This window comes from Rhinichthys klamathensis, unplaced genomic scaffold (assembly GCF_029890125.1).
Source record: "Rhinichthys klamathensis goyatoka isolate OS25496 unplaced genomic scaffold, OSU_Roscu_1.1 h1tg000230l_1, whole genome shotgun sequence".
NCBI lineage: Eukaryota > Metazoa > Chordata > Actinopteri > Cypriniformes > Leuciscidae > Rhinichthys > Rhinichthys klamathensis.
The window spans coordinates 74,508-146,596 of NW_026606754.1; the positions used below are offsets into that span (position 1 = coordinate 74,508).

Consider the following 72,089-nt stretch of genomic DNA (forward strand, 5'->3'; position numbering starts at 1 on the left):
TCTTAATGGGGACTGGAATTTTTAGTATCCAGCATGTCCATGACGAGGTGAAGAGACAAGTGTGACCCGGCAGGGAAGCATGCGTCACCACTCCTCCCTTCCGTAGTGACCTCACTGGTTAGACCAGACGTGGCGGTATTGGACCCCACATTGGTCTAAAACGGGGGACTGAAGGGTTGGTCAAAATCCCTTGCCTCTTCAAATACATATATAATCATATATCATTTTGAATGGTTATATACTTCCTTTATAAAAATCAATAATCAAATATATTCATTATCACATAATAATTTTTATATTCTTGTGCTTGTGAAATTATATTTTCTTAAATGCATGGATGCAAGTAACCAGTTTCTTTTAGGTGCATTCCAATCTTACTTTGAGATTGCACTTAGTACACGCAGGACACGAAGGCCACGGAACCCACAAGGCCGTTTGTCTCTTTCTCTGGGATCAGTAGAAAGGTTAGAGGGTCCTAAAGGCAGCGTGGGCACATATGATTCTTCGCTGGACATATGGTCAAGCTATATTGAGCGTTACTATCAAACTTGAATTGTTGTATTAAAATGTATTCTTTCCAGTATATTTCCTTCCTTGGGAGTAAATGTCAGTTATCTGTTTTTCTCCCAAACGAGTGAATGTTTTAGCATTATGTTTTGTATACTTAACTGATAATAAGGAGCTCAGACTCTCTTCAGCCTTGATGGGAGCTGTTATTTGCTAGTGTCTGTTATTTGTGTGTGTGTGCGTATGACATTCTATGTAGGTTCTGGACGTTCGGACCAGACACCCCGGCGCCCTTCTCTAACCTGCGAGGCCACCACAGACCTAAATCCAATGAGTGGACGACAACTATCTTTACTAATGGCGATAGGCACCCCTATCTCCTCACATGTGTTAAATTGTTTAGGCTTTCATGTTTCTTAGCCAATGAGAATCATTCAACCTGTAAGCAATGACGTAGCTTAGACCTTGGAAATGGTATAACTGCTGTGATCTTTGTAACTGTAAGGGAGGCGGCCTACGAACTCCTGTGTGAGTCATGAAGCTGACTTCTGCTGATGAAAATGCAAACTATCTTCAGTAAAACTTTTCTTTAATTTTTTATAATTCTGACTCCGGGTCTTCATTCTTCATATCTGGTTCTGGGTCTTTGACTGTATACCCCTTACACTCTACAAGTCCATCCGCTTAGGTGGTGTGACACTCTTCTGGAGCGAGTAACATAAGAACGTCCCTCAGTTTGTTCAGGCATGGGTTGTCTCTGATGAATCGGGCGGAGATAAGTCCGGATTCTCCGAATCACTCCATCCTCTGTGCCAATCAGATAAGATCTCGGGACTGACGACACCACAGATCACTGCATTTTCTCGAACGGCATGAAAAATCTTCAGTATCTTTTGCCACATGGATCTGGGTATGACAATCCTTTGTCCTCTTAAAGGGTTGCTTCCGCTAAGGAAAAATGCCCTCGTTCTTGCCAATATGGCTACAGCTCTTTCTGCAGGTGACTTTTCTCTGGCCAACCAGACTGACAGTACTGATGGATTTTCACACAGACCGAGTCACCTTTTTGTTCTTCAACTATTTGTTGTAGCCTTGTTTCTGAGGCTGGCAAGCTCTTCACTGTCAGGAGTCAAGTTTGATTCCTCAGCTTGTTTCTCTTCTCTCCCTCTCCTCCACGTACGCTCTCGCACAGCTGAACACAATGCTAGCAGCCATATCACCCTGTAGCCCAAGACTGGTGGCCCACTGAAGCTAAGCAGGGTTGAGCCTGGTTAGTACCTGGATGGGAGACTCCTGGGAAAACCAGGTTGCTGCTGGAAGAGGTGTTAGTGAGGCCAGCAGGGAGCGCTGCTCACCCTGTGGTCTGTGTGGGTCCTAACGCCCCAGTGTAGTGATGGGGACACTATACTGTAACAAGCACCGTCCTTCAGATGAGACGTTAAACTGAGATCCTGACTCTCTGTGGTCATTAAAAATCCCATGGCACTTCTCGTAAAGAGTAGGGGTGTAACCCCGGTATCCTGGCCCACATTCCACTGTAAAGCGCTTTGGGTGTACAGTAGTACATGTGAAAAGTGCTATATAAATGCCTCACTCACTCAATATCAATCTGTGTTCGGGCCCTCACTCATCTTCCCACACCTGTTTCCCATTTGGCCTAATCTTCTTGCTATTTAGATTTTGTGTTCTTCTCCATTTTTTGTTGGTTTATTGTTTGTTCATTCATGCCCTTTACATACGCCTCATCATTGTGAGTTACCTCTGCCTAATCTTGGCTGTTCTTCATTGGTTCTTTATCCTTAAGGTTGCTTGTCGGGCTGGTCTTCATTGGGGTCACTCCTCTAAAATGGTTGCTCATCCGGGGGTGGGGCGTACTGATTCTGTTGGCCTGCCATGGAACGTGAGGTGCGTCGGTTTGTTGCGTCGTGTTCTGTCTGTGTCCAGCAGAAGTCCAGTAATTCGCCTGCTGATGGTCTGCTTCGTCCCCTCTCCATTCCCTCCCGCCCTTGGTCCCATTTTGCCCTAGACTTCGTCACGGGGCTTCCCCTTTCCAGCGGCAATACAGTGATTCATACTGTCGTTCACTGTTTTTTCTAAGGCGTTTCATTTCATACCTCTCTCTAAGCTTCCGTCGGCTAAAGAAACTGTGCGGGCGGTTGTGGACCACGTCTTTAGGATTCACTGGTTTCCTTCTGATATGGTTTCGGACAGGGGACCCCAGTCTGTCTCTAACTTTTGGAGGGAATTCTGCCGACAGATTGGTGCCACTGCCAGTCTGTCGTCAGGGTTTCACCCACAGAATAATGGCCAAGCTGAGCGTGCTAATCAGAACCTCAGTTGATGCTCCGCTGTTTGGCGGGTCATAACCCCACCTCCTGGTGCGAGCAATATACATGGGCGGATACGCTCATAATTCTCTGCCGCAGTCGTCCACTGGCCTGTCCCCATTTTCTTGTTATCTGGGCTACCACCCGCCTCTGTTTCCCTCTCAGGAACCCGATGCTGCCGTTCCCTCAGTCCAGGCCTTTATACTGCGCTGTTGTCGCACTTGGAGGAGGGTGAGGTCAGCTCTTTGCCGGACCAGGGAACGCACCCGTCGTATCGTATCGTAGAGTTTGGCTCTCCCCAAGCAATTTACCCCTTCAGACGCCCACTCAAAAATTGGCTCCCCGTTTCATTTGGCCTTATGCCATCACTAAAGTTATCAGTCCGCTTAACATGTGCTCTTGACATCACATATGTTCATACACATTGTAGACTCTTTTGAAGGTGGACAGGGGTCATCATAGGCACTCTGTACGCAGCAGAATGTGAGAAACTGTGTGTTGTGACACATTCCTCCCATGTAAAGCGACCTTGAACTATGGAAAAGCGCTATTTAAATAAAACTTCTTCTTCTCATAACATCATTAAAGGTGTGTGTGACTTATGCCACACTAAACCTTCTGTTGGCTCGGACCAGACGGGATAGCCTTCATTGCCCTCGTCCATCGATGAGTCTTGGGTGTCCAACACCTTGTCGCCGGTATGAGTTCGTCCCTCCTCGGACACTGTTGGTAAATCTTCACCACTGCTGACCGGGAGCGACACACAAGCCTTGAGTTTCAGCGATACTCTGAGCCAGTCACCTACCTTGCCATAACAATCTGGCCCTTGTCAAAGTCGCTCAGAACTTTATTCCTGCCCTTTACACTGACAAAGATTTGAGCATGACAGAAAATTAATGTTGAATTTTCTGATTGGTATTTTTGATGTAAACTCCCTTTGTGCTCTTTTTTTAGTTTTTTAGATATTTATTCTGTTGTACAGCACAATGGCCAACTACTGTTGTTTTCATTGTGCTACAAAAATAAAATTTGATTTAATTTCATCATGACAGACCCTGGAGAAACTCTCTGACAAATAAAGAGCACTAAATAAAACATGTATAAGCATTTTGAGGTCGTTTATAATTAATAGTTTTGTATTTTACTTGTTCTTTTGTGTTTTATTCAAAGTTTTACAGCATTATTTTTTGCACGTTTCAATGCACGTCCATTTTGAATACATTTTACCTTAAGAAATGTAACACCCAAATGTGATCATAAACTCCTCCTTCTCACAACACTAACCAGGAAGAGACTGACTTGTTATTTCTCCTTTCGGTCACACTGACTTTGTCTCAACAAAAGCAATAAAGAATAAGCAATCAACGAAGAACAAAGAGAAAAACTTTTAGTTCATTTCTGAACCGACAGCAGATCTTTGATTTTCATTGTGATTCAGATTCATTCGTTCAGAAAGTGAAAGTAAAGTTTAGTTAGCAAGACTCAAAGGGTGAAAATGGCTTCAGCAGCTGAAGATGATTATATTTGTCCTGTTTGCTGTGAAATCTTCAAGGCTCCTGTTCTTCTGTCCTGTAGTCACAGTTTCTGTAAAGAGTGTCTACAACAGTTCTGGAAAACTAAGAAAATTCAGGAGTGTCCTGTCTGCAGGAGAAGATCCTCAAGAGATGATCCTCCAGTTAATCTTACATTAAAAAACTTGTGCGAGTCGTTCCTGAAGGAGAGAAATGAGAAACGTTCATCAGGATCTGAGGAGATCTGCAGTTTACACAGTGAGAAACTCAAACTCTTCTGTCTGGAGGACAAACAGCCTGTGTGTTTAGTGTGTATTAATTCACAACAACACGACAATCATAAATTCAGACCCATCAGTGAAGTGGTTTCATCATATAAGGTAAGACAAATGTTTCCTGTTTCACATGTAAAGAACAATAATTAGTCATCTACCATATCATTAGATACCATAACATTCATACATTACTATTTCAATGTCATTTTACTCAACTTTATTACTCTGTGGTAAAAGTATTTGCCCATCCTGATTTCTTATGTTTTTGTGTCTCATACTAAATAGTGGGGCCTTTTTCATAGATATCATTATTTTGCAAAAAAAAGAGCACAATTGAGCAGACATCTTTAGTTCAGCCTCATTGGAGGGTTTTCAAGCATGAACTGCCTGTTTAAGGTCCTGCCACTTCATCTCAATTGGTTTCAGCTCAGGCCTTTGACAAGGCCACTCCAAAACTGAGCTTTTTTGAGCCGTTCAGAGGTGGATTTCCCTTACGAAAAAGAAGTTTATTCAAGTGTGCTATTAGTATACTTCTTTAAACAAAAAAAATAAGAAAGTATACTTTCAGTCTACTTTTTATGTACTTCTCAGAAATATACTTTATGTACTTCTCAAAAATATACTTTATGTACTTCTCAGAAATATACTTAAAATTACACTTAAGTGTACTTGACTGACTTATACTGAGAGAAAAATCCAAGTATATTTGGCCTATACTTGTACTCAATCTTTTGATCGAGATATATTTAAAAGTATACTTAAAGCTCCAGTCGGCAAGTCTGGCAGATTGAGTGGATTTAGGAAAATTTTGAATGTTTACAACTCTCATGCCCCTCCCCCACTATCAACGGATACCCTCCCACCCAGTTCATGCTCGTCAGTGCCAGCTCTGGTCAGTGCGTGTGCACCAGATTTTCAGTGAACGCCAGGGCTCTCAAGTGTCACGCATTGAGCGTGACAGTCACTCATTTCGGTCTTTTGTCACGCTCTCCCGCCACACATTGTATTTCTCACGCTGAAAAACTATTTGTAATATATTTAATATGCCGCAGCGCCCAAAACTCTGGCCGCGCCGCTCTCACTGTGGAACCGGCATGAATCAAGCGCGTTTCCTCTGGTGTTGTTCGTCGAGCTACACAATAGCCAATCAGAAAATAGCACTATTGTATCTGGGTAAGATTTAACGCAACAACCAATGACAAAAATGTATCCAACCCCCCGTCGGCTGGGTGTCACTCTTACCTGTCTTCAAAACTTGAGAGCCCTGGAACGCGCCCGTCTCATCAGCATCCATCAACACCATGGAGTATTTGGAGGTATGCTGTCCTGGCTAATGTACCGATAGATTGCATTTGCTAACGTCATTTATACTCTAAATGAGCTTACTTGATTTTCCGCCATCACTCTTCGTTACTGCGCGAACTTCAGGCGTGTGCATGTGATTGTAACGTGCGCGAGGGGTGGCGTGTGCCCGATCTGTGATTGACAGTCAGATCTCACACCCCCCTGCGCTGATTGGACATGATGAACCGGGAGCTGTGGATTTTTGCAAAACAAATAACAAGCTCCAGGTGGAGTTAGAAGCTCGGGGTTTTTTCTAAAACCACTTTATTTATGTTGTTCTGTCAGATTATAGTGTCGATTTCACTGAATATGATCAAAAAAATGTTGCCGACGGCAGCTTTAAGTATTCGAAGTATACTTGGCTTGTAGTTGGGTTAACTCTATTGATCGAGTAGCCTATTAAATATAATTTTTTTACATAGTTTTTTATATACAGTCTTATGAAACTTTAATATTTTGAAAATATTGATTAAAATATTGATATAAAACAGATAATGTTTCTAATTCTGCGTATCTGAATTGTTGTGTAGGCTAGCCCACTGGTAGTGTACAGGAATTTACTTTAATTCTACTTTACGCTTTCCCCACCATTGCCTGAATCTTCCAGCTATCCATGTTTTCACTGTTATACGGTAGGGGGCGCTATGACATCTTCTAGTACAGAATCTCCGGATCAAAACACAGGAGAAGAAGAAGCTGAAACTAGTGATAGAAGATTGCTCACACAAATGTAAAAAAACGCAGGGTTGCCAACTTTGGGACTTTGGCTGGAGTGAGACTGTAAAATTTCAGTGCGCGCGGAGAAATTTTTTGGTAACCCTAATTTTAAAAATGTCAGTCCTTGTTTACTTAGGATAAACCCTGATTTATGCAACAACAACAACAAAATAGAATGGAAACGTTTTTTTTTTTCAAAATGTACAATTAATTTAATGATTGCACAATAAAAAAATAAAGATAGAGGTGATTAAATAACAAATAACAAACATGTAAAACAACAACATCTAAACAATAAGAAATCTCAAAACAAAAGGGACACATAATAGTTACTCCACCTCCCAAGAAAACCACAACACACAAGTTTCACAAATTAGGCCTGTTATATGCCACAGTGGCAGTTTGGCCAGATCACTGCCTCTGCAAGAGCTCTGTATCTGAAGCAGGGTTTGATCCGTTCATGAACAATCCGTTCATTGCGTCTGTCACGTGACAAATGAACGAAAGACTCGGAAGGTAAAGTAATTATTTATGTTCCCTGTAAATTATTTTTGACTGCATTATAATGATTTCTTAATTCAGAATATGATAAAGACTGCGTAGGTGGATGTGTTCGGGGAATTTGGCTGTTAAAAGTATAACATTTAAAGCCCTTTTAAATGAACGAAATGACTCGAAAAAAGATTCGTTCATTTTAATGAACAAGCGAGTCAGTAAAATGATCCGAACTTCCCATCACAGGGTGCCATCAAGTGAAAGTCTGTGGGGTCAGTCTTGTTTAGGCCAATAACTGCAAAGGTTCGCTCAGCATCCGCATTTGAATGTGGCAGCTAGGCTCAACACAATCTGGACAACCTTTGATAATTTGGGGAATTTTAAAATGCCACTCGCCCGATTTGCCAAAACGTAATTTGTACCATGAGCCTATTTTTATTAAGCAATTAGCAAGCCCACATAACGCACGTCAGACAACGTTTGCAACTTTGAAGTCTGTACTCAGACTGATAAGGCAAGGCTACGACACTAGTGACAAGGCACACCATTTTATTATCTGCTTACCTTGATTGTCATCCAAACTTTCAAACGTGCATCAGTGGGCTCCGACTCCGAACCTATGCTCTGAACTCTCTCTGAACTTTTCACATGCAACTGACGTATCAGGTGCAAGGTTTTCAGCGAATCAACGATCAGAGAATACTGTGAGAACGACGTTGTAGGCAGATGTTACAGCTGCGGGCCTTAAACTCCTCTTCTGTCATTAATACGCTGTGGTCTAGACATCAACAAAAAATTAACGGATTGAGAGGGGAGAAAAATGGATTTTGGCGTGACATTTCTTGCGTGTGCGTGAGAGCGTGAGATTGATGCTGAAAGCGTGAGTGTCACGCCAGATGCGTGAGAGTTGGCAACCCTGATAACGTGATCTTTAAACATTAAACAGCGTGTAAATCAAAACTGCTTAATGTTACCAAATGCCATGAAGAGAAGCGACTGAAGCTTTGGGGGTGTTGGACTCGATCTACTCCATCTGTGTTTTCATCATCGTTCTGAATCTGATCAAGGCTGAGATTGTATAAACTTTTTTGTTTAAAATGTTGCCTTTCTTTATGAAAATTAAAGTACAGTTAAAGGTAAATGTTAAAGGTTTCAAGTATAAAAAAAATAACATTTGAACATAGTAGTATAGGCCTACTGCAAGTGCAAATATAATATATAAATAGTAAACTATAAGTATAATGTTCAGTTCACTTAAAGAAAACTTGTAGTATAAAACTACTAAACTAGTAGTTTTACTGAGAGTGTACTTCAAAGTTTACTTTCATAAACTAAAAATGTTCTACAAGTATTAAAATAGTAAACTACTAGTATACCCATAAGTTCACTTGCAGTACAAATGAGAAACGTAATTATGAACTTTACTGAAGTTTACTACTGTTACACTTATAGTACACATAAACATATACTTTTATATACTAAAAGTGGGCCAATTGAGTCCCAAGCGGTATTAAAATAGTACACTTACAAGTTTACTACTAGTACATATTGACATTAGTATACTTACTACATAATTTATACTTCCCATACTGCTCCTGTCTGCCTCGATGCCTGCTGTGCTGTGTGTTTGTTTGCTTCAAGGCTGTACGGTCCGTCTAAACCTCGTATTAGCTTCGTATTTCTTTCTGTTTTGAACCATCATTTCTAGTTGTTTATACTACTAAATACATCTTACCCAACATCTCAGATTAACCTTACACCGCTAGCCTCCGTTATAGTTAGCACAACACACTAGTAACTTGCTAGCCTGTTAACGCGCCACCCGTGCGCTCATTTATTTATTTTCTCTCGGCCCGTGCCTTTGAGTTCAGAAAAGGCCCAGGTGAGTAAGAATCAGTCAACAAACACGGTGAGTAAGAATCAGTCAACAAACACAGTGAGTAATGTCTTGTCCTGTTATTGTCACCTGTGTCACATGTCATATGTTTAGTATAGCCTTCTCCGATGGCAATATAGGATTTATATGTGATAAATGCAAGGAGACAGTCAGGCTGACGGAGAAGATTTCAGAACTAGAGACACGCATCCAAACTTTAATTGAGGATGGTAAGAATGCTAGATCTTTGGATAGTATTTTGGATGCGCCTAGCATAGTGAACTCTTTACATGATTCGGTTCCGGCTGAAGTAGAGCCCGTGCAGCAGAGCAGATGGGTGACAGTTAGGGATCGGCGCCTAGTCGAGGATTAAAGAACCACTCTTCCGTTCCAATTCCCATAACAAATCGATTTGCCCCACTCAGTGAAACACCCACTGAGATTTCTGTTGATTGTGCCCTGGTAATTGGTGATTCGATCACACGGAACGTGAAAATAGAGACACCAGCCACCATAGTCACATGTTTTCCAGGAGCTAGAGCGCCCGACATCAAAGCAAATTTAAAAGTGCTGGCTAATGCTAATCGTAAATTCTCTAAGATCATTATTCATGTCGGCACTAATGATGTTCGACTCCGCCAGTCGGAGATCACCAAAATTAATATTAAAGAGGTGTGTGAACTCGCAAGTACGATGTCAGGCACTGTAATTTGCTCTGGCCCCCTTCCTGTTCGCAGGAGTGATGAGATAGTTAGTAGATTGTGTTCACTAAATCGCTGGTTGTCTGAGTGGTGTCCGCAAAATAATGTAGAATTCATAGACAATTGTAAAAGTTTTTGGGGCAAGCCTGACCTGTTGAAAAGAGATGGTATTCATCCCTCCTGGGATGGTGCTGCTCTTCTCTCTAGTAATTTGGCTCATAGTCTTAGAGCTAAAACATGACAAATTTGGCACCAGGTCAGGAAGCAGACAGAGTGGCTAAACCGACTGTCTGCTAGCGGCCTCGCGTCACCAAGGTCAGATAAATCCCATCACATAGAGGCTCTTTCACCTAGATATCATATAGAGACTGTGTCTGTTCCCCGAACTTGGATATCCAAAAAACGTCAGATAAAAAATTTAATTGTTGTTCAACAAATAAAAAACAGATATAATACAGACGAGCAAATGATAAAGCTTGGGTTGCTGAATATTCGATCCCTTACTTCAAAATTGCTCATAGTTAATGATATGATTTCAGATTATAATCTAGATGTGCTGTGTTTGACAGAAACCTGGCTAAAACCAAACGATTACATTACTTAAATGAGTCCACCCCACAAGATTACTGTTATAAACATGAACCTTGTCTGAAAGGCAAAGGGGGAGGTGTTGCTGTAATTTATAGTAATATCTTCAAAACCAGAAATCTAGTTTTAAATATACTTCTTTTGAAGTATTGGTGCTTAATGTAGAAATATATAGTGTAAACGATAAATCACATTTGAGAATTATGCTGGCTACTGTATACAGGCCACCAGGGCACCATAAAGACTTTATCAAAGAATTTGCGGACTTTCTATCAGAACTAGAATTGGCTGCAGATAAAGTACTAATTGTTGGTGATATACATGTAGATAATGAAAAAGATGCATTGGGATTGGCATTTAAAGACATTGTAAACTCAATTGGAGTTAGACAACACGTGTCAGGACCTACTCATTGTCGTAATCATACTCTAGATCTAATATTATCACATGGAATAGATGTTGATGCCGTTGAAATTCTGCAGCAGAGCGATGACATCTCAGATCATTATCTAGTCTCATGTAAACTTCACTTAGCCAAAGCAGCAAAGCCGACTCTGTGTTATAAATATGTTAGACCTATAACTTCTGCCACTAAAGATTGCTTTATCAATAATCTTCCTAATCAGTTGTATCATCACAGCATCCCGGATAGCTTAGAAGAACTCGATATTGCAACAGAAACTTTTAACTCTCTCTTTTCCAGCACTTTAGACGCAGTTGCTCCGTTGCGCTTAACCCTCTGGGGTCTAAGGTGTTTTTGGGGTCCTTGAGATGTTTTGACATGCCCTGACATTTGTGCTTTTTTCAGTTGCTTATAAACATATTAATGGCACAGGTGTAATTACACTCTATTTAGCACAAACAGGGCTACCATAATATGTGAGCAACATGTATGTACATATTTGTATTTTTGAGATAATATTATTTATGCATGGTTATTGAAAAAACTAAAAATTAAAGTTTCTGAAATAAGGCCACAAAACACATATTGATTATTTCTTCATAAGACTTTTGAAAATTGTATCACATAGCCTAGAATATTTGCTCCAAAACTATGTGAGAATCATCCTGACTACTCATTCAGATAAGACAATAAAGTATTTTTACATTTTTAATGACGTGTTTTGTGTCAGAAAGCTTTATGCGAAGGGGCATGATCTCTCATTAATATGTATGCATTTCACACCTGAGAAAGACAAAGACCCTCCCATAATGGCCCTATTAGGTGCTATCAGGCCATATCATTATGAGGAGCCTTGCACAAAGAATGAGGAGATTTAAAAAAGAATGGCTTTTAGATTGTTTGGATTTATTTACAACACAACATAATCCAAAGATACACAACAAAGGACAAAAAAAGCACATTAGTAAACACACTGATCTAAAGACAGAGGCTTGAACAGTCACACAACTTTGTGCCATTGAAATATAGTACATATTTCATTGTCATTTCCAAGGTGTTTGATTTTTCATTTTACCATGTTCATGTACAGAGACTGTTGAATGTAGAAGTCAGCAGGACTCATCAGTGGCATCTCTCCCTGTAAAAATAAATAAATAAATAAAATAAACACCTTTGAACATGCTGATATCAAGAGAAACTATATGGCTGCACGACTTTGGGCATGCATTGTAGATTTTTCTGGTTAAAATTGCGATTTAATTTATATATATATATATATATACACACACACACACAGTGCTTAGAATAAGTGAACACACCCCTGCTAAAGTTGACTACCCTTCACAAATAGACATGGTTTTATTTCAGTTAGCCTAACTGAACATTTATACATAAATAATATATTGTATTTAGTAGTAGTAGTAGTAGTAGTAGTAGTTCCCTTTCGAGGGAACTCTCGATGCGTCACTTGACGCTTTGGGAACGCCCCCAGCGTGCATGCGTCTGAGCATCAATGTCAACTAGTCCAATGGAAAGAATGAGCGTCACGGGCGGGTGACGTCATGACCAGGAAGGGATAAAGGCTCACCCGGTGAAACGCGGCATTAGCTTCTGTGTCTCAGCAAGCGACCTGTGTCATTTTGTCTCTGTCTATTTACTGTTGTCTGTTGCATATATTTTGAAAGAGTTATGGCGAAACAAATGTACAAACAGTGTGCTTCTCCCTGCCCGCGTTATTTAACGGGTGGGGACACACACGAGCTTTGTGTAGTTTGTTTGGGAGTGGAGCATGCGGTATCAGCCTCCGAGGGGGCTGATTACCAACATTGTGAGAAGCTTTCGCTTCGCATGCTCCGCTCTCGCCTGTCACTTTTCGAGGAAAGTGGCCAGGCTCGCGATTCTCAGGGTGCAGGATCCGCGTCTGCCGAGGCAGGGCGGAGAATGCATTCCTGTGGATCGCAAATAGGATCTCTTTACGGGGTTGGAGACGGGTCCACGGATCTTATCTCCTCCCTTTCCCGAGCGATCCAGTGCTCTCTCTCCGGTCTCGGAAGCCCGCGTTGCGGTCTCTTCCGCCCGGGGAGAGAGACCAATGCTCCAGTGCTCTATCTCCGAGGAGGTAGATGTGCTGGGCATTGAAAGTGAAAAACACAATCATGGGGGAAGTGGATTTGCCATCTCTTTCCCCAGCGTATGAGAAATATATAAACCTATATATATATATATGATAGTTTATATATTATATATAAAATATAGTGAATATATATAAAATATATATATATAAAATAAGCTGGTGGAGGTGTTTACTAAGGCTGTAGATAAATTAAATATTTCATGGCCAGCAGAAATAAGGGGGCACTCGTTCTAAAAAATAAATAAATAAATTAAACGAGTTTCCTTCCCTCTATTTTTTCACCTCCATCGCGGGGCCTTCTTTTTTCCCGGTCTGCACAGCGAGCTGTCTAGATCATGGAAAAAGCCTTACTCTTCTTGTCTTTTAGCCCCCACATTCATGTATATTCAGATATTAGGGGGTTAAGAGAGTATGGCTATGGGGCAATACCCCGGTTAGAACAGACGCTTGCGAGCTATCTGTCTCCCGGTTCAGTATCGACCCTGAAGGCTTCGGCTTCTCTCACTAAACCATTAAAGAAAACTATTTTTAATCTAGTGGGAAAAGCATTTACGGCAGTGGGTCTAGCAGGAGCCTGCTTGCACACTATAGCAGTGCTACAAGCATATCAGGCTGACCTGCTGTGGTATTTGGACAGAAGTGAGGGGGTTTGGCCCGATGGGGTTTGAGAACTTCGTCGGGCCACAGATTTATCTCTCAGGGATGGCAGCCCTTGTGGTCACTGAGAGACACCTCTGGCTCAATTTGATGGGAATCATGGAGAAAGATACAATATAATCTCTCCCTCGCTATGTCCAAACCCCTGAGGCTGCTGGGCGTGAGCAGCTCCAGCCGTCTAGTTTCTCATACACAACACAGCAGCCAAAGCCTTCAAAGCAGAAGCCGGATCCGAGGACCGTTCTTCACGCTGAGAAGGCTGCGGCTCAAAAAAGGTCCTGATGTTCATGCATCAGGCCTGTGAGGACAGCCCCGACCGAAATAGAGTGGTGTACACCTCATTATACGGTGCCCGTTCCATTTCGGGGTCCTCACGAGACCGTTCTGCCAACCCTGCCACCCTTGGTGCTTCAGGGCGCAGCGGTCTCCAGCGAGTCGCTGATGCTATGCTGCGGCACAGCATCGGTTTCGCGCCCTCTGAGGGGGGCCTTAGAGCGGCCAGTTCAGGTAGTTCCTGCCATTATGTTTCAGCTTATAATTATAATTAGCTGTCTCGATAACACCAGAGGCCAGCCTCGAGAGGCTGGTTCCTTTAGTAAATTTTCTGGCAGCGTGGAAGCTTCTGCCGAATATTTCTCGTTGGGTCCTGCAGATTGTAGAGAAAGGATACAGAATCCAGTTTGGTTCTCGTCCTCCTCGTTACAACGGGGTGCTGCCCACAGTGGTGCATCCCGAGCAGGCTCTGGTAATGGAGCAAGAGGTAAAGGCCCTGTTAGCAAAGGAAGCTATAGAACAGGTGTACTCACCCGACAGAGAGTCGGGTTTTTACAGCCGTTATTTCATTGTTCCAAAAAAGGATGGGGGGTTGCGTCCTATTTTAGATCTTCGTCTGTTGAATCGTTCAGTACAGAAACTTAAGTTCAAGATGCTGACACTCAAACAGATCATGACTCAAATCAGATCCGAGGACTGGTTTGTCACGATAGATCTAAAAGACGTATACTTCCATATCTCCATCCTCCCTCAGCACAGGAGGTTCCTGAGGTTTTCTTTGGGGCAAAGAACACCAGTATCAGGCATTTCCTTTCGGTCTAGCTCTATCACCCCGCACATTCACGAAGTGTGTAGACGCAGCTCTGGCCCCGCCAGGTTGCAGTGTATACGCATTCTGAATTGCATAGATGTCTTGCTGATTATAGCGGAATCAGAACAGTGAGCGGTTCGGCACCGAGGTGTCGTTCTCGCTCATATGCAGATGTTGGGGTTGAGGCTCAATGCCAAGAAAAGTGTGCTTTCTCCAGTACAGAGAACCACTTTCCTTGGTGTGGTATGGGGTTCAGTGACGATGCGGGCCACTCTGTCGTCCGTTCGTGTAGCTGCTATCCTAACAGCCACAAAAGAGCTGGGGCTAGGCCAGTCACGCACTGTAAAACAGTTCGAGAGACTGTTGGGTCTTGTGGCAGTAGCGTCCAACGGGATACCTTTTGGCCTGCTGTACATGAGACCTTTGCAGTGGTGGCTCAGGACCAGAGGGTTCTCCCCGAGGGGAAACCCACTTCGTATGATCAAGATCACGCGGCCGTGCCTTCGTGCCTTGGTTATATGGAGGAAACACTGGTTCTTAACCCAGGGCCGGTGTTGGGAGCTCTTTGCCATCGAGTTGCTATCTCGACAGATGCTTCCCTCACCGGCTGGGGAGCGGTATTGGAAGGCCGCTCAGCTCAGGGCTTGGGAGGAGTCATCATCTCGCTTGGCACATGAATTGCCTAGAGATGATGGTCGTCTTCAATGCGTTGAGACATCTCCTCCCAGACCTGAGGGGCCATCATGTGTTGTTCTGAAACAGTGACTGTTGGGCCTCAGGGCAGCAGCGTTCAATGCTTTGACCTGCTGTACGTGAGACCTTTACAGTGGTGGCTCAGGACCAGAGGGTTCTCCCTGAGGGGAAACCCACTCCGTACGATCAAGATCACGCGGCAGTATCCCCGCGCCTTGGTTATATGGAGGAAACTCTGGTTCCTGACCCACAGACAACACGTTGGTGGCCTATTATTTTGGTCCCTCAGGAAATTACGCTGTCTGAGGGCAGTGTATATTCCAGGGGGGCCAGAATATTGGAGCAGACACCCTGTCGAGGCAGGGGCTGAGGCCAGGGGACTCCACCCCGAGGCGGTGGAGCAAATATGGGAGTTTTATGGCCAGGCAGAAGTGGATTTGTTTTCGTCTCAGCATACGACGCACTGTCCACTCTGGTTATCCCTCACTCAACCAGTCCCCTCGGGGCTGGTTGCTATGGTGCAGACGTGGCTGAGGCTACGTCTGTACGCATTTCCCCCTGTTGCTCTGCTCCCAGGAGTTCTGGAGTGATTCCGCCAGGATGGAATAAGCCTATTTAGTAGCACCACCCTGGCCGAGCTGAATTTGGTTTGCGGACCTAATTTTTCTCCTCGACGGACCTCCCTTGGAGGTCCCGATCAGGAGAGACCTTCCGTCTCAGGCAGGGGATGCAATATTGCACCCCCGGCAGGGGATTTGGAAACTGTGGGTTTGGCCTCTGAGGGGGCCCAACTCATAGAGAGTGGTCTCTCAACCGAGGTTGTTGAGACCATTCTAAGCTCCAGAGCTCCCGCTACGAGGAAACTATATTCACTATTTCGAGAGTTTTTCACTTCTTGGTGTTACCAGCGTCAGTGGGATCCGGTTAACTGTTCAGTAAACACAGTATTCGAGTTTCTGCAAGAACGCTTTGTATCAGGTCTATGTCCTTCCACGCTTAAGGTATACGTGGCGGCCATTGCGGCTTTCCACGCCCTGGTGGGTAGTACATTTTTGGGTCGAGACCCCCTGATCACTCGTTTCCTTCGTGGCACTTTGAGGCTGAGGCCTGCAACTTGCACTAGGGTGCTGGCTTGGGACCTTGCAATAGTTCTAGAAGGCCTATCTGGGGCTCCCTTCGAGCCCTTAGATTTGGTCTCAGAGAAGTTCCTTTCTTTTAAGACTATTTTCTGCTAGCTATTTCGTCCCTTTTAGAGTCAGACCTTCAGGCCCTTTCGGTCCCCAACTGCCTTGAGTGCACCGGGGATGGCCAAGGCATTCTTACCGAAACATGGATATGTTCCAAAGGTGCCTACCATTATTCCGAGGCCTATTGTGCTGCAGGTTTCTGTCCTCCTTTTACATCTGCGGACCAGGAAAGGCTGAACCTCTTGTGTCCAGTGCGAGCACTGGATACTTATGTTCATCGGACATCTTCAATGAGGAAGTCCGACCAGTTATTTATTTGCTTTGGATCACCTAAGAAGGGTCTTCCTGCTTCTAAACAGACGGTTAGTAAGTGGATAGTCGAGGCTATTTCACTTGCATACGAGTACTCTGACCATCCGTGTCCCTTGGTGGTCAGAGCTCACTCTACGAGGGGTATGGCGGCCTCTAAAGCCTTGTTATTTGGGGTTTCTCTCCAAGACGTTTGTGATGCGGCAGGCTGGTCCTCACCGCTCACATTCGTCAGGTTTTACAGTTTGGACCTGGATGCTGCCCCAGGTTCTCAGGTGCTTAGTGCTTAGTTCCAACAGACTGACACTCAGGTACTTGGAATTCTGGCGTTTTGGGTATTCTCGTTCCCAAAGCGTCAAGTGACGCATCGAGAGTTCCCTCGAAAGGGAACGTCTCAGGTTACGACTGTAACCGTAGTTCCCTGAGAAAGGGAACGAGACGATGCGTCACCCTGCCATACTTCCTGCTTCCCTGTGATCGGCTTGCTTCGACTTTTTGAAGCTAATGCCGCGTTTCACCGGGTGAGCCTTTATCCCTTCCTGGTCATGACGTCACCCGCCCGTGACGCTCATTCTTTCCATTGGACTAGTTGACATTGATGCTCAGACGCATGCACGCTGGGGGCGTTCCCAAAGCGTCAAGTGACGCATCGTCTCGTTCCCTTTCTCAGGGAACTACGGTTACAGTCGTAACCTGAGACGTTATACTTTATTAATCCCCAAGGGGAAATTCTTTGTCACAATTGCCCACATATATAATAAACAACAATAAAGATTATAAAAACATTTCCGTTATTTGGATTTGTTATAATAAATATATTCATTAAATCTAATGTTCCAGTGAACAGGGAGATAAATAACAAAGAGAATATTACCCATTAATTTAAATAAAAAAAAACAGATCAGATTAAACAAATAATGTTGCAAAGCAACCAAAATATTAACAATTTAAAAACTAGCTAATGGTTCCTGTGTCAGACACTTAGAGGGAAGAATTATAAAGCTTGATGGCCACTGGCAGAAATGACTTCCTGTGGCGCTCTGTGGTGCATTTTGGTAAAATAAGTCTTGCACTGAAAGTGCTCCTGTGTTTGAGTAGCAGACCATATAGTGGATGGGAGACATTATCCAAGATGACATTCAGTTTGGACAGCATCCTCCTCTCTGACACCACCGATAAGGAGTCAAGCTCAACCCCCACCACATTACCGGCTTTACGGATCAATTTATTCAGTTTATTCGCATCTGCCTCCCTCAGTCTGCTACCCCAGCATGCGACCGCATATAGGATAGCACTAGCTACCACCGATTCATAAAACAGTAAGATTCATAAGACAGTATCACATATTTTACCGGAGGCTGAAATATATTTCACTAAATCATTATATAACCTAAGCAGTTATTCGCAAACAAAATAAATTACGCATAAGGCAGTATTTTAGCATGATAATCAGTGTCATAAACTAATCTCAAAACTGAGTGAAATATATGTAGTAGGCTAATATCACATTTAAAAAGTTTACACGAGCGTATAGGCCTACATATAGGGATATTGTGACTGTGAGGTAATCTTTCCTATGTCAAAAGCTAGCCAAAACTAGGCAAAATATAGTCTGAAAATTAATTTGAGCTCTATAATCAGAAAAGGAATTATATAACACTAAACAACTTACTCCGAACTTGTATCCTCGGCGGGGTCAATTCGTTCTTCAAAATGCAGCCGTTCGTCGTCCGAGTTTCAAATTCCTCTGAGGAAAAGGTGAATCCTTCCTCGCTGTCCAGAATCATCTGAAGGAGTAGCGTGCCATTCTCAAAACGCGATGAACTATCAGTGAATCTGATGAAGAAACGTGTTTTTATGCCATTGATCGCTGCTGGGCGTGTGCGATGCATAACGTTAGATCACCTATTTACCATGTGAAAAGCTCTGGGGGCGTGGCGGCCTCAGCTTATTAAAGATAATGAAGGAAGAACGAAAAAACTGTACCTCTCCTTGGTTTCAAACGGATTACATAAACTGGAAATTTTTAAAATAAATAAATAAATTACTTCATTTAAAAGAAGAGAATTTCAGCTTCATAAAGAGAAATCTCTCGTATCTCTGTGACAAGTATTGACTGAGTTACAGTTAATTTTTCGGACGCGTTTCAGAATGGACTTTACTGACAGAGAGAACGCAGAACGCGCATCATGTTTATTTTTCTTTATTTGACGAAAAGCACAACACTTTGTTTTTATTGTGAGTACCCACAAAAAAAATAGACACTTAACAGGATCTAATGATGTACAACACTTATATGTAAGATCAAAATCTACAGAGTAATTTGATTCTCTTTTGCACCGATAAGGAAAAAATCGAGCTCGTCGCGCCGGCGCGACGGCCGACCCCAGAGGGTTAAAGAAGATTAAAGAAAATAGTCCAACACCGTGGTACAGCGAGCACACCCGGGCCCTTAAGAGAGCAGCCAGAAAAATGGAGCGTAGCTGGAAGAAAACTAAACTAGAGGTATTTCGGATTTCATGGAAGGAGAGCTCGATTGCTTACAGAGAGGCCTTAAAAGCTGCTAGATCTGCTTATTTTTCAACCCTATTAGAAGAAAATAAACATAATCCTAGGTATTTATTTGAAACAGTGGCTAAACTAACGAAAAAGAAAGCTTCAAGCCCATAAGTGTTCAAGCAACACAGCAGTAATGACTTTATGAATTTCTTCACTTATAAGATTGATAATATCAGGGACAAAATTATAACTATGCAACCGTCTACTACAGTATCGCATCAGGCAGTGCATTGTAGTCTCCCTGAGGAAAAATTTGGTTCATTTGTTGCTATAGGAGAGGAAGAATTTTGCAAACTCGTTAATTCATCTAAATCAACAACTTGTATGTTAGACCCTATTCCGACTAAGCTACTGAAAGAGATGCTTCCAGATGTCATAGATCCTCTTCTTAATATCATTAATTCATCTTTGTCTCTAGGATATGTACCAAAAACCTTTAAGCTGGCTATGATAAAAAAGCTTGTTAAAAAACCGCAACTTGATCATACAAAATTAGTCAATTACAGGCCGATCTCGAATCTGCCTTTTCTGTCAAAGATACTGGAAAAAGCAGTATCCTCACAACTGTGTTCCTTTCTAGAAAGAAATTATATCTGTGAGGATTTTCAGTCCGGATTTAGACCGTGCCATAGTACTGAGACATCAGAGTCACAAATGATTTGCTCTTATCATCCGATCGTGGCTGTATCTCTCTATTAGTGTTACTTGATCTTAGTGCTGCATTTGACACAATTGACCACAACATTCTTTTAAATAGACTAGAAAACTATGTTGGCATTAGTGGAATTGCATTAGCATGGTTTAAATCATACTTATCTGACCGTTATCAGTTTGTAGCAGTAAATGAAGAGATGTCTTATCTATCACAAGTTCAGTATGGTGTACCACAAGGCTCAGTACTAGGACCGTTGCTGTTCACTCTGTACATGTTACCCTTAGGAGATATCATTAGGAAACATGGAATTAGCTTTCACTGTTATGCCGATGATACTCAGCTGTATATTTTTTCAAAAACTTACCAATTCACAAAATTAATGGAATGCATAGCTGATATATAAAATTGGATGACTAATAATTTCCTACTACTAAATTCTGAAAAAACAGAGATTCTAATTATTGGACAAAAAACTTCCACACGTAATAACCTAGAATACTGTCTAACACTTGATGGCTACTCTGTTAAGTCTTCGTCGTCGGTTAGGAACCTTGGTGTGCTCTTTGATACCAATCTTTCATTTGAAAATCACGTGTCTAGTATCTGTAAAACTTTCCATCTTAAAAACATATCTAAATTACGCCATATGCTCTCATTGACAAATGCGGAACAATTAGTTAATGCGTTCATGACATCAAGACTAGATTATTGTAATGCTCTACTGGGTGGTTGCCCTGCACGCTTAATAAACAAACTACAGCTAGTTCAAAACGCGGCAGCTCGAGTTCTTACTAGAACCAGGAAATATGACCATATTAGCCCGGTTCTGTCAACACTACATTGGTGTTATTAACACCTATTAAACATCGTATAAATTTTAAAATATTGCTAATTACTTACAAAGCACTAAATGGTTTAGCTCCCCAGTACTTGAGCGAACTCTTAACGCATTATAGTCCTTCACGCCTATTGCGTTCTCGAAATTCCGGCCAGTTGATAATACCTAGAATATCTAAATCGACTGCTGGCGGTAGATCCATTTCCTATTTAGCACCAAAACCCCTGGAACAATCTTCCTAACATTGTCCGGGAAGCAGACACACTCTGTCAGTTCAAATCTAGACTAAAAACACATCTCTTTGGCCTAGCATACACATAACACACTATAGACTTCCTTAATTCAAAATTAAGCTGCATAGTTTAGATCAGCCGGAACCGGGAACACGTCCCGTAAATCCTGATGTACTTGGTACATCATAAGAAGGATGGCATCTACGCTAATATTAGTCTCTCTGTTTATCCCGAGGGACCGTCTATGGTGGACCTGCGCCTGGACCCATCCCAACTCATCCTGAAGTGCCAGCCTCATCAGCCCTGTAAAGGCCTCATCGACACGACAGCCATCGGCACTGATCCTCAACAACTCGTCTCCATACCGGCGTGATTACGTCAACTTCCAACCAGATAGAAATGGATAAATACTCTAAATCTGACTTGTAATGCTGCCCGAATCATACACTGTTCCTTCGTTGGCCAGAGGAGAACTGGCCCCCGACTGAGTCTGGGTTCTCCCAAGGTTTTTTTCTCCATTCTGTCACCTGATGGAGTTTTGGTTCCTTGCCACTGTTGCCTTGGCTTTTGGCTTGCTTAGTTGGGGACATTTAACATTAAATATTCAACAATATTATTGATCTGCCTTACTTAAGGTGGACGTTGATGCAATTTTCTTCTAGAAACAAACTTTGTTGTATTATTTTCATGTTATCACTGTGAAGCTGCTTTGATACAATTTGTATTGTAAAAAGCGCTATATAAATAAAGGTGACTTGACTTGACTACTTAAAAATATACTTGAACATTACTTAAGTATACTTCATAAAATGAACTTGAAGTACACTTCTTTTTCGTAAGGTTTACTCACTATTCTTTGAATCATTGTCTTGTTGCTTGAGCTTCAGTTTGCAGACTAAAGATAGGATATTGTCCTTTAGCATTTTCTGACAGAAAGCAGAAAAATGTAGTTCCTACGATGTTGTTCTTGGGCCTTTGGGTGGGGGTAAATACTTTTGCTCAGAATTGTATGATCATCTGTATTTTCTTCTCTTCACTGTAATCTGGTGTTTAATGTATTTTTGTTCAATTCTAGGAGGAGATCAATACAGCACTGAAGTCCTTACAACTGAAACTTCAACACAATGAAAAAGAGAAAGGAGAGTTTGAGAAAACAGCTCAACACATCAATGTGAGGAAACAGAATCAAGAGTCATTTTCATTACAGCTCTAGGATCACTTTATACCGTTATACATTGATATATTTAATATCATGAACTCCAGTTGATTTTTTCTGTAAATGACAAGCAGCTTCTGCTTCTGGATCCGTTATATGTCGGGTATCTGAGATTTGTGTTGACTGAGATGACTGAAGTGAATGTGATTTGATTTCAGTCTCAAGATGAGCACACAGAGCGTCAGATTAAAGAAGAGTTTGAGAAGCTTCATCAGTTTCTCAGAGACGAAGAAGAAGCTACAATCACTGCACTGAGGGAGGAAGAGGAGCAGAAGAAGCAGAGGATGAAGGAGAAGCTGGAGGAGATGAACACACACATCTCAGCTCTTTCACACACAATCAGAGACATGGAGGAGATGATGAAAGACAATGACGTCTCGTTTCTAAAGGTTACAAATCAATCTGGCTTCATTCTCTGTGCATAAAACAACTTGTATAGAGAGACTCGTTGACAGTGAGAGTGTTTGATAAGATATTAAAATGTTTTCAAACTCTATATTTTCCAGAACTATAAAGTCTCGATGGAAAGGTAAGTGAGCTGCTCGTATCTCTTCTCTCAGTGGATCTGAACTCAAATTCACTGCAGTTCTGACTCCTGAATGTTCCTCAGAGTCCAGATCTCACAGCCGGATCCACGGATGAGTTCTGGAGCTTTGATTCATGTGTCGCGTTATCTGGGTAACCTGCCGTTCAGAGTCTGGAAGAAGATGCTGGAAACTGTCCAACACAGTGAGTCTCAGCAGATTTAACACAGTGCAGAAGATAGTTCAGATATAAACATATATAAACATAAAAATACATAAAAAAATAAAATAATAAATAAATAAATAAATATATATATATATATATATATATATATATATATATATATATATATATATATATATATATATATATCACTTGAATTTCTAAGTGAATCTGAACTGTATTTCAGAAAATCATCAGATCATACAGCGAACTCATAATTAAAGTTTATTCCTCATGATTTATGTTTATGAATAAGGATACACTAATGTTTATTGAATACTGATATTAAACCTGGAGCCTCAATCCATTCTGACATTAACTGAGAGACCATTGTTATGATTATGATTTTTTCAACAAAGTCTTTATTTGTGTTTTACATTTAAATACATCATATCTCATCCTGTAATCTGATGTTATTCTCTTTGCAGCTCCGTTGACTCTGGATCCAAACACAGCAAATCCTCGTCTCACACTCTCTGCTGATCTGACCAGTGTGTCGGTCAGTGATGAAGATAAAACACTTCCTGATAATCCAGAGAGGTTTGATGAGTATCCATGTGTCCTGGGATCTGAGGGCTTTAACTCAGGAACACACTGCTGGGATGTGGAGGTTGGAGACAATACACGCTGGATTCTTGGAATAACCACAGCATCAAACCAAAGGAAGGGAGAGGATTGCTTTAAGTCTAATGTCTGGTGTGTGCGGTTCATGAACAGCGAATACATCTCAGAATCTCCAGAGCAACCCGGCACTGTCTTTACTGTTAAACAGAAGCTCCAGCGTGTGAGAGTTCAGCTGGACTATGACAGAGGAACAGTGTCATTCTCTGATCCTGTAACTAACACACATTTACTCACATTCAGGACATCCTTCAGAGAAACTGTCTTTCCATTCTTAGGTAATAACCGCACAACTCCTCTGAGGATCTTACCTGTTAAACTGTTTATTACAGCAGAAAATCACTGTTAAATCTGCTTCTGCTTCTAGATTAATACAGTTTTGCAAATTATGCTTCAATAATAACACTGTAATCAAAGGGTGTCAATGATCAATCACACTTAAAGGGATACTTCAGGATTTAGCATTAAGCTTTGTATCAGTAGAAAACCAGTAGTATTTTTGAATTACCGTGCTTCCCCCCCATTTTCATGGCTAAAGTCTTATTACACTGTATTCAGCACAAACTCTGCTACAATAATATGTCAGCAGCATGTATGTAAAAGTTTTTAGTTTTGAGATAATGACATTTATGCGTGGTTTGTGAAAAAACTAAAAAACATTGTCACTGAAATAAGGTCATGAAACCCATACTAATTATTTCTTCACAAGACTTTTGAAAATTGTATCAAATAGCCTAGAATATTTGCTTCAAAACTATGTGAAAATCATCCTGATTACGCATTCAGATAAGTCAATAAAGTCTTTTAAAAAAATTATGACGTGTTTTGTGTAAGAAAGCTTTATGCGGGTACCCAGCTAGAAATTTTTTGTTCTAAAAATGTTCTGAGAACATTACCATGCATTGTTCTAATAATGTTTTCAGCGGGTAGTTTTATTTTGGTTCCCAGAATGTTCTCTTAAAAGTTCTAATAACATTCTTTAAAAACATTCTAAAAATGTTTAACGCTAACATTGTTAGAACATTATTCCCTAATGTTCTTATAACATTTTCAGCGGGTAGTTTTCTTTTTGTTCCCAGAATGTTCTCTTAAAAGTTCTAATAACATTCTTTAAAAACATTCTAAAAATGTTTAACGCTAACATTGTTAGAACATTATTCCCTAATGTTCTTATAACATTTTCAGCGGGTAGTTTTCTTTTTGTTCCCAGAATGTTCTCTTAAAAGTTCTAATAACATTCTTTAAAAACATTCAAAAAAATTTTCACGCTAACATTGTTAGAACATTATTCCCTAATGTTCTTATAACATTTTCAGCGGGTAGTTTTATTTTTGTTCCCAGAATGATCTCTTAAAAGATGGCATAACATTCTCTAAGAACACTCTAAAAATGTTTTGTGATGACCTTCTATAAAGGTTTAATCATAACATTTTAAGAACATTACATCCCCTAACATTCTTATAAAGTTTTTAGCGGGAAGTTTTATTTTTGTTCCCAAAATGTTCTCTTAAAAAAACATGCTTAGCTATAACATTGTTAAAACATACAATTTTATTAATCTCAAAACTAAAACATCAAAATCTAACAGGTTTATAAATGGTATCCACATAAATTATTAGATGTTCTGCGTACAGTAAATGCCCAACATTACATGAAGAACTCGGTAAAGTCACTCATGCGTCTTGACTGCTGTGTTTGCTCAGAGCGCTCATCATCAGTCTTTGCTTGTCTTGGTTCTTGCAGAAGAGTAATCCAGTCATCTGTATAGGTGTTCTACTGTTCTCTCTTCTAGTTGTCCAGCGTCTCGTCCAGTTAGCAGCATTGAGCTCTGTTCTCTGTGTGCATGGTAGAGTTTTTCCTCAAAAGAAGATCATGCAACAGTGTAAACAGAAAGAATATAAATAAATACATACACATATTAAGATCACAAGCAATATTGACATTGACAACTTTCAAAATTAGCCAGACTAATTAGTAATCAGAAATTGAAAGTATAAATATGATACCTTATGAGTATCTTTTTTGTTTCTGTAATTTAAAACATATACTTAATCCACATGTTAATAACACAACTAGAGGCTAAATTATGTGAACAAACTTTGATGTTGGCTTGAGAAGCCTGAACCTCGAACCAAGACTGGAACTCAGGTCGCCCTGAACACAGCTCCAGCATCACAGCGCTCGCTGCCCACAAGGCTATTGCTCTGACTTAACAGCAGTTATATTGTCTATGGATCGTTACATTTCTTACAGATTTCTGCATTGGCGATATAACAATTTCTAGAGTGAATTAATCATACCTGTAAGTGCAGCGTCTCTTTGCTATTAGTGAAGTTGTACGTTTTAGTTACTTCAAAAGCAGAAAGAAATATATGCTAAGCTAGTTATTTTTAAAGCTAGTTATTTTAGTCAAAGTTTTAAATATGGATATTTTTCTTACACAAACGCATCGCTTCACTTCAAAAGGCCTTTATAACCCCGCCAGAGCCGTGTGGATTACTTTTATCATGGATGGATGCGCTTTTATAGACTTAAAACAGAAACTGCCATTCACTGCCATTATAAAGCTCGGAAGAGCCAGGACATTTTTTTTATATAACTTTTTTTATATAGACGATTGTATTCGTCTGAAAAAGAAGAATGTCATATACACCAAGGATGACTTGAGGGTGAGTAAATCATGGGCTAATTCTCATTTTTGTATGTCTTTTGGATGAGATATTTTATGGTCTGTGTTATGTGCTTTTAGCACTAAAGCTCTAGGAGTTAAGAGTTGAACATTTTTGTCTCAGAAATCAGAATAATAATATTTAGTTTAAATAGGTTAACAATATGTTGGCTTTTTTGAACCAACATAATTATTTCCTAACATTTGAAAAAGATTACTATAATCTGTACTATAATATAAAGGTAATTCTATGAAGATTTACAAGTTGTTTACAACTAAAGTTACAAAACCACTTACCAGTAGGCTACAAGGCTCTTGAACTCCCATATCCATTCACCTCTGCAGGTTTATGTTTGCTTCAATATTTGCTAGATTGTGTCCTTTACATTGACCACCAGCACCAGAGTAATTACCTGAAATATTTTAAAACATGGTCGGTCAACATACAACGATATTACAAGCACATACAATATTTACTAGAAAACACAAAAGACTGAAAACGTTTTAATGCTCTTTCCAATTTTCCCATTACCTCTTTATGAAATATTAACTTTTACTTTCAAAAGACAGCAAAGACAGTAGCAAAAATACGAGTATTCGTATGCAACGACACAATATTATACTAACGTTACCTTTGTTATAAATGGAGACGTTATATTGCGTCATCGGTGTTAGCTATATTCATCTTCAAACAGGCAGTTTGGAGTCTGGATTAAAACAAATCTAGCTGTTATTCAAAAGTAACATAACGTTACACTCAGATTTTATGCGACTGTCATACAATTATAAGAAAGTAATATCTAACACTGAAAGACATTGATATATCTATGAGAAAGCTATGTAAATTGTAAACTGAAAAAATACACACAAAAAAACTTACAGTTGTGAAAGAGTTCTGTTCCGTTGACCAGGAGTTCTGTTGTTTGGGCCAATGTGTCAAATAGCCAATTTAGACAACGGACATTTTGCGCCGATTTCTTCAACAAAAACGTTAGTACTTTCTTCGCGCTGTTTGTCGATTTCAAATGTTCTTACGTCACGGGAAAATCACGCTGTGATTGGTGGTTTTAAACGTCGATCTGTGGCTCCCAATCAGATTCTCGTCTCTTGTAAACACATTTCGCGCAACACTTCACACAGTTCAGAGTAATATCCTCAAAAAATAATAACGAAATAATAATGAATGCTGTTTTGATAATGTTCCTCTTTTATCATGGAACATTATGCCAATATTTTGTAGGTTAAAATAATTCTACAATCTGTTACCTAAACAGCTTCCCTAAAATATCCCTAAAATGTTATGAGCTTTTGTTAACACATCATATTATGAGATTTTGTCATCTCAGGCCAATAATGTCCTCAAAACATTTGATGAATGTTGCTTTGATAATGTTCCTCCTTTGTTATTGTGCCAATGATTTATAAAAGATAACAACATCCCTAAAAAATCCTCAAAATGTTTCATGCAAAATGTATACTTTTGTTAAAAATTCAATTGAAAGGAATGTTTTATTAAAAACATTTTATCATCACAGGACTAAATAATATCCTCAAAACATTTTGCGAACGTTGATTTGACAATGTTCCTCCTCTGTTATTACGGAACATTGTGCCAATGTTTTTTTGAGAACATTGTATAATCTGTAATCTCAACAACATGCTCAAAATGTTACATTTAAAATGTTCTTGCTTTATTAACACGTCACATTACAAGAACGTTTTATAAAAAACACTCCATCATCTCAGGCCTCAATGATATCCTCAAAACATTTAGCGAACGTTGATTTGATAATGTTCCTCCTCTGTTATTATGGAACATTGTACCAATGTTTTATTGAGAACATTGTATTATCTGTTATCTCAACAACATTCCCAAAACATCCTCAAAATGTTACTGTTATAATGTTCTTACTTTGTTAACTCGTCACATTACAAGAACGTTTTATAAAGAACACTCCATCATCTCAGGCCTCAATAATATCCTCAAAACATTTTAAGAACATTGATTTGATAATGTTCCTCCTCTGTTATTATGGAACATTGTACCAATGTTTTATTGAGAACATTGTATAATCTGTTATCTCAACAACATTCCCAAAACATCCTCAAAATGTTACTGTTATAATGTTCTTGTTGTGTTAACATGTCACATTACAAGAACGTTTTATAAAGAACACTCCATCATCTCAGGCCTCAATAATATCCTCAAAACATTTTAAGAACATTGATTTGATTATGTTCCTCCTCTGTTATTATGGAACATTGTACCAATGTTTTATTGAGAACATTGTATTATCTGTTATCTCAACAACATTCCCAAAACGTCCTCAAAATGTTACAGTTAAAACGTTATATCTTAGTTTACATTTAACCTTATAGGAACATTATTTGAAATGAGAAAACATCCTTAAAACATTCTTTGAACATTACATTCAAATGTTTTTTAAAGAACATTAACCAAACTTGTAGGGAATGTTAGCCAAAGTTCTGAGAACGTTCCCTGCTAGCTGGGTAGGCGTTAACCACCCATTAATATTGATGGTTTTGACACCTGAGAAAGACAAAGACCCTCCCCTAATGGCCCTATTAGGTGCTATCAGGCCCCATCATTACGAGGAGCCTTGCACAAAGAATGAGATTTAAAAAAGAATGGCTTTTAGATTGTTTGGATTTATTTACAACACAACATAATCCAAAGATACACAACAAAGGACAAAAAAGCACATTAGTAAACACACTGATCTAAAGACAGAGGCTTGAACAGTCACACAACTTGTGCCATTCCTGAAACATAGTAGCCTACATACCTGTCATCTCCAAGGTGTTTGATTTTTCACTTAACCATGTTCATGTACAGAGTCTCCTGTGAATGTTGAAGTCAACAGGACTCATCAGTGGCATCATGGTCCCTGTAAAAACTAAAATAAACAAATAAACACATGTGAACATGCTGATATCAAGAGAAACTATAGGGCTGCACGATTTTGGGAATTCATTTTAGATTTTTCTGGTTAAAATTATTATTAAATATATATAAAAACACCACGTTTGTTGTGCATTGTTATAGCCTATGTATAGGGCTGCATAAAATAATAACAGATAGATTGCAGGCGGCCTATATCGTTAAAAATGAACACTTCAGTAACACTACACTAGACAAAAATATATGGATTATGTTACTTCAAACGTGAGATTGGAGAAAAACATGAAGCCTAATGTTTGGTGTGTTTTGCTTTTCAAACCCACAGCGCGAGTGACTCAAACTCAGCGCGTGCAGAGGACATTTACTGAAGCGATCGAGCCGCTCCAAACTATGAAACATTATTGTTACATTATACATATCTACGTTTGAGCAGATATCCACAAACACAGTATTTAACAGTAAACACGGGTCTAAACATTATAATATTCACCATTGAAGAATAAGCATACTTTATATCATCCTGTGTTTAATTATCGAAGATAAAAACATTCTTGTGTGTACATGTATATTCACTCCAATCTCATTTCATAACATTTTAGTCTGGCACCAGTTTAACTAGTAGCTACAATGTAAAGTATATACAACCATAAGACGCTTAGTATGTGTCTTACCTTAAAAAATCGTTCCCATAATCAAATCGTGTTCTTCTAATTCTTCTGAGGCAAATCCAAGGTGCCCAGACCAAACACTTCCAAACTCGACGAAAAGCAGAGCAGGACTGAAGTCGCGATTCTTTGTTTAGAGGTGATGAGGGCATTGCGTTCCTTCACGTGGATCATTTGAATTTGAACAGCTCGCGTGCGTGTGGGCGTGGTCACATTAGATCTAATGAGCTCAGGCTGAAGAAACTGTACACATCGTTGCTTTCATACGGATTACTTAAACAGAGAATATTTGTTTTTGGTATGATTTACATAATTTAAAAATGGAGACTTAAAGCTTTGTAAAGACATAACTCTCACGTGTGGGTGGCAAGTATTTGCTGAGTTAAAGATCATTTTCTGTCGCGTTTCATAATGATCTTCACATTGAGAGAGACGACAAAACGCGCATCATGTTTATTTTCTTTATTTTACGAAAAACACAACATTTTGTTTTTATTATTAGTGTACACAAATGAAAATGGACATTTAACAGTTTTGAATGATGTATAACACTTGCCTGTATCACAAAAATCGAAAGAGTTATTTGAGTCTCTTTTGCACTGATAAGAAAAAAAGTGAGCTGGTATCGCCGGCGAGACCGCCGACCCCAGGGGGTTAAGAATCCTCTTGATCTGACCAAACCATATACAGTCCCTGACAAAAGTCGTGTCGCTAATCTATTTTGTAGAAACACCTGCTATTAACCTGACTTTTAATTAATCAATTGGTGTTAGAAATAGCTCATATGAAAAGCTAAAACCCTCCCAAATGATGTTTAATGCACTGAAATAAATTAGTTTCACTGAAAAAAGATTTATCATTTAAACAAGACAGAAAGGTCAAATTTTGGCAAGACAAAAGTTTTGTCGCCTATACAGAAATTGAACAAATTTACTGCAAATACAAAAATATGTCAGCAAATTAAGTATTGGTGATGTGAGATCCAAATTTAATATCTTGTATGACTTCCATGAGCTTGAAGGACTGTGTAGTGGCTATTTGTCCATAAACTTAAACAAACTAATAATATCAAACTTCTCAAACGGCCACTGAGGCTGGGTTAGGCTTTACGCAGGTTTAGAGGTGTCCAAGTGAACTAATGTCCATAACAAAATTGAGTTTGAGGAGGTTTATTTACACATATAAGCAGCTCACAGACATTTTCTGCTGCCTCTCTCAAGCTGGTAAAAAACCATATGCCCGCGCAACCTGAGGTCCCTCCCACCTTGACCTACTTATGCAAATTAACATAGCACCATGTGACCAATTAACAACAATACAAGAAAACAAAAAAATAAGCATGAATACAAAATAAAGCAAATGAACTTTAGCAGGGAAAGGAAGGAAATAAATTAGGCTATAACTTAAGCCTAAAATAAACAAAATAGAAAATAGCTCCAACAGACTGCATCCATGCGGTTTGGCAAGGATTCATACAATTTATTGATGAAGTCATCAGGAATAGCAAAGAAAGCAGTCTTGCATGCCTCCCAGAGTTCATCAATATTCTTTGGTTTCGTCTTCCATGCTTCCTCTTTAATCCTACCCCACATATGCTCAATGATGTTCATGTCTGGTGACTGGGCTGGCCAATCCTGGAGCATCTTGATCTTCTTCGCCTTGAGGAACTTTGATGTGGAGATGGAAGTATGCGATGGAGCACCATCCTGCTGCAGAGTTTGGCCTCTTTTATGGTTGGGAATATAAGAGGTAGCTAAGATTTCTTGGTATTTTAGACTATTGATGTTGCACACCCCCATACTGGATGTAACCCCAGACCATGATTTTTCCGCCACCAAACTTCACTGTTTTCTGGGCGAATCTCGGATCCATGCGGGCTCCAGTAGGTCTCCTGCAATATTTGCGGCGACTGTGGTGTAATTCAACAGAAGATTCATCTGAAAAATTTTAGTAGGCTATGGGCCTTGGCAAATGCCACACGGTTTTTCAATTGTCTTTTGTTTAGTGCTGGCTTCTGGGCACTGATTCGACCATGGAGGCCATTTCGAGACAGAATCCGACAAACTGTTCTGGTTGACACAGGGACTTCAGGTGACCAGGTCTCGTGGAGGTCTGCTGCAGTGGAAAATGGGCTGGCCTTGGATTTTCGAGCCAACAAACGGTCCTCTCGAGCAGTTGTCTTGCGGGGTCTGCCTGACCTGGGCTTGTCAAAAATGTCTCCAGTGTCTTCAGATGTTTTTTTTTATCCTCTGTACTTGACGCTGAGACACATTGAAGGTGTCTGCCACATCAGCAGTGGATCTGGTCTTCAGCCTCTTGATAATCAAAACTTTAGTCTCAGGGTGAATCTTAGGCATGTTTGCAAAGGTCTAGTTGCAGTTGATGTGAAGGTCTAGTGTACTGGGGTTGTTTTTATACACACCTGAGACCTAATTGATCCATTATTAGTCACAGGTGAAGCTCATATGACAAGGCGACAACACTTATGTCTTTGCACAAATTGATTCAATGGGCTTTACCAAGCTGTGAATATTAGAATGCTTTTTGACAGTTTCGTTTTGCACTGAAACATTATTACAAAAGCTGTTGGGATTAAAATGAGCCATTTCTTGTAAAAAAATCTTGATTAGAAATATATTTCAGCGGCATTCAGGTCAATTTGTACACAAGCGACACAACTTTTGTCAGGGACTGTATATGTGTACAAACCGTAAAATGTATGTTACTATGTTTTATCATCTCTGGAGTAAAATTGAACGCATTTGTACGTCACTGTCATTAAAACATGCAAAGTCGGTCTCGATGGGACAAAGGAATACTTTTGCTGCACACTTTTCTCCCAGCTGATTGGCAGTGGTGGAAGAAGTACTGAATCTCAGTACTTAAGTAAAAGTACAAATAACCAGAGACATATTTACTTTAGTGAAAGTAGAAGTACCACAATTACAATCCTACTTAAGTAAAAAGTAAAAGGTAACACTTTACTTGAAGGGGTGTGCATAAGACTAACATGACACCTTCATAATCATGACATGACACATGTTAAGAATATGAAGGAAGTTGTATGCATGTTTATGACAACTGTCATTAAGTGTCATTCGCTCAGTTATGACATTTTTAATGCAAATATGACATTGTTTGAAATGTCTTTGTTATGACACCTTGACATAAACCAATACATCATAACCTGTCAGTGTCTTTGTCATGACAACTGGACATTACTAAGACAACACAACCTGTCATAAACATGACCTAGCAGATTAATTATCAAACTTAAGAAAGCACTTAGCTTTATGGGTTAACATTGCATTAAACTGTCAGGTGGTTGGTTTTGACATTGGCTGTCATGAAGCCATTATAACTTTTTAATGACAAATTCAATGTGTACCACTGTAGTTGAGGTCACGAAAAATATTCATGACACATTTATAATGGCCTTATGACAGCCAATGTCAAAACCAACCACATGACAGTTTAATTTAATTTAATGTCAAGTTGTCATGACAAATACACTGACAGTTTATGATGTTATGGATTATGTCAAGTTGTCATAACAAAGACATCTCAAACAATGTCATATTTGCATTCAAAATGTCATAATTGAGCGAAAGACACTTAATGACAGTTGTCATAAACATGCATAAACCCTACTTCATATTCATGACATATGTCATGTCATGGTTATGAAGGTATCATGTCAGTCTTATGCACACCCCTTCAAGTAAAGTGTTACCAAGTAAAAAGTACCTGATTTTAAATGTACTTTAAGTATTAAAAGTAAAAGTACTTGCATAACAATTTATTCTCTTAATGTCTATATTTAATTATTAATAAAACAGTTAATCCTAACTCATTCAACCTAATAATCCTAATGATGTTCAATAATGACTATGTTTACATGCAGCCAATAACCCGTTCAAAACCGGAATATTAGCAATAACCCGGTCGCGCACGGCCATGTAAACACCGGCAAAAACCCGAATATGCGCATATCCCGGATTTTAAAAACCGGGATATGATACCTGGGGTACCCCTTTTCTAACCCGAATTTTTGGTCATGTAAACGCGCATCGGCATATCCCCATAGTGATTTGTGTTCTGCGCATGTTCTATTCGCAGGGAATCTTGGTCTTTTGAGTAGAGGAACTTCTCAGCGCATACAAAAACCCGCGTGCAGTATACCGGAAGTAAACATGGCGAGACGCAGCACAGCATACTTTTGGAGCGAGGTCAGTACCAGCACCAAAGCGCAAACAAAGGCGATCGCTATCTGCCCCGAACTATTCATTATCCGCGTGCTGCTGCTATTGTTGTTGTCTTTGGATACAGGAAGAAGAATCGGAAATGACGCATAGTGCGTCTTAAGGTTGTCCGTACGTCTTGATGCTAACCGTGCGTAGCCGTTTACATCGGGATATTGCAATTCCATGTATACAGGAGAAACTCTCTCTGCTCACGCATGTAAACGGGTTATTCCTAATGTTTCAGAAACCCGAATAGTGACCTTAACCCGACCATAACCCGAAAATTGGTTGCATGTAAACGTAGTCACTGATGGAAAATTCGTTATTTTTTAAGTTTTTGTCACCATTTCTGAACAAGCTTGCAATTAGGCAATATACACATCAAGCTTAATTTGACGGGGTTTGGCTGTAAACGCGATTAATTTATGGCGTAATTCTGAACCTCTTGGCTTGCCATACTAATCCTAACCAAACGTATAATAGGCTACACACGCACCCCACACCACTACTAAACCTACCCATGCATATCCTATGCACGTAAAAACAAATTTCCGCATATAAATTGCACGATAAACACACTGCGTGCTATAGAGACGCATTTAGTGTGACCGGGTTGATATGGCAACCAAACTTCACTGGTGAGACAAACGTGCGACGAACGGACGGTCAGGATGACGTTTTGGCAGGGGAAAACTGGTCAGAAAATGTAACGAAAATGTAACAGAACGTTGTAGAAATGTAGTGGAGTAGAAAGTATAATAATTGCTGCAAAATGTAACGAAGTAAAAGTAATAAGTATGCACTATTGATTCTACTTAAGTAAAGTAAAGATATGTGAAAAATGTACTTAAGTAAAGTAACAAAGTATTTGTACTTCGTTACATTCCACCACTGCTGATTGGTGCGTTCACGCCAGAGGAGGCGTGAACAGAAGTGTCTTTAAAGAAGACGCACCAAGCACCTCATCATTCTCTTCTCTCTTACCTCCTTCGATCCGATGTAACCTTCATACTCGTGATCCCCCGCCCCGGGGGATCTTTCCTCTTCTTTTCTTTTGCTTAAGTTTGTTTTTCCTTTCTTCATTTCCCCAGAAATGAACTTAGTCTGAATTATTTCTTTGGTAATTTACGTCAAAAGACCTTTAAGCCTTCTTTGAAACTGCGCGCTCCAGACCGCAGTAAACCACGTGACGCTCCAACGGAACACACAAAGACCAGCCTCTCACACACGCAGCAGGACTCAGACACATGAGAACCATGCAAGTATATTTGAGTTACCGAGATTTTAGAGCATCAAGACTGTGTTTTTCCGTGTTGTCTCTTAAAGGTTCAAATGTCCAGGTGAATTTTGCCATCCTGTGATCCTACGGATCTCTCTCTCCCCAGCCAACATTTGTATGTAGGGCCCATATGGGTATGAAATGGGCTGAAAAATGGGCACCATGTAGGATTGTCCACGGGTTACATAATGGCCCCTTGTTAATTGCCCAGATTTATTTCATGTAGGATTGCACTTGGTACTAGGCCGGACCCAAGTGGGCAACATGCACAAGACCCATCTCGGTCCCAGCTTTAACCCAGCCGACATTTGTATGTGGGGCCCATGTGGGTTTGAAATGAAAAATGGGCTCTGTATGGGATTGTCCGTGGGTTCCATAATGGTCCCATGTAAATCGCCCAGGTGGATTTCATGTAGGATTGCACTTGGTACTAGGCGGGACCCAAGTGGGCAACATGCACAAGACCCATCTCGGACCCAGTTTTAACCCAGCCGACATTTGTATGTGGGGCCCATGTGGGTATGAAATGGGCTGAAAAATGGGCTTGATTGGGATTGTCCGCGGGTTACATAATGGCCCCATGTTAATTGCCCAGATAAATTTCATGTAGGATTGCACTTGGTACTAGGCCGGACCCAAGTGGGCAACATGCACAAGACCCATCTCGGACCCAGTTTTAACCCAGCCGACATTTGTATGTTGGGCCCATGTGGGTTTGAAATGAAAAATGGGCTCTGTATGGGATTGTCCGTGGGTTCCATAATGGTCCCATGTAAATCGCCCAGGTGGATTTCATGTAGGATTGCACTTGGTACTAGGCGGGACCCAAGTGGGCAACATGCACAAGACCCATTTCGGTCCCAGCTGCCAATATTTGTATGTGGGGCCCCTGTGGGTTTGAAATGGGCTGAAAAATGGGCTCTGTATGGGATTGTCCACGGGTTCAATAATGGTTCCATGCCAACTGCCCACATGGATTTCATATAGGATGGCACTTATAAACAGGTGGGCCCCAACTGGGCCACATGCACAAGACCCATCTTGGTCCCAGCTTTATTTCTTTTGTGGGTACTACAAGGTTACTATAAGGGCTGAAATACGGGCTGTAAGTGGGTTTGTCCATGGGTTCCATGCTGGCCCCAGCAACTTACTCATTTAAGTTTTATGCAGGATTTCACAGGGCTTTAGGTGGGGCCCAACTAGGAATCATATGCATGTGGCCCAACTCGGGATCATCTGGGTTCCATCTAAATGAGTAGCAACACCACACAAACAAGTTTTAAAGCATTAGAGCACACAGTGAGATTGAAATCTTTTCAATTTTCAATTTTATTGAAATTACTCATCATATTATGCTATATTCTGAAATTCCAGAGACAATATTTAAAGAAGCAGATTTATGTCAGATTAAAGAGTATCTCTTTAATGTTATATACCTATTTGTTAAAATACATATTTTGAACCTGCATTCTAAAAAATGATTCACAGGCTTAGTAAATATCATAGTAATAAATAGCTATACTAACTTAATAAAATCTCTGAATATCTCTTAAGTGATTGTTTGAGTTGTGCATATCAAAATAAATGCCTAGAAATTCAACAGTTAATTTTGTGTTCAATTTACAATTATCATTTAGGTTTATTTCACAAAATAAAATTAGTATTTTCCTAACAAATTAAATTTTTTAGATATTGTTAATATGTTTGGTAAATTTCAATCAAAATATTTGAGAATGGATTAATTCTGCTGATTAGTTTCAAGAACAACAATTATTACTCATTCCAACTTAATATTATTTCAACTTAATCAACTACTTAAGAAGTTGAGTAAGTTACGCGCCAAATTGACGCTAATCGTGCAGCCTCATGGGAAATCTGCCTCTATGCCTTGGCAACAAGTGGCAGCCTGCAGTAAGAAGGAGAAACACTGATATAAGCAGCACCTGGCTGGGAGACTACAAACCGTGGTAAGTGTCCAGCTAGTAAGAGTTAATGAAAGATTAATCCTGTCTTGTGCATTAACACTTTATGGAGCAATTTTGTTAGTACTGTCGTAGCCATGCTTTCGTATAAGTTACCGTTACCGTTAGTCGTCGAGAAGATTACGATAACACGAGTCACGACCAACTAACTATAAAAGTACTAACCAACTAACAACTAACTAACGTTAACCATATAACGTTATGTTTTATTGGATAAGGCGCTGTGAAAACTATCTCGACTTTTTTCACAGCAAGTGAAAAGACGTTTTACTCCAGTTGGAAGCGTAACGTTATTTCCATTTGCTTCAGTAAGGCTCGAAATTGCGACCATTTTGCTCGCCTCAATTTGTGCGACCTAACAATATATTTGGGAGCATTTGTGCGAGTGCAAATAATGGTTGTAGTGCGACCTGTTTTTAATCCTACGTTCTTAACTCTAAAGAAGATTTTAGATCGGTTAATATTAGCTGTCAATCACTGTCAGCCACGAAAAGGCTGAATAAGAGAGAAGATGAAATGGAGGCTTTTCCTCCATTGATTTTTTTTTGGGGGGGGGGGGGCCACCGCCAAAGCCTTATTTGATCTATGATTGACTCCTGCGCTCGTGACAGGGCACGAGCATAGAGAGAAAGGGAGCCGGTCGCGCGCGCGCGCACTCTCACGGAGAGCAGAGACACACTGGCTGCGTGGCGTGTCCGTTTTTATTTCGGCTCCCATGTTAACAGGTTGCAGACTGCCTGCGTGACACGCGCGTCTCAGGCGCGGCCCGAGCCGACCGGAAAACGCGTGCATGCTAGAAATAGAACTGACGCCTATTTTTCACGCGACACGCAAGTGTTGGAAGCGTTTCCAGGCAAAATAGAATAGGGAAATATGTTTATATGTTATTTTGTACACGAATACATATTAATACATTACATTTTGATGGTTAAAAGTCTAGGTTTTGACAAATTCAGATATAAATATAATTTAAAAATAAATAATGATCAATTTTCAAATATTGCACCTGTCAATACAGAACGAAATATTCTGTAGTCTATTTTTCTGTCAATTGTCTTTATCAGTAGGCTTTATATTTATGCTTAACATGAAGTATAGGGCTTCCACAATACGTCCTACCTGTACATCACCTAGCAGCAGCAGCGCCGCGTCAGACACGCTTCTGGTGTGCAAAGACACAGAAAACGCGACGCAGCCGCCACACAACAGAAACGCCACTCTCACGCCACGCAGCCAGTGTGTCTCCGGCCACACAGTCTTCAAACTTTAAAGCAGGGATCGTGATTGTAAAACATTGGGGAACAGATAATGATGGCGAGAGTTCAAGAAGTTGAATTTATTGATAATATTTAAATTGTTTTACAGCACCAACACAACTGAAGAAGCTGAATCACAGAACGACAGGTACAGTTCCAGGAGAATTAATGGTAACACTTTAGAATACGGTTCCTTCGTTAATGAATAACTACACAGAAACAAATGAGTAACACAATATTAACAATCTAGTAACTACTATTAACTAACAAGAAATTCTGATTAACGAATTAGTAAGTAATAGCACACAGATGAAAGTGGTAGTTCACTATTAACTAATCAATAACTACAATTTTTTTAATGCTTCCCAGAGAACTACTGAAAAAGATTAATAATTCATGCAGAACTAATCAATAACTAATGCAGGACAAATGACTAGCACTACATTAACATTAATAACTGCTGTAAACAAATACACAAGGTTTATCAATATGTAATAGCATAGCAGACTTATGATTTGGGAAATAATTAGCCTATGCTCTCTCCTAAAGAACTATTTATCAACTGAATAATTTTAAAGAAATGGCTTTTTAAATGCAGTTGTCGGGACCTTACTTGTCCTGTAGTGATTCAATGCCAGTCCAGAGGAATGCCAGAAAATTGGGTGAAAAGTCACGGTGACGGCTGGAACATATTGAGTTATCAGCCATCCAAATACCATATACATACAGTGATTTTATTATTTAACCTACCTCGCAAAAAAATATGGGTTTTTTTATGTCTCCTAGCTCATATACGTGTGTGCAAATATCTTGTGAAGGATTAGAAGATTCTACACTTTAGGATTTTCATGTAAGAATCATGGTAACTAACCAGTAATGACTCAAGTGTTACTACATACTTCTGTGGGAATAACAAATTATTTGGATCCGTATTCTAAAGTGAAGATCATGGTAACTAACTAGTAATTACTCAAGTGTTACTACATACTTCTATGGTAATTACTATCTAAAACTTCACCAAAAACCTCAAAAGCTTAAAAGAATTAGTAATTCCTTTAGAAGTATGTAGTAACACTTGAGTAATTACTAGTTAGTTACCGTGATCTTCACTTTAGAATACGGATCCAAATAATTAGTAATTCCTTTAGAAGTATGTAGTAACACTTGAGTCATTACTAGTTAGTTACCATGATTCTTACAGTAGTTCTCTGGGAAGCATAAAAAAAAGTAGTTATTGATTAGTTAATAGTGAACTACCACTTTCATCTGTGCGCTGTTACTAATTTGTTAATCAGAATTTCTTGTTAGTTAATAGTAGTTACTAGATTGTTAATATTGTGTTACTCATTTGTTCCTGTGTAGTTATTCATTAACGAAGGAACCGTATTCTAAAGTGTTACCGAATTGATGTTAAGCATTAAATCGAGAATCCCAACACATTCAATTGGTTTAGGGGAGAGCGGGGCACAACGTAACGCTTTTTGACTTTCTCAGTTTGTGTAAATCTACTTAGGGTTTAGAGTATTTCTTTTTTCCCACATTCATTTCCCACATGTCTAGTACAATTATGTGGTTTTGTTTTTTAATACAGTGTATACTTTTTTCTTGATTTACCCCGAAAGAATGGAAGTGAAATGTGACAACATGCCCCATTGGTGGGGTACATTGTAACATGTGAGGGGCACATTGTAACATCACCATATGACAGCTTAAAATGCTATCTGATCTAATCAAAAAAATATACAAGTCAAACCAAAATATTTTCTTAATAAAATACAATTATTAACTTTTTCATATAAAATAATGGGATTTTTTAATAATTAAAAATAAACTAATTTTTGAGTTTAAAAACAAACACACCGAAAAACACATCTATACAGCATAGTTCAAACCAAAATAATAATTTCTGAACATTGATTCTCAGTCTTTATTTACATGTTTCTCATGTTTTCTCAATATATTCTAGACTTTTATGAATTCTAATAGCATATTTCTAATAGGGGCTCATTGTAACGTAGTGTTACAACATCCCCAACTGCACAACTGGGGTTTAAAACCTGCTAGTGTCTTCTGCTATAGTTAGCGAAGCATTAAAGAACTGTATCAACTGTTAAACAACAATATGGCAACTAGTGATATGGTATGGTATGTTGATATGGCAACTAGTATATACACCAAGTTCCGTCATGCTGGCATGTGTGGAAGTATTTAAAACAGAGGCGGCAGTGGCTCAGTGGTTCATGTTGGTTGTCTACAAACCGGAAGGTTGGTGGTTCAATCCTCGGTTCCACCTGACCAAGTGTCGAGGTGTCCATGAGCAAGACACCTAACCCCAGATGCTCCCGACGAGCTGGATGGCGCCTTGCATGGCTGCCGTCGCCCGTCGGTGTAAGAATGAGTGAGTGAATGGGTGAATGTGAGGCAAATTGTAAAGCGCTTTGGTGGCCTTTGGGTCTGTGAAAGCGCTATATAAATGCAGTCCATTTACCAAAACAAGTGCGTTACAACTAGCCCCGCGTTACGTTGTGCCCCGCGCTCCCCTACACAAGTTCAGAAAGACGGTAAATAAGAAGAGTGAGTTGCACCTTAATTTTGGCCATATTTTACCGCATTGGCCATGAAGCTTTTTTTGGAAACAGACTAGTTACAGAAACGGTTACTAATTATATTCCTGAAACATGTGTTGTGGATATTATGCATTTGCCACATTCACTGTCTGCTGCCATTGCAGATCTTGGTGAACAATAATTTTTATTGAATATTTTCCAACTGCTATCCACGCCTATGGTTATTGCCGGTACCCTCTCCGAACCTCCAGCCCATCTGGACCTCACTTGTGCAACTCCCAGTCTCAACATAGATGAGCAGTGATGGGAATAACGGCGTTATAAATAACGCCGTTACTAACGGCATTACTTTTTCCAGTAACGAGTAATCTAATTGATTACTCTTCTCATCTTAATAACGCCGTTCCCGTTACTGCCAAAAAATGCGGCGCGTTACTATAACTGATGAAGCTGTTTTTTTTCATCAGACCAACTAGATCTCTGAGCGAGAGGCAACTACTTTTTTTACTGTTCTTCCTTGGTTAGTGGGCAGAGCACGAGACAAGCGCATAAATGCTGACGATTGGCTGAGGTAGAGTAAAATGTCATTGTAAGCCAATCAGAGGTAGAGTTGGGCGGGTGTTCGAAAGCACGCATAGTTGTGATGGGCATTCGGCTCTTTTGACTCAGCTCACTGAAAAGAGCCGGCTCTTTTGGCTCACAAACGGCTCTTTAAATGACTTTAAATAATTAGGTAATAAAAATTGAAATATTATAGTCAATTTCTATAGGCTAAATTTGTAAAAATAGAGTCGGCTCTTCAGATTTGCGAGATAGGCCTATGGCTCTTAGAGTCGGCTCATTCGCGAATCGCGAACGACCCATCAAAAGCTCATTCGCGAACGAGTCGATCCATCATCACTAACGCTCATTCGCGAACGACCCCTCATCACTAACGGCTAACGCTCATGAATTGCGAACGACCCATCATAACGCATAGTCGGACAGGACAGGACACACAAGGAATAACACAAGCCAGTCAGTCTTTTTGGTATATTGCTTAACAAGCTTAATTTAATTTTGCCCAGTTGTGGCCTGTTGAGGGGCAATAAATATCAAAAGTTCCAAAACATCTATTGTGTTATTTGCATTGATCCACTATATAAACATAATATCTACATACATGGCATTTGATTGGAGGCTAGTCTCACTTTGTCCCACAGCAACATAATTTTTAGATGTGTGTACAATGTTTCATGTTTCTGTTAATAATGTATTGTATTAAGTGTCCATTTCATTATAATATTCAGATTCATCATAAATAATTGAACATGCACATGTATTTTAAGTTCCGTTAAAGAGGGGTAGAGGTGGGGTCACATTTGAGCATTTAAAATTTAATTTTACTTAAAAAGTAATGCAATAGTTACTTTCTTAAGTAACTAGTTACTTTTAAAATTTGTAACTGAGTAAATAATTTAGTTACTTTTTGGAAGAAGTAACTAGTAACTGTAACTAATTACTTTTTAAAAGTAACTTGCCCAACACTGTAGATGAGATAGAAATAAGATTGCTCACTCATTACATACTTTCATCATCAGCTTTGAAAAAGAAAATATGTTTAAAATATGTTTAATTCAGTATGTTATATGGTGATTATAAACAATATTTAAGACTTTCCTAAAAACATGTTTAACATCTTCTGGATCCAGTGTGATGGTATGTATATAAGTATATATAATGGCTCGACAATAACGGGCCCGATGGCAGTCACAGTGTGTCCCTGAGCAAGACACCTAACCCCTAGTTGCTCCAGAGGCGCGCACGTTTTGACATGTATAGCAATTGTAAGTCGATAAAAGCGTCAGCTAAATGAATAAATGTAATGTGTGAGACACGTAGGTACATATTCACTATACAATATATAATATGTAGTTTACATATTTTATCATATCTATGGGTTTTTTCCCCCAACTGCTTTGCTTTGATGGCCCCTTCCTATCAGTTCTAGCCTAGTAGTACAAAATATTGTAAATAATTCAGTATACACATGATTATAGATGTGAAATACATATACGTCATATTATATACCTCATTAGACTGCGTCCAGAAGACATTAAAACTAAAGTTTTAATCAGTAATATTCTGAATTACAATCATTGTTTTTTTTCCTGAGCTGATGGAAGTAGCTAACAAGTGAGCCATCTTGCTTCCTCCTTATCTCTGTTGATAGTTGCACGTTCAGTCGATCAGGCAGGATGTATGGATTGGGTACCGACAGATAAAAAGAAATATAAAATAAATGTAAATGCTCCGTATTTGTCTTTTCGACCACTCAAAGCGCTTTTACACTACATCACATTCACCATTCATACACTGAGCCTAAGTGCTCAAACAGAAACTAACATTTACACACATTTATACACTGGTGGAATAGCCACCGACAGCCACATACTTTTACTAAATAAAAGTATGTACAGTGTGTGTGTGTTACACCAAAATGGAATGCACACAGAGATTATATTGTATATTTGATCAAATAAATAATGGCAGGAGGTAGTTCCACATGATAGAATAAATACATATGATTGTAACTATTAGAACTATAGTTTGAAGTAGATGTCATTACTGACATCAATAAGTAAGTTGTGGTTATTTTTTACTGATCTTTATGATAAAATATATCAGTCCAAAAAGTATTTACATGAAAGTAAGTAGCATTACATCACTCTGTTAGCACTCTATGTTAACACTATTTATTAGGGATGCACGATGATATCGGGACAACATCGGTATCGGCCGATAAAAGCTTAAAATGACCATCATCGGCATCGGCCGATATGAATATTTCTGCCGATGAGCCTTGCCGATAGGGTGGCGTGTTTCCTATCCGCACGTGACGCGAACAAAGCATGAGCGCCAGCAACTTAAACTTCCAAATAGGGGTGTGCGTCTCACGGTTTTTGATCGTGGATGATTAAAATGTCTCCACGATCTGCTTTTGAAGAAAAATCATAGTATCGTGCATTCTATCAGTTCAATTCTGGCGCCTTCATCTCAACATACTGTACAACGCGACGTACATTCACATCACATCACATGTAAACGCAGGCAGAGGTAGAGTTACACTCACGGTCACGGGACACCGCAATGGGCTATATGCACGCATAACTTCCGCGTTTGACGCAAGGATGCTCGTGCGTTTCCGGTTGGGGAGATTTAAAGCGGAGGAAAACCGAGGAAAACGGGATTATGGCAGAGTCTTCAAAATTTACTGTCCTCTCGTCTTTGAAACGAAACTTTAATACGTTTAGATGTAATTTTATATATAGTTATGTTTATTTAATATAATAAACACAGAAGCATAAAAAAAATGAGGGGTGTCTGTTGTCTGTTTTTGTGACTAACGTTTCTTTAGTATAGCAATAGAGTATAAAAACCAATATAAATTCTCGGTATAGCATTGGACTCTACGATCGGCGGAAGTAATCCAGCATCCTTAGACCTTCACCGGAAATACCGCCGTGCATAGAGCCCATTCACAAAAGTTCATTATTTGCATGTGCGTCAAAGTCTTGCTAGGTAAACATATCATTCACGTGCTGATGCGCTGTTCTAACATCCGCTTTTCTGAGCGCGTTACACCCGACGCTCACAGGAACTAAAGCCCGTCACAGCGCCTGCATACTGGACTAATCTTTCGAGTCTTATTGCGCTGATACTGTCAAATATACACACGGTTTACATAAACAAAGTTGGTTATGTCTAAAGTGAAAGCAAACAGAGAAAATCTGCTTGTCAAATGCGTGTATATTAGACGCGTCGCGTGCAGTTCTTAAAGAGACAGTATAATATGCTGCCGCTTGTCCTTAAAGAGATACTGCACCCGGAAATAAAAATTCTGTCATTATTTACTCACTCTAATGTTGTTCCAAACCTGTATTCATTTCTTTCTTGTGCTTAAATATACTATGGAAGTCACTGAAGTACAGCAACTGTTTGGTTAGCCACATTCTTCCAAATAACTTTTATAATTTCAACAGAAGAAAGAAACTTGAGAGAGTAAATGATGACAATTTAAATTTTGGGGAGAACTATCTCGTTAATGTTAATAAAACAACAAAACACAAAGAGGAAATCACTCACTGCTCTTGACTGAGAACTTTAATAGAAGCTTTAATAAGCTTTTTTTTGCACTTAAAAAAAACACACAAATATATCGGTATCGGCATCGGGCAAAATTAGTCTGAAAATATCGGCATATCGAATATCGGCCAAAATCCTATATCGTGCATCCCTACTATTTATCATCCCTTTTTTAGGTGGCACCTTATGGGATGGCAATGTAAGCTCTGCACATTTGTGGATTCATCAAAAGGGACACTTCTGAAGCACTATCGACTGAAACATGGTACCTTTGCTCATGGATATACAATACCGTGTCTTCATTTAAACTGTCCATGCTCCTTTAAGACATGGGGTGGCCTGCATACACACTTGTATAAATCCCACAATTTGCAAGAAACTGAAGAGCGTGAAGTTGAGCAATCTTTCAGATGTACAATTTGTGACTCACTTTATCCTAATACACAAGACTATTTCCAACATATTAATTCCCACTTGAAAAGACATGAAACCATAGACTGTGCTTTTGATGGATGTGATTTCAAGACAAACATATATGGTACTTATGCGACACACAGAAGTAGAAAGCACAAGTCCTATTCATGGAAAGATTTTAAGACCGATGTGATTGCAAAACATCCAGATTTGACTAACAATGAAATCTGCTTTCCAGTGTTGGAATCACATGGTCATGTGGACATAGACACCACTTTAGAGTTAGATTGTAAAAGGGACAGTGTTGGGCAAGCTACTATAAATGAAATAGAGAGAAATATTGGTTCTTTCTTGTTAAAATTGGAAAGCGTCTATAACGTATCTGGCAAATGTGTTGATGACTTGGTGGAACAGCTTCATTTTATTTGTACATCGTCATCTCAGTATATTCCAAAGTTAGTTAGTGAAATTTTCACAAAGAATAACTGTGCTGTAGATGAAGCTATTGTCAGTGAATTTGTAGACAAACTGTGTCACTCAAATCCTTTTAATGCAGCATTTGAACCTGATGGTCCCTTTTCTTCAAACTTTAAGAGGGGAAAATATTTTAGAGAAAACTTCAGTGTAATTGAGCCGGTAGAGTATATTTTAGATCCAGAGGGGAATTGCAGCTTTCAGTATGTGCCGGTTCTAGAGTCCTTACAGCAATTGTTGAATAATGAAGACATCGTTAACAATGTTTTGACTAAACATTCAAACGTTTCACATTTGGCATCCTTCCATGATGGTCAATATTTCAAGCAAAATGAACTTCATGTTAATGAAGAGTTCAGTATTTCACTTATACTCTACATAGATGATTTTGAAATCTGCAATCCTCTTGGAACTTCACGCAAAAAACATAAAGTCACAGCAGTGTACTGGGTACTTGCAGATGTACCATCTGATCTGAGATCACAGCTAACATCTATTCAGTTGGCTCTCCTTTGTAAGGCAAATGATGTAAAAACATTTGGCTATGAAGCTGTTCTGGAGCCTCTTTTAAAAGATCTCACAGTATTTGAGAAGGAAGGTATTTTTTTTGCCTCGGATTGGTACAAATATCAAAGGCACTGTTTTTTGCATTTCAGCAGACAATCTTGGTGCTCATTCTTTGGGTGGGCTTGTAGAAAGCTTTTCTGGACATTACATATGTAGGTTTTGTATTGGACACCATTCGGACTATCAGCAAAAGGAAGTGCGTTCAGGAGCTTTTCCACCAAGAACAAACGAGAACTATAATTTACATGTTCAGTCTATAAAGGAAAATCCTGCTCTGGTACACTGTTATGGTGTAAAGAAAGGTTGTCCCATAACCAGAAAATTAAGTTATTTTCATTTTGTGACGGGGTACCCACCAGATGTTCTACATGATCTTTTTGAAGGCATAATTCCGTTGGAATTGGCACTGTGTCTTAATGTGTTCATCCGCAAACAATATTTTACTTTGACCGAACTTAACAAGTCCATAACGCATTTTCCATACAGATGGACTGAAAAAACTGATCAACCCCAACCAATCCCAACAAATTTTGCCTCTCGCAAAAGTATAGGTGGGAACGCACATGAGAACGGGACTTTATTAAGATTATTATCATTTATCATTGGGGCGAAGATACCATTGAATGATCCAGCATGGCAAGTTCTCATGAGTTTAAAAGATATTACTGAGCTTGTAGTATCTCCTATTCATACTGAGGAAAGTATTTGCTACCTAGACACACTGATTTCAGAACATCGCCACAGGCTGTTGGAAGTTTTCCCAGAGCAAAAATTAATTCCAAAGCACCATTTTCTGGAGCATTATCCTGATAAGATAAGAGAGTTTGGTCCTTTAGTTAGCCTCTGGACTATGCGCTTTGAGGCAAAACATAGCTTCTTTAAGAGAGTTATTCGATACACACGCAGCTTCAGAAATGTATTGATGTCACTTGCTTCAAAGCACCAAATGATGATGGCATACCATTCACAAGCAAATGCTTTGAAATCTGAAATATGTGTCACTAAAATAACATCTCTTCCATTAGAGCTACTTGATATGGAAATACAGCAGTCTTTCAGGGAAGTTTATCCAACACAAACCTCTGTGAACTTGACCAATGTAGTGACACACCATGGAACTAAATATGGTGCTGGGATGGTTTTACCTTTTGGGTCAACTGGTGGTCTGCCCGATTTTGTTGAGATTTCAAAGATTGTAATTGTTGACAGTAATATTGGTTTTATTGTTAAATTACTTAACAGCTGGTATGACGAACATTTCAGGGCATTTGTGTTGAACCACACTGGAAAAATGACCCTGGTGCAGCATAATGAACTTGGTGACACATATCCCCTGACAGCATATTTTGTGGGAGGCAAACACATGGTGACACTGAAACGTCACATTGTTTGCCAGTTTTAGGTGAAAATACTCTTGAATCTCTAGACACCAACCTTAATTTAGGTTGTTTATTTTCTGTTTTGGTTCAGATGTATTTCATTGCCTTGAAAGTTATTATAGAACATCAGAGTGAGAAGCTTACACTATCCTCAGGAATACCCAGCACTGTGGAGCAGTTACATGACACTGTGAAGGATACATTTGGAATCATTGAGGATTTTACCCTCCATTACTTAGATGAGGACTTTGGTGATTACTTCACACTCCATTCTACCAACCAGATTAAACACAAGGGGACAATAAAAGTTGTGACCATTCCCTCACTCGTGCTTACATTTACTCCGACTGAAAACCAGACTGATGTAAGCAATCAGAATGACAGTTCAAGCACTGCTACTGATACAAGGGCAGATTACCAGACTTGTGGCACATCATTTTCTTCCCAAGACACTGTTATACTAACCTCTCCTGGAAGCCCTCATAGATCATTGTGGCCAGATGATATTATCATTCCACTTTTCTCTGTGGCAACAGAGGCAGTGCTGAATAATGCCAATGAAGAATTTGGCAAAAATGGCACTTTGCTGAACAATCATCGGATCATGTCTGAGATTCTGGAAAAATTAGCAGACTACATGTACGGCTACACAGCCTACCCTACAGGCCTTCAGATCGGTGAGGTGGCCGAGGCTTTAGTCAAAAGGCACCCATGTCTGACTGAACCAGGCAGTCGTAATGGCTGGAATGGATGGATGTATTGTCTCAAATACAAAATGGGAAATTATAGGTCAAAGCTCAGAAGTCTTGGATTTCCTGATGTTACCTGCGATTCCCTTAAAAACAAGCACCCTGATGACAGGGCACCTGCAAAGAATATAAAGAAAGCAAGAAAAGGAGAAGTGGCGTTTCTCCCACTCTATCCTGCAGGAGACAGCAGGGAACAACAAGAGCTGGACCGACAACTGCTAATTGCAGAGTCACAGAAGAAAGATAGCACCGCCATCAAGAACTTGATGTGCAAAACCTTTGCTCATAGAAGACAAGATATCATCAGCTTACAGATTAGCATCAAAGATATCATGGACAGATGGCCTGCCTTGTTTGACGTCTCGCAAGTGAGTAAATAGAATTTGTGTAGCGGTTAACACAGAAAATACAGACAGAAAACCTGCATGTATTACTTTTTGCTGAATTGAAATGACAATAGATTGTGTTACCAGTTCTTTCTTTGTCTTTTCTCATCTTTGTGTTTCAGGTCAGCGCTGAGTTCCAAAGGATCACCACACGGAATCTTGAGCCAAAATTCATGTCAATGTTGGACTTGTATTCCCCCAAACTGCTGTCCCTGTTCCAAGCAAAGAAGGGTGCTGCAGGCGAGCGACATCGGGCACAAATAAGTATTCTACTTCAGGTACTACAATTGTATTCCCTCTGGAGTGGAGTGAGCCAGAGGAAGCTGATTTTTTTTTTCAGATTATCTGTCTCATGTACTACTCTTAGGTATTTAATGACTCAGTTTCAGTAAGTAATGACAGTTGTTTAAAAAAAAAAAAACCTATCCTAGCATTAACATTTCATGCTTTTTCTGTACTTCACTCTCATCTTTTAACACCCCACAATCACATCCATTTATAGTCGTGAATCTGTCTTTTTTTTCTGCACCATGACTGAGTTTTCCATGTTTTGTTTTATTCTTGCTACTTGCATCTACTTTGCATCCCCTCACAAATACTAGCTATTCTATTCTGCCAATGTTTCAATTATTAATGTTGATTTGATTGAAATTAGACATTAAAGTACAGGTTTTATTTGTTATTTAAAGATTTTCTGTTCTGCAGAGTGGAGTATCCATTCAGCAAAAACGAGAGGTCATCATTCGATGTCTTATTGACCATCTGGGAGAAGATGCAAGCTCCTTGATGAAGGACTTTGAGGTTAGTAAAATAGCCATGCAAATTCCCTCCTGTTGATGTCCTATTTAGTAGGGCTGTCGCGGTGAAGGAATTTCCCTTGCGGTAATTTTGAGTGGCTCAATAGCGCGATATGCGGTATAACCGCCATTAATTAATTTATATTTATTTATTTGTTGCATATTTAATTACGTGTTATGATGTGGACACCATACACAAAAAGTCAAGTCAAGTCAAGTCACCTTTATTTATATAGCGCTTTTTACAATACAGATTGTATCAAAGCGCTTCACAGCGCTTTGATAAAAAAAAACAATGTACAATTTGTTGTACAAAACAACCGAAACTAAACAGCGTCTCTGCGCATTGAAAGGCTGTCACTCAGCGCGCACATTGTTACGCCAACGGACTGTCTTTGAGTGAGTCATTAAACCGTTCATTCAACAAAAACGTTCAAAAAGCTGATTCCTTAAATGATAGATGTAATGAAACAAGGTGTTAATTATTTTTTAACTTTGAGCTCCACTTTTCAAGGCTCAGCTGGCCAGCAATGCTTCACTTTTGCGCAAAGCTGAAGCAATGCTTCACTTAATAAACCAATGGCATTGATTCAATGCGTGACTCGCTGCTTTCCCCCCACGGCTTCCTCGCACTGTGTAATGCTGACCAGCGCTGACGCCATTCACGGTAAATACCCTTACACGTTAAAAGGATGATACGACAAATATTTCGCTTTCCTTGGAAACGGCAACCTTTTCACGAATATACAGGACTTGACTTCAAAGACAGACGCAGGTAATCGCACGCGCTCAGTCGATCACATTCACTGTCTGTTACTTTAGGCAAATCCACGAAGCCTCTGTACAAATCACCATGATAAACAGTCTTGTTATCATTATTAACTTACCTAACATTCAATACACATGGTACGAACTACGAAGGGTGGCCTTATGAAAAAAGAAAACGCGGTTGCTGCGGTTACTTGCATTCCTCTGCGGTTGGCCTGTCAGTAGCGCGGTATTGCAATATTGCGGTTATCGCGACAGCCCTACTATTTAGTAAACGGTAATAGATTCTGGAAACTCACAAACAGCTAGGATCAGTCTCTCTTCCAATAATTTGTGCTGCGCGTCACGTACAAAAAGTTCAAGACAATTCAAATTTCAACAAGAAATCATGCGATTAATCACGATTACAAATTTTAATCGTTGCCCAGCACTACGTAGTATATATATATATATATCGTCGCTGTCCGATGAAAACCGCGTATGTCCATTTTGCCAATTTTGAGATTTTTCGACGTATATAATGCCCAGGTTCATTTCCGTATACAGTATGCTTCACATGTCTAAATGACCAATGAAAAGTTGTGAAATCATGTCATCTGATTTTCACGTATATCCATTTGGTGTCAAAGCTGTCAGTCACGCCGCGTATCTCCCGCCCTGTGGAGGCTTCTCGCAGGTCTAAGCGTCTCTGGAAGCTCAGGATTGTATAGCCGAATAACTCTGTGAGGTATAAAGTATAGGCAATGTTTGTTTTTGACAACACTGTTCAAGTTTATTATATATTCGCAATATATTCACAACTGTTATTTATCGGTAAATGGTCTAGAGGAAGTAATTGTCACTGTTTATTGTGGAGATGTTAACGCACGGGTCTGTTAACAATAGCCATATACTTTTAAGGTAGTCTAATATTTTTCTGACTAATAAATTACTGACACAGTAAAGGGTAGATTTAAATAAAGAATAACGAATTTTAAATAAAGAAAAATGAAATTTAAATAAAGAAAAAATGAAATTTAAATAAAGAAAAATGAAATTTAAATAAAGAAAAAACTAAATTTAAATAAAGAAAAATGAAATTTAAATAAAGAAAAAATGAAAATTGAATAAAGAAAAAAACGAAATTTAAATAAAGAAAAACGAAATTTAAATAAAGAAAAACGAAATTTAAATAAAGAAAAACGAAATTAAGTTAAATTAAAAACGAGATTAATTTAGATTGATAACGGGTAAAAAGGCTAATACATGTTGGGTCGGTGTACTTTTTCGTTCATTTCGGAATGAAAGATGAAATGTAAAAAAAAGGGTGCAACTTTTTTTGTAGGCTACATAGCATAGCCTACTTTGTTATTGTTTTAGTATCATAATGATTAATAAATGCACGCACAATTATCCGTGAACATGATTTGAAGCCTTTCAACTTGTGTGTGCAAAATTCAGAATTAAATGAATGTGCAGCAATTTGTACAAAAAGAGTCTGTAGGTCTACTATACTGTTGTAGCCATTAAATGAGCGCATATAGTTTCATATTTGTTAAAATATTATGTTTTTTTTTTTTTCCATTTTTGTTGATTTATGAAAAGTGAACAGCACGAGTAATAGGATGCACAATTTGAGACATGGAGTGTCAGACATGATTTTGACCACTTCATTAAGTTTTATTTTGTAGAAAACCTTTCTTTAAAGTGAATTTCGTTTTGTATAAATTGTATCTTAATTTTAATCCATTTTTCATCAACCAATTGCCTGGAGTGGATTTAATAAATAAGACGAAAATATATAGCAGACAATATAATCATGGAGGCGCCCGCGCAGTCACTTGCATTGCACGTTAACTGGAGCACATCTCATCCTAACTTAACAGTGTATGCCTCACACAGACATGAGAAATACATCAAATGCACAAAGCTTGAAAAGTCTTTAAACAAAATAATTCAAAACGAAATGAAAAAGGCTGCTCTCTGATTATGTATGATTATATGATCATATAGCCTAGCCTATTTTGTGAATTGTTCATTCTCGGTTGGCACACATTTTGCTGCCCTTACAAAAGTGCCGCTCTAGGCAAGCCTAGTTCGCCTATATGGACACGCCGGCCCTGGGCTCAGCAATGAGTGTATTGATTCATTGTCCCTTCATAGTTTGCAAGAAACATTTAAACGTTACATTGTGTACATTCTGTACTCCTGTATATGCTGCAAATATGATTTCTGAATTTACATTGAATTTTCCCTTCAAACCCTGATTTTACATTCTAACTTTCTTTACTTGGGCTATTTCATCATCTGGACTGATGTGCCCCTTTCAATAATCAAAACCCTAACCCCAATATTTAAAATCTGTAGAATTACATTGTCACTAACCGACTGACCAGAAAACTCTGGATTATTTCCATTGAATAAGGGCATATAGCTGTTGCTAGGGGTTAGATTTATTCTACCCATCTCTAAGCCATTATATTCCATTATTTTGATAGATAATTAGCTTCTGTAACCCGTTCTTCATATTGTACAGTGACCATTTTCTGGATATTTTGAACCATTTGTATACATTTTAAAATTGAGATAAGCATTTTGCAGCAACTCACAAAATCAGAGCACTGAAAGTTGACACTTTGAATATTTAATGTCAATGATTAGGGTTGGAACTAATGTCTGCTGAACACCAACACTCCAGGACTGGATTTGAAGAGCCATGGCCTATACTGTACCCACATACACTATATTGCCAACAGTATTGGGACACCCCTCCAAATCATTGAATGTGTGTGTTTGAATCACTTCCATGGCCACAGTTGTATAAAATCAAGCACCTTGGCATGCAGACTGCTTCTACAAACATGTGTGAAAACATAGGTCGCTTTCAGGAGCTCAGTGAATTCAAGCGTGGTACCGTGATAGGTTTCCACCTGTGTAATAAGTCCATTTGTGAAATTTCCTCACTACTAAATATTCCATGGTCGACTGTTAGTGGTATTTTAACAAGGATTATAAATATACTGTATATAATTGTTTTAATGATTGCACAGATATGTTATTTACAAGTGAATAGTTTATGAAGTAATTTACAGATGCACATTTTATATTTATTACATAATTCATTATATTCACAATTATACTTGTATATATTTCCTCATTCAGGATCCATATAGAGATTACCTATGTGGGAACTACCTTGGGCCCATGTTGGCAGCCTATATGGGACTGATTGTGTTTGCCCATGTCTGACCCATATGCTTTATCAAAGTGGGCCCCATATGTTTTTCCCATTCATATCCCATTTAAAGATTACCTATGTGGGTACTACCTTGGGCCCATGTAGGCAGGATATATGGGACTGATTGTGTTTGCCCATGTATGACCCATATGGTTTGGCCAAGCGGGCCCCATATTTATTTCCCCATATAGTCCATATAGAGATAACCTATGTGAGTACTACCTTGGGCCCATGTAGGCACGAACTATCTCGTATCTGGGCGGGCAGCGACACTGAGAGCTCCAACCCTGCCATCCAAACCGCTGAAAACAACGGCGCGTTTGAATGGCAGAGCGTACACGGCAGTAGGTCAGGCCGGTGCTGCACTGCACACTATGGCGGTGTTGCAGGCATACCAGGCCGACCTGCTGGGGGATCTCGACCAGGGGACAGGGATGTCCCCTGAGGCGGTGGCTGAGCTGCGCCGTACCACAGATCTGGCTCTCCGGGCTACCAAGCAAACCGCCGCCGCGATCGGACGGTCGATGGCGGCGATGGTGGCCACGGAGAGGCATCTGTGGCTAAATCTAGCCGACGTCGGGGAGAAAGAAAAGGCCTTTCTCCTCGATTCGCCAGTTTCGCCTTCCGAACTCTTTGGCACCTCCGTGGAGGCGGTGGTGGGGAAGTTCAGGGAGGCGCGCTCAGCAGCATTCAAAACCTGTATACCGCTGAGATCCGCGTCCCCACCCAGGCAGGCGGGAGAGCCTGGCCCTTCACGGTCTGAGGACCGTAGGCAGGGCCAGCGAGCCAGTGTCGCCTCTCGTGCACCCCCTCCCTCGAGGAGCAGGTCGCAGAGGAGGCGTGACTCCCGCAACAGAGGAGATTTGAGGGAGGTTATCCAGCACAAACGCACACGGCGTCGGTAATGGATAACCTCCTCGGAGGGTCTCAAAATCTGCCCTCTCTCCTCTGACCCCCAGGCGTTCATTACATCAGGCCTGGGGATGGGCCTATGATGAGAACTATGTTCTGATGGCCCACCTAGGCTTGGTTAGTGGAAACGCCCCTTTCAGGCATGTAAAGTGGGGATCCCAGGTTAGTAAGAACTATCTGGCGAGTCTTCACTTCGCATGCCGCAGGTGAGCTGCTGGTCTTTATAAAGAGTATTTTTTGTGATAAAAAATGATATGTTTTCTCTTTACAGACCTCGTTCCCTGTATAGAGTTATGGGGTCATGTAACAGGAATAAGGTAAGAGAACTTATTGGATTATCAGGCCCCTGAAGTTCCCCGTTAGGTGGCCAGAACGATAACCATGTTAGCCTTCGGGCTTTTAGCCACCTCAGGGTAGAGTAGTTGGTCCCTCTATAGGATGTTTTACTTAGAGTGGTGACTGACTCTAAAGCTTCAGATAGATCTTATGTCCGGCCCATGGGACCGTTTTGACTTTTCTGAGTATTTCGCCCCTTGAGCTCTGTTGAGTTTTCATTAAGTTGAGCGTTTCTGCAGCCCTTTGTATGGAATAATACAGACTATATTCTTTAGTAGGCTGTGGCTCCTCCGAGCCCTCAGATAGATCTATGCTTACAGGCTGGCCCTCACCAGGGCCACCTCTGTAGCTGGCCTAGGCTGTGCCAGGGATATTAGAGGCGTTCTGCTAAAATTAGCATTTCTTCCTCTGACCCTTCACTTTGTGAATGTAGGTTTCTGGCATCCCTGTATATCAGCCTCCTCCCATTGGAGTCGTTAGGCCAAGGCCCGCCCCCTTCTCTGCATTCTGGGGTGACTAGAGTAATGCAGCGTGGTGCAGAGGATGGTTTATAAGCACATGGTAGGCCTCAGTTAGGCCTCCGTGGTATATAAGTCCTTTAGAGCAGGGTTAGGCCGTCTTTCGCTTCACGAAGAAGACTGGGTCTCCTGCCCGACCCTGCCGTGCAGAACTGGTTTACGGATTTAGGCCGCCAGTATAGGCTTCACTTACCTCGCTGAGCTACTGCTCAAGCGCTGGGTTGTAGGTGGTTGGCTTTCATTCAAGCCCCACTCCCCTAGGTTGGGCACAGATACATTTCTGTCACCCCTAGAGCCGCTGGCAGGCCCGCCCCCTGGTAACCTCAGGGTGAGGTGTGAGTATTTCCCTGTGATTCAGGGTAGGTCTGAGTACTTCACTCCCAGTTCTGTTTATCCTGCCTCGCACCACTATGGCTCGGGTCGAGTATGAGGTAAGCCTTCACTTCTTCTTTGGTCGAAGTACGCTCCCCTGTAGCCAGCAGGCCTCCTTGTATGGGCAGCCCCCAATAGGGCGCTGTAGGCCACTTCTCGAGAGAAATGGTTGGCCTTGGTGGTTCGGGCAGTTGGCTCACCGGTGGGTAGTAGGCCTTAAACAGGCCTCCTCGGAGGTGAGTCCCAACATTGTGGGACATCCTTTATAGCCGCTGCAGGTAGCTAGCCGTACTAGGCCGCCAGTGGGTGGGCCCAATGGTTACGTTGGTGTAGTATGGTTCCCAACAGTGTTCCTTTGTAGCAGAATTGACTTGCTATCAGCTAGTAGGCCCAACCAGGCCTCCCTGATAGGCGAGTCCCTAGCTGGCTGGCCTTAGCAGGCCGCCTTGGAACTGTCACCCGGACTCAGCTACCAGTTGCTATCAGGTGGTAGGCCCCTCAGGCCTCCCTGAAGGTGAATTCCCACTTAAGATGGTTATCAGGTAGTAGGCCTCACCAGGCCTCCCTGAGGGTGAGTTCCCCACGTACTATCGTTATCGGGTAGTAGGCCTCTCTAGGCCTCCCTGTAGGTGACCACATACTGTTGCTATCAGGTAGTAGGCCTCACCAGGCCTCCTTGTGAGTGGTTCCCTAGCGGTGCTGGGTTCAGGAAGCTAGTGGCCTCTTGCTATCATTTCAGCTGGCCTTATCAGGCAGCTGCTGAAGGCGAGCTTGCGCCCTGGCTCGACTAAAGTGTTCATTCTCTGCTACTGGTTCCCTCTCGGAACCTCTTTCCTGCCTACAGCCTGGTTTTGCCTACCAGGGGGACCATATGCTCCCCTCATTGAGGGTCACTGTGAGCACGCGGACTCCTGAGTCTGGTCAGACGGTCGTAGGCCTCTCGCGAGGCCTCCCAGTTAGATCAGTCCTTAGGCCTTCACAGGCCTCCTCAGTGTTTTGAAACACAGACACTGGGTTGATCCGTGGATCGAGTAGAGAAACTCCCCTCGCTAGCAAGGGTTGGAAAGCACTATGCTGAGTCATACTCTCCGGGATATCCCATCTCTGAGATCCGGGCCGAGTGGTTCACTGCCAGCTTCGCAGTCCCTCGGGTTGGATGCCTTACCTAAGGCAAGTGTCCAGGAGCCGGTTGCACCAACAGGGCTTACGCCTGGTCTTAAGGTAAGTAGGTCTTAACTCAGCATTCTAAGTCCGACCTAATAGTTACGACCGTTGCACCATCCAGGCTTAAGTTCTCTTCTCGCTAAGACTGGGCGTAAATCTTACGCCTAGTCAGTAGCAGGCGTAAAGTCAAAATCTAGGCATATACAGAGCTGCCAACTCTCACGCATTGGCCAAGAGACACACGCATTTGATTGGTTTCACACGCCACACCCCCTATTTCTCACGCTGAAGTGTCAACCCGGTCGGTCAAATGCCTGAAAGATGAGTTTATCTATAGATCTACCTGTTGAGCCACTCGTGATCGACTAGTTATACCGCAAATTAGTTTAAATCTCCCGGAATCTAGAGTTCGGACAGACAGGAAGTGGCCAGACTAAGTGTCTATGTATCTGATGCCGGGTCAGGCCGTCCTTTTGGCATTTCGGGGTGAGTACGTTCCCCTGAATAGTGATTGGCTGGGGTTCCTACGGGTTCCCTAGCCACATTCCCTAGCAGGGACCCCTTCTAATTGAAGTTGTGGTCCTAGGCCTTTGAGCAGGCCCAGGTAGGCCTTTCATTTAACTATATTTATGGAGGTTTTCCTGTGAGGCTTATAGCTTGGGCTATGACCGTAGGGAATGCTGTCACTGACAGCCCAGTGTGACCTGAGGGTGAGTGGTTCTAGCATTTCCTTTGAATTTGCTGGTTCGGACAGTTGTCACTGCCAATGGGCATGCACTCCCCTTAGCATGGTGGCGTTGGTATATCGTTCCCTATAGCGTCGATGACGTATTGTTGAGTTCCCTTCAAAAGGGAACGTCTAGGTTACGACTGTAACCTCTGTTCCCTGAGAACAGGGAACGAGACAATACGTCTCCCTGCCATGCCTCGGGGCTTGCCTGCCATACAGTCCCTTCAGACGATAAGGTGATTTGTCATGTTTGCAAGGCACCCTTATATACTTCCAGATCGCACGTTAATCATTCACGCTAATGATTCACGGGCTGTCGCCGGTCAATGTGATTGACGTGATTTGATAGTGATTTCAGACACCTGTCACGCCTGAGGCGTTCCCCATAGCGTTGATGACGTATTGTCTCGTTCCCTGTTCTCAGGGAACAGAGGTTACAGTCGTAACCTAGACGTTTTTCAGCCTGGAGACATCATGCATAAAATCAAACGTTTCGAATCGTAAAAAAAAAGTATTAAAAGCATCAGGCAAACAGTCATCCTGAACACTATTAAGGCTAATATGCGGCTTGGGTTCATTACCATACTGATTACTTGTAGCCATAGTTTTAATCCCACGCCATGCTGACCTAAGGTCGCCATTTACCAATTGTTTTTCAATATTTTCCCTATACCTACTTTTGGCTTTTACTATTTCAGCCCTAACCTCCCTAGATACAGACTTTCTCTCCAATGCGTCACCAGTAAAAAAGATATTTTTTTTCCTATTAATCACTGTTTTTAAATCCTTGGTGACTCATGGTTTATTGTTGGGGAAGTTGATAACGGTTTTGACTGGAATAACTGTATCCACACAAAAGGTGACATAGGACGAAACAGTGTCCGAAAGTTCATCAATATTATCCCCACAACCATCAAAAAAACATTCCCAGTCCGTACACTCAAAACAGGCCTGGAGGGAGGATATACTGTCCTCTGTCCAGAGTTTAACGGTTTTTGTTTCCCCCTCCCGACGTCTAATACACGGTTCATACGTTGGCACCAGGAAGATGCTGTTGTGGTATGAAGCCCCCAATCCTGGCATGGGAAGAGACTTATATCCTTCCTTTACAGTTCCAAAACACAGATCTAGTGTGGTATTTCTTTGCGTGGTTATACAAGTCACATATTGGTCATATGTCCGCAAGACCTTGTCCAAACGAACATGGTTCATATCCCCCATAAAAAATTTGGGAGCATCACTGCAAATAGTATCCAACCGCTGAGATAAATCCATGATCACTTGTGTGGCTGCAGTAGCGTTAGCACGGGGATGACAATATATCATATAATATATAATATAAAAACAGCTGAAGGAACTCACGTGGTATATAAAACGGTCGTAAGGAGAGGGTGAGTAACTCAATATCAGGAGTACAGATTTTTTCCCTCACATGAATAATTTTACAGTACCTCTGATTTACATAGAAGCAAACGCCTCCTCCCCGGCTCTTTCCTGTCATCTCCCTGGAGCGGTCCAGTCTGATGGGACAGCCAAAACCAGTGAGCGCCAACTCGTTATCCAGGTCACTCTCATTTAGCCAAGTCTCAGTGATCCCCATCAGGCAGCACTCTTTGATCTTTGGTCTTACTTTTACCAGGCTCTCCAGCTCGTCGATGTTACGCCTCAAGGACTGCGCGTTAGATAAAAAGACCGAGGGCAGAGGAGGCAACCGGCGTCGGTCCTCAAGACAGAGCTTTTTTACTCTACGCTTGATACCTCCCCTCCTACCTCTTTTCCTCCGCGGTGGCCGCCTTGGAGGATTCCGGTCAATATGGGGAGGCACAAAAATCTCTGCCGGTATTGTGATCGGTATCTCACCCTCCGTTGAAGAACGTAGTGACAAGAGAAGCTCTCTGGCAAACACCAGACAATATCCATGCTGCTGAACAGCCATCGCCCCTCGACAGATGCAGCAAACCAGCGTAGTGATAAAAACAAGTGAAAAGAATTGCCAAGACGACCCCAGATTCCACATCTCTGCACTCCGTCGTTATACACACATACACACAGCGTTCAGAAATCGCTTAAAGTATAAACATAAAACCTAAAAACCACATAAAACAACCAAAAGACGGCGCTTGCTGTAGTGGGTCGCACGCAGGGGAGCGCCCCGGAAGTAATTTTGAAGTAACCTATGAAAGTCAGATTAACCAATCATGATCAAAGAAGGTGAAACAACCAATAGCAATTGTTTCAGTGGTAATGAAAAAGATGACTTTTATTTCTTTTTTCTTTTTTAAAAGAAATTTGTGTTTAGTTTTATTTGTAGACTATATTATTTGATTAGTGTTTTTATAAAAAGTGTGTGAATATAAATGCAATCCTGCAAGGTAAACTTTAGGCACACACACAAAATTGTAAACCCAAACAAAATCACACAAAGCAAAAAAGTTTCTTCTGCACTTCTCTGTTGAGATTGAAATTATATCCATTATTATTATTATTATTATTGTTAATAATATAATGATTCTATTTTAACACAAATTTAGATTTTTGAAGTGGTGTTTTGATCAAAATATCATACAATGCTAAAATAATAATTAGAAATAATAATAATTATTCAAAGCTTATGTATTTCTTGAAGACATGACATTGATTCAACACAGATTTTGCAAAAAAATAAATAATTTTCAACTGTTTAGCATTAAACGTTATATTAAACGTTACATTGTGTACATTCTGTACTCCTGTATATGCTGCAAATACGATTTCTGAATTTACATTGAATTTTCCCTTCAAACCCTGATTTTACATTCTAACTTTCTTTACTGGGCTATTTCATCATCTGTACTGATGTGCCCCTTTCAATAATCAAAACCCTAACCCCAATATTTAAAATCTGTAGAATTACATTGTCACTAACCGACTGACCAGAAAACTCTGGATTATTTCCATTGAATAAGGGCATATAGCTGTTGCTAGGGGTTAGATTTATTCTACCCATCTCTAAGCCATTATATTCCATTATTTTGATAGATAATTAGCTTCTGTAACCCGTTCTTCATATTGTACAGTGACCATTTTCTGGATATTTTGAACCATTTGTATACATTTTAAAATTGAGATAAGCATTTTGCAGCAACTCACAAAATCAGAGCACTGAAAGTTGACACTTTGAATATTTAATGTCAATGATTAGGGTTGGAACTAATGTCTGCTGAACACCAACACTCCAGGACTGGATTTGAAGAGCCATGGCCTATACTGTACCCACATACACTATATTGCCAACAGTATTGGGACACCCCTCCAAATCATTGAATGTGGGTGTTTCAATCACTTCCATGGCCACAGTTGTATAAAATCAAGCACCTTGGCATGCAGACTGCTTCTACAAACATGTGTGAAAACATAGGTCGCTTTCAGGAGCTCAGTGAATTCAAGCGTGGTACCGTGATAGGTTTCCACCTGTGTAATAAGTCCATTTGTGAAATTTCCTCACTACTAAATATTCCATGGTCGACTGTTAGTGGTATTTTAACAAGGATTATAAATATACTGCATATAATTGTTTTAATGATTGCACAGATATGTTATTTACAAGTGAATAGTTTATGAAGTAATTTACAGATGCACATTTTATATTTATTACATAATTCATTATATTCACAATTATACTTGTATATATTTCCGCATTCAGGATCCATATAGAGATTACCTATGTGGGAACTACCTTGGGCCCATGTTGGCAGCCTATATGGGACTGATTGTGTTTGCCCATGTCTGACCCATATGCTTTATCAAAGTGGGCCCCATATGTTTTTCCCATTCATATCCCATTTAAAGATTACCTATGTGGGTACTACCTTGGGCCCATGTAGGCAGGATATATGGGACTGATTGTGTTTGCCCATGTATGACCCATATGGTTTGGCCAAGCGGGCCCCATATTTATTTCCCCATATAGTCCATATAGAGATAACCTATGTGGGTACTACCTTGGGCCCATGTAGGCAGCCTATCTGGGACTGATTGTGTTTGCTAATGTCGGACCCATTTGCTTTATCAAAGTGGGCCCCATATGTTTTTCCCATTCATATCCCATATAGAGATTACCTTTATGGGAACTACCTTGGGCCGATGTAGGTAACCTATATGGGACTGATTGTGTTTGCCAATGTCTGACCCATATGGTTTGGCCAAGCGGGCCCCATATATATTTACCCATTCAGAACCCATATAGAGATTACCTATGTGGGTACCACCTTTTGCTCATGTAGGCAGCCTATATGGGCCTGATTGTGTTTGCCAATGTCTGACCCATTTGGTTTATTAAAGTGGGCCCCATATGTTCTTCCCATTCAAAACCCATATAGAGATTACTTATGTGGGAACTACCTTGGGCCCATGTAGGCAGCCTATATGGGACTGATTGTGTTGGCCCATGTCTGACCCATACGGTTTATCAAAGTGGGCCCCATTTGTTTTTCCGATTCATAACCCATATAGAGATTACCCATGTGGGAACTACTTTAGGCCCATGTAGGGAGCCTATATGGGACTGATTGTGTTGGCCCATGTCTGACCCATATGGTTTATCAAAGTGGGCCCCATATGTTTTTCCCATTCATAACCCATATAGAGATTACCTATGTGGGTACTACCTTGGGCCCACGTAGGCAGCCTATATGGGACTAGTTGTGTTTGCCAATGTCTAACCCATTTGATAAACCCAAATGGGCCCCATTTGTGTTGCCCATTTTGAGCCCATGCACTCATTTCAAGTCAAGTCAAGTCAAAATATATTTATATAGCGCTTTTCACAATACAGACTGTATCAAAGCCGCCCCACAGTATCAATCAAAACAACTTAACAGTGTTTGTTTATTACTGGAAAAGACATCCAAGTATGGTAGAGCTGATTAGTGGTATGATGGGTCATTTAATTTGAATATCCCCAACTGAGCAAGCCAAAGGCAACAGTGGCAAGGAACCGAAAAACTCCATCAAGTGACCCGATGGTGTCCTAAAACTCCATCAGATGACCCAATGGAGAAAAAAAAACCTTGGGAGAACCCAGGCTCAGTCGGGGCCAGTTCTCCTCTGGCGTTTATGAAGTAGAGGCCGAATTTACAGTAACTGTAAGATTAAAGGGTCACTTCACCCATTTGCATTAAGGTTTGTTTTGTTAGAAACCCAGTCATATATTATATTGATGGTGGAATTTTGCTTGTTTTTTTTCTGAGATGGGAGAAAAAAGGATTTAAGTGTTTTACTTCCGTCCTATCGTGACGTAAATATCGTCATTTTGCGTCACGATAGGACGGAAGATAAATTTCATTGCATATTAAGAAAACTACAGCCTTTAGCTCATTATTATTCAAGGGCGTGGGACCCACTCACCCCACCGGCCTATTACAGATCAGTGGGTGGGACTAAACCTGAAGAAACTAAACTATTAATCCGCCATCTTGCTTGGAAGACAGCAAGCTAAGCTAACAAGCGCTCAAGGAGTTAGATTTACCATAATGCCTGAATTTACGACACACGATATGGAAGACGAGGATTTTGAAAATCTTTTGCTCGAAACTGATGTTCGTGGCTATTTATACGAGCCACAATATAGCGAAGAGCAGCTGAGGCTGATGGAGGAACAAGAGGCGGCGGCGTCGGCAGTGGCCGCCGCAGGAGACCAGCCCGGCGCAGACGAGAAGCCCGGACTGGCTCGAGCTGGGCGGACTGCTGGTGCCTGTGCTCTCGGCTCTCGCTGTCTGCGACGGACACAGATAGAGTCCGTCTGCTGCAGAGAATTTCAACGATCGCAATATCTCCTGGACGAAATCTCTGAATCAGACGAGCACATGGACGTTTGTGTTGTGATCCATCCAAGTTTCGCACCGCGTCCGCATATGTTCTGACTGAACATCCAGGTAACGTTATCATGCAATAATTCACCATATAGAAAGAAATACAAACGAGGAGTAATTCACTAATGAGTTTGCAAATGTAACGGCGTTCGTTGTTGTGGGAAGAATGAGGCGGAATTATTTATAAGAATAAATACACGTTCAACCTGACCAACTTCACTATGTCCTCCACTCATTTGTCACGGCTTTGAGCCGGTCGTGACAAATATGGGGGCTCGTCCAGCCGATTGTTTTTGATAAAGTTTCGTTAGTAGTTTTTGTCGTCCGCCAATTGTTATTTGAAGATTCGTTCGTAGTTTGTTAGTGTGACAAATGTGGAGGCTTGTCCATTGTTTAAGGTGATAAATATTTTTCGGTTTGGACAAATGTGGATAAGTCTCGCTTTGGTAAGAGAAACTCATTCGTTCATTTGGTTTTGGTTAATGTGATACACTTGGATGATTATTATTTGTTTAAATTAATTTTGTTAAGTTGGTTAATTCGTTAGAAATGATTTTTTTTTTCTTGATAATTTTTTTTTAAGTAAAACTTGTGGAGGGTTTTAGTGGTTGGTTTGGTTGTTCTGGCTGGTTACGGGAAGTTTAATTTGGTGTATTGGCTACTAAATTTGAGAAAAGAAGTGTCTTGGCTTAGGCTTTTACCTGCGTAGGTTTAGCGGGATTTCCTTAACAGGATTTTCCGATCTTTTTTATTTTAGTTTGTTATTTTTGTACGGTGAAAGCAGTTAGAGCATTTGTCTCGGGAACACGTCCGTGTTTGTAGTAGTGACTCGTTAATTGGTTGCTATTGCAAACGCTGGTTTATAGTGTATAAAAACCCGCTGCAAGTAACTGTATGAAGATTAGGGTTGAGTTTAGGTAGTTTTAAATTTTAGTTAGAGGGAATTGCTTATTCCAACTTCTGTCTTTAAACTTTTTTTCTTTTTCTTTTTTTTCTTAAATTTAGTAGCCATACATTTTTCATAATGTCCTCAAACGTTGAGGAATTTGTTAGCGCACCGTCTGAGAGCTTGTTAAATGACTTAACCAAGGATCAATTATTAGAACTTGCAGAATTCTACAAAATTAATCTGATGAGTCAAGATAAACGTCTAAAAGATCAGATTAAAACCTTGGTAAAGACCGAGTTAGTTGAACGTGGCATTTTGACTCAATTTTCAGAAGATACGTTAACTTTTGTCAATGCGACATCAACACAGTCTCATTTAACATTTGAACAACAAAAGCAATTATTGATAATTCAAGTAGAGATGAAAGAAAAGCAGTTAGAAGCGCAAAATCACATTGAAATCTCTAAAGTCCAATTGCAGCAACAACAACAACAACTTGAACTTGAACGTTATCGTTTGGATTTAATAAGAGAAGGTAAACTTTCTATTACTGGAGAATCAGTACGTGATTCAAGTTCGTGCAAGTTTGATACGGTAAGAAATATGAGATTGATTCCTAAATTTGATGAGAGAGAGGTTGAGCGTTTCTTTTTATTGTTTGAACGCGTTGCGGACGCACAACGTTGGCCAGATGAAGAGCGAACGCTTATGTTGCAGTCTGTATTTACAGGCAGAGCTCAAGAAGCGTATTCTTCCCTTAGTGTAGAGGATGCTTCTGATTATCAAGCTGTAAAATCAGCAGTGTTGAGGGCTTATGAACTAGTTCCAGAGGCCTATAGACAAAAGTTTAGGTCCTGGAAGAAGAGTGAAAAACAGACGTATGTTGACTTTGTACACGATATTTCAGTCTATTTTAATCGTTGGTGTGTAGCTTCTGATGTAAAAACACTTGACGATTTAAAAGAATTAATGGTACTTGAACAATTCAAGAGTTCCATTTCAGATCGCATTGCAACTTACATTAGCGAGCATAAACCTGACACTGCGTATGAGGCGGCCGTCATGGCTGATGAATTCTCGTTGTCTCATAAAACTGTTTTTGGTTACAGATCGGGTGGAGAAAATTTTAAAAAAGAGCCGTGGCGAAGTTCTAGTAAGTTTACCAGGTTTGTGCATGATTTACCCAGCAGACAGTTGCATAGCTCTGTTGAAGAAAAAGACAGAGCAAATATGTGTAATTATTGTCATGAGTTTGGTCACTGGAAGAATGAATGTATCTTATTGAAAGCAAAGGCTGACAATTCTAAAGTGAAATCTAATTCTTGGTCTCCTGTAAAGTCTGTGGCTTTGGCTGTCACTACTTCAACAGTGAATAATGTGCAGAAATTTTGCTCGCCATGTGGTTCAACATTTACTTCTTTTGTTACAGAAGGTTCTGTTAGGTTGGTAGATTCTACAAAAATTGTACCTGTAAAGGTTCTACGTGATACAGGATCATCAGAAACCTTTGTGTTAGAGTCTGCGCTGCCTTTTTCACCTGATTCTTACACTGGAAGTAATGTGCTGATTAAGGGCATTGGCTTGAATGTTATGTCTGTTCCACTGCATAAAGTTATTTTGCAATCTGTATTGGTCCAGGGAGAAGTGGAGGTGGCGGTTCGTTCCTGCTTGCCTGTGGAAGGAATACAGGTAATTCTGGTGTAAGGACTGGGCGAGGGTGAATCTGAATAACTAAATACCTCCGTGCTAAAATCCCAAAGCCTTTAGCCCCAAAAGGCCTGGAACTTGAAAAAACACACACAAACACACACACACACACACCTCCCCCACAGCTGACACCCACACTCAGGACAGAGCGTGGTGTCCGCTTACAAGACATTAAGACATTTTATGACATTTTTGGAATGTCCCAAAGGAAGTGAATCCTACAGCGAAAAGAAACTTCTTTTCTTTAAAAGACATTCAACCAGATATATTTGATGTGTTTATGTGTGTCCATTTGCCCATGTCACATTGGAATAACTGTGACTTTATCATTATGCATTTTTACATTTAACTGTCTATTCCCAGTATTGTTATACATCGTTCTTGGTCTTGTTTTAATGCTCATGATCCAGCGGAATTAATCAGATACAAGAAATTACAGTAAAAGTTATGATTCTATGTGCACCAGCTTTTTGGGACAGTAAGAACCAAAACTTAACATACTGTCAGAGCCTGGGGTTCTTAGATAACAGCATTTACGACCTCACCAGGAATGTCAGAGAAATGTGTCTCTCTCTCTCTCTCTCTGAATTCTAACCAAGGAGGAGAAATGAATCCTGTATTCATATATATATGCTATTATATATCCACTTGAGAATTGTATGAACGATGTATCTAAGTTCCCTATTTCACGAGTTGCCTTTCTGTGGTTTGGTCTATGTTTCTCGACAACTCTAATTGGATAATGTTTCAAACTTTGCCAACTAATGTTTAACCAAATCCATTTGTGGCAAGTTTGGTCTCGATAAACTCCAATCTTCGTTCCCCATTTGTTAATTGACATTACATTTTGCTAAACTTTGTGACACATTAGTATTATAAGAATTGTGATGATTCTTCTCTTAAACACCCAATGAAACTAGTGATTTAAATGCCTGGTTATAACACAAAGGGTCATAAAACCTCCCTCCAAAGGGACAGCTCCTGATTGGACCCTCTTCCAAAAGAAGGGGGAAACGTCAGGTCTTCAAAAGGACAAACCGCAGACTAAAGCCCTCTCTTCCTCCCTTGTCCTCGTGTTATAATGTAACGTCTCGCCTCCGGGCGAGCTCTTCGCCTTTCTTTTATTTGTTTCTAGTTTAGTTTGTGTTTTTCAGTTATAGATAAGTCTCTGTGTTTAATTCCAATCGACGATTGAAAAGAAAACCCCGTGACATATCTCTTCAGCAAATCCATCTACAAGGGACCTTTAAACGAGCGCGCGCTCGCTTTGAAGGAGAAACCCGCGCACGTGACCGCGTGACGCGCCGGACCGAGCGACGCACGCGCTTCTTCACCAACCATGCAAAGATGTAACGTTAACTCCGCGTGACTTCCCCGTAGAGATCTTTATTCCTTTTCTTTGTTAGTCAAAGTTTGTTTCGTAGTCGACTCTGTTTCACTTCTACGAAGTGAAACGAACTCAGCCGAACTATTTTCCTTTGGTAATGCTACCCCAAAGACTGTGAACCTCCGTTCAACACGCGCGCCAAGCAGCCCACGTGATGCTTCCTCACACACAAAGGAATCCTCTCACGCACGCGGCCAGACAAGGCCGCGCAGGAATGCCGCGATACAGAGAGACCAAGAAACTTTCGCAAGTATATCTCTTTATAGAGCTTCTAAGAAGCATTAAGAGGATGTTTTTCGTGTTGTTACAGACAGGTGACTGTCCGGGTGAATGTTGCCAATGCTCCCCCTTTCTCTCTCCCCCTCTCTCTCTCTCTCTCTTACTCGCTCACGCGTGTAAGTTATCCATTGTCCAAACTTTACGCATTTCTCGTTCATTGATGTCTTATTGTATTGTTCATTGATGTCTATGTGTTTGTAAATACATATATCCCGTGTAACCGTAGTAAATACATAAGTAGTCATGCCTCTATTAAATTAATTATATATTCATTTGATTGATGTGCTGTCTCTTTGCTCAATTTCAAGTCCCTTAAGTGCCAAAGACCTAACTTATGCTACAAGCTTTACGAATTAAAGATACTTTAAAGAGTATGTGTTGATAGGGCGGGAAACCCAATTCTTCTGGCCAGAGAATTGCGTTTCCTGAAATCCTATAAAGTAAGATGATATTGTGGATCCCACAAATATTATCCTGACAATTGAGCTAATTCATTTTACCTGTTTGTGAAACATGGTCCGTGTAATTAACTGCAATCAACTTGTGGTTAATTTCAGGGATTCACCTGCACGCATGCAGGTAGAATGACAGATCCTCCCTTATCGGGAGATTTATTAACATGTAAGACTGATCTAATCCAAACATGTATGAATAATTATTAATTACCAATTATTAATTATGATATGCAAATTCCCCACGGATTAGATCCGCCCTGAATCCTTACACTGGGGAATGACTTGGCTGGTGATCGTGTCTGGCGGAATGATTCACCACATCTGGTGGTTACACCATGCCCGATGATCTTGAAACCAGATGGTGGTGAGAATTTGACCTGTTCAAGTGTGTTACCCACTTGTGTGATAACACGATCTATGAGTAAAACCCAAGCTGAGGTAAAACATGAATCTAAGAAGGTGGTGAAGGAAACTCTAGAAGTCCCTTCAATTTTATCAGTGTCACGTGATGAACTGGTTGAAAAACAAAAACTGATTCAACTCTTGTTGAATTATTTAACCGGGTTGTATCATTTGACGCAATTGAGAATCTTTCATCTGGGTATTACCTAGATGAAGGATTGCTAGTTCGAAAATGGGTGCCACAGGGAGAGTTTGCGTTGGGTGATCCCATGGTGCAAGTTGTAATTCCTCAGTCTCTTCGGCAGCTAGTGTTACAGACTGCTCATGATACGTCTGGCCATATGGGAGTGAAAAAGACGAACAAATTACTTTTGAGACGGTTCTTTTGGCCGAAATTGAAGCGTGATGTGTCTAAATATATTAAATCTTGTCACACATGTCAGCTTACTGGGAAGCCAAATCAATCTTTGAAACCTGCTCCTCTTTTTCCGATTCCAGCCATTAGTCAGCCGTTTGAACATCTCATTGTAGATTGTGTCGGGCCGTTGCCTAAATCAAAAGCAGGTAGTGAGTATTTGCTTACAATCATGTGCCAAGTAACTAGATATCCTGCTGCATATCCTTTACGTTCTGTGACGGCAAAACTAGTCATAAAGGCGCTGACTCGGTTCATTTCAATATTTGGAATACCACGAATTATCCAATCTGATCAGGGAAGTAATTTCACTTCTAATTTGTTCGGTCAAGTGTTGAAACAACTTCATATTCAACATAACCTCTCCAGTGCTTATCATGCCCAAAGTCAGGGAGCACTGGAGAGATTTCATCAAACGTTAAAATCTCTTTTGAGGTCGTACTGTGTTCAAATGGGTAAGGACTGGGAGACTGGTCTACCTTGGTTAATGATGCCGGCTCGGGAAGCTGCGCAAGAAAGTACTGGGTTCAGTCCGAACGACCTTGTTTTTGGACACGACGTGCGAAGTCCGTTGGCTGTTTTATCTGCTGACTGGGAAAAGTCTGATCCACCGAAAAATTTTTTGTCATATGTTAGTGATTTTCGTAAACGAGTTTGAGGCGTGCCACTTGGCAAAGTCATCTCTGAGCAGATCACAAGATCGAATGAAACTACTTTTTGATCGTCGAACAGAGTTGCGTTCGTTTCAACCTGGTGACCAGGTACTGGCGTTGTTGCCTGTTGTTGGGTCACCGTTTCAGGCTAAGCTTGTCGGACCATATACTGTTGCTCGTCAGATTTCTGATTTGAATTATTTGATTAATACGCCAAATCGAAGAAAAAAGACTAGAATGTGTCACATAAACTTGTTAAAGCCTTATTATGCTTGTAAAGATTTCGAAGACCTTATGACAAAAGACCAAGTTACTCTGCCTGATTCGCGTGTTAAACCTGTTATGTTTGCAGATGTTTCTGTTAATAATGACAGTGTTGAATTGGTTCCGACTCCAGTAGCTGGGGAGGAAGGTGAAATCTATCCGGGAGATTGTGTTCTTCAAGGTCGTCTTAGAAACTCAGAAGCACTGAGTTCTTTGAGCGTTCGGCTTGGTCATCTGTCGAATGTATTTTTTTTTTTTTTTTGGACCTCTGGTGGTCTATACGGATCACAATCCTTTAGTTTTTCTGCACTCCTTACAAAACCCCAACCAAAGGCTGATGAGATGGTGTTTGTTTCTTCAGAGTTACTCTTTGGATATACGCCATATTAAAGGCGTAGAGAATGTAACTGCTGACGCCTTGTCCCGTGTTTAAGTGCTTTAAAGTCTGTTTTCTCTGACTGTGTCTCTCTTTTTCTTTCTTAATTTTGCTTCCTAGGCGCCAGGTTGCTGAAAGTGGGAGAGTTGACGGGATTGGGGAGAATTGCAGGCCGAACCAACTATTGCTACTTGGACAAATTGAGTTGTGGGAGTTATTTGTTTTTATTAAGACTCTGTGCTCTCTTCTTTTTAGGGGGGGTGTGTGACGGGTCTCCGGTTGTTCCCGCTGTTGTCGACTGGTGGGTGTGGCTGGGAGACTCATCAAGAGAATGATGTACACCTGTGTAGGATCATCAAGTGATGTACACCTGTATATAAGCTTAGGCTTTGAGAATGTGGGCGGGCTTCGAGATCTTCAGAGCTGCAAGACTCTTGTGAGAGCTGTTGCTCCCGTACCTTTTTGTGTTGGGTTTGTTTTGTTTTCCTTTGCTATGATTTGATCTTAGTTCTGTCTGACATCTTAACACCGCTTGTCAGACAGAAATGGCAGTTGTGTTGTAATTGATTTCCTGTTATATATATTTTTCCATTTATGTTAATAAATACACGTTCAACCTGACCAACTTCACTATGTCCTCCACTCATTTGTCACGGCTTTGAGCCGGTCGTGACAGCATGAACTAACTTTTCTGCATCAGGGACTGATAGCATATTACGTAGCTTAGCAATGTTTCTAAGGTGGAAAAAGGCTGTTTTTGTAACATATGAAATATGCTTTTCAAAAGACAGGTTGCAGTCTAATGTAACACCCAGGTCTTTTTATCCGCTACAGTAAGTAACAGGGCATCCTAATATGTTAAAGTCGTGCTGTGAAAGGTTTTGTGGACGGTTTTTAGAACCGATAAGTATTACCTCTGTCTTGTCTGGATTTAATAAAAGAAAATTACGCGTCATCCAATCTTTTATATCTTTAACACAATCTGTCAATTTGGATAATTTAGCGTATTCATCTGGCCGTGATGAAATATATATTTGAGTGTCATCGGCATAACAATGTAAACTAATTCCATGTTTCCTTAGAATATTACCAAGTGGCAGCATATATATTGAGAATAATAAAGGGCCTAACACAGATCCCTGCGGCACTCCATAGTTTGCCGAAGTTATGATCGATTTTTCTCCATTTAAGTAGACGAAATGGTAGCGGTCAGATAAGTATGACCTGAACCAGCTTAATGCTTG

General features: G+C 40.3%; 1 protein-coding gene across 1 annotated transcript; it reads left to right on the plus strand.

The window, feature by feature from the left end:
* Positions 1-4,269: 4,269 nt before the first annotated feature.
* On the plus strand, positions 4,270-24,193 carry LOC130099473 (E3 ubiquitin-protein ligase TRIM35-like). The gene is made up of 6 exons (XM_056265177.1): positions 4,270-4,725; positions 22,169-22,264; positions 22,468-22,698; positions 22,816-22,838; positions 22,920-23,038; positions 23,485-24,193. The coding sequence occupies exons 1-6, from the start codon at positions 4,330-4,332 to the stop codon at positions 24,024-24,026; spliced, it is 1,407 nt and encodes a 468-aa protein (XP_056121152.1). The 5' UTR covers positions 4,270-4,329; the 3' UTR covers positions 24,027-24,193.
* Positions 24,194-72,089: the final 47,896 nt, after the last annotated feature.

Bases quoted from the DNA above. Each gene is read 5' to 3' on its own strand.
- LOC130099473 (XM_056265177.1), top strand. From the start codon at position 4,330: ATGGCTTCAGCAGCTGAAGATGATTATATTTGTCCTGTTTGCTGTGAA. The intron at 22,265-22,467 runs GTGAGGAAACAG...ATTTGATTTCAG, and splicing joins AAACAGCTCAACACATCAAT to TCTCAAGATGAGCACACAGA. The intron at 23,039-23,484 runs GTGAGTCTCAGC...TTCTCTTTGCAG, and splicing joins GCTGGAAACTGTCCAACACA to CTCCGTTGACTCTGGATCCA.